General features: G+C 39.4%; 5 protein-coding genes across 6 annotated transcripts; 3 read left to right on the forward strand and 2 right to left on the reverse strand.

Moving 5' to 3' along the window:
- The first annotated feature begins 5,849 nt into the window (after positions 1-5,849).
- On the forward strand, positions 5,850-6,386 carry LOC147523708 (uncharacterized). Its single transcript, XM_086572093.1, has one exon. The coding sequence runs from the start codon at positions 5,850-5,852 to the stop codon at positions 6,384-6,386; it is 537 nt and encodes a 178-aa protein (XP_086428219.1).
- Positions 6,387-21,486: 15,100 nt separating this feature from the next.
- Positions 21,487-22,271, forward strand: LOC147523709 (cyclin-dependent protein kinase inhibitor SMR6-like). The gene has a single exon (XM_086599421.1). It carries the CDS (start codon positions 21,679-21,681, stop codon positions 21,994-21,996), a length of 318 nt encoding a protein of 105 aa, XP_086455547.1. The 5' UTR covers positions 21,487-21,678; the 3' UTR covers positions 21,997-22,271.
- A 3,910-nt stretch (positions 22,272-26,181) lies between these two features.
- On the reverse strand, positions 26,182-44,482 carry HDA6 (histone deacetylase 6). The gene is made up of 6 exons (XM_086599425.1): positions 43,839-44,482; positions 43,315-43,755; positions 43,059-43,201; positions 41,385-41,475; positions 41,132-41,289; positions 26,182-26,521 (listed from the first exon to the last, which is right to left on the reverse strand). The coding sequence occupies exons 1-6, from the start codon at positions 44,397-44,399 to the stop codon at positions 26,503-26,505; spliced, it is 1,413 nt and encodes a 470-aa protein (XP_086455551.1). The 5' UTR covers positions 44,400-44,482; the 3' UTR covers positions 26,182-26,502.
- Positions 44,483-44,849: 367 nt separating this feature from the next.
- On the reverse strand, positions 44,850-51,883 carry LOC147523711 (uncharacterized). Of its 2 annotated transcripts, none has more exons than XM_086599432.1 (5): positions 51,454-51,883; positions 51,301-51,348; positions 50,949-51,222; positions 46,673-46,861; positions 44,850-45,199 (listed from the first exon to the last, which is right to left on the reverse strand). In XM_086599432.1, exons 3-5 carry the CDS (start codon positions 51,219-51,221, stop codon positions 45,116-45,118), a joined length of 546 nt encoding a protein of 181 aa, XP_086455558.1. In that variant the 5' UTR covers position 51,222; positions 51,301-51,348; positions 51,454-51,883; the 3' UTR covers positions 44,850-45,115. The 2 variants fall into 2 exon arrangements, with proteins under 2 accessions (XP_086455558.1, XP_086455556.1); XM_086599430.1 differs by having other exon boundaries at positions 50,949-51,215; positions 51,454-51,873.
- A 9,793-nt stretch (positions 51,884-61,676) lies between these two features.
- On the forward strand, positions 61,677-63,805 carry LOC147523712 (uncharacterized). The gene is made up of 3 exons (XM_086572101.1): positions 61,677-62,793; positions 63,001-63,464; positions 63,569-63,805. The coding sequence occupies exons 1-3, from the start codon at positions 61,677-61,679 to the stop codon at positions 63,803-63,805; spliced, it is 1,818 nt and encodes a 605-aa protein (XP_086428227.1).
- The last annotated feature ends 8,284 nt before the right edge of the window (positions 63,806-72,089 follow it).

Genomic DNA, 72,089 nt, shown 5'->3' on the forward strand with positions numbered 1-72,089 from the left:
ACTCTGGGTCTTGCAGAGTAAGCGCAATGATTTTGCATTATTAAATTTCTGCGGAATCACGATCGCGCGTGCGGAAAAAGCAGCTTTACCAACCATTGTGACACTTATCATGATACATTGGGGTTTTTCTAGTACTTCTCCTCATACACCTCTTGAACGAATAACATTCTTACCATTCACTCGGTATGTAGGAACGGATTCTAGAACCCCGACGCGTTGCGAAGAACCATGTCGGTCGCGAGGAACCAACGAAGATTGTTCCACCGACAACATCTTTACTGAAAATGCATTATGCAACGTATTTAATCCCATGGAAGGGCTTAAGCTTAATTCAACAAGGACTGATGACATTATTCAAACGTCGAACATTATTATCACCCGACCTTTTTAAATTTCGGGACTGGGACAATAAATGAAGAGGAACAAGCACAATTCTTGCACATGCCCACAACAAATTCTTGGCAAATCACACTCTCATAATGGAGAACCACGCCGAGATTTACGGGACAGAAGCGAAATGTTGCAACAGTCAAGGTTGCGGATTGGATTAACATATAGAAAATCTTATAAACGGATCCCTCCCACAAAATGATCCTCGCCCGTTACTTGGGCCAATGAAACCATTTAAATTTTGCAATTTTATATTATTTATCATTTTCTTTTTAGTTTTTAATTTTCGTATGGTAATTTGTTTTACTTAATTATTCTCATCATACTCTAATATTTGTTTATCCTTGTCTAAACAGTCACATTTTTTTTCACACAATGGAAGCTCCAAAGATGATTCCGAACAATCTTTCCATTCATTCTTTGAATTCTCCGGCATATGGTCATCTTTTCAGAGACTACATCACTCAAGTTGGTTGGAACTCTCTCATTCTACACCCGAGCGGACATACTCCCCGTGGTTTGGCAACTTATTTTTATGATCACATGGAAGATCTACCACCGGTATCCGGGGTTTCCCTTTGAATGGTTTTACACTCACGTATTGGTAACACCCGACACGCTTTTATGAGCCAACAAATGGCTATGGCTCTAGACCTTCCTCCTCTTCACCGATCTCCCCATTCAATACATGATAGAGAATGACCTTAATGACTATTCTAGGGAAGATTTTCTTTGCCGGTATGGCGATGGCCTTGCCCACGTCAAAGAACGCGTCTTTGAAGTCGGCCGATGGCGGACCTCACTATTCCACTAGCCAAGATGACCATGAATGTTGGAGCCGCCATGTTATTTATTTATTCTTCGAACATCTTGGGGATTGGCATTTTTCCACTGCATCAAAGTCAGTGTGTAAGACATTCTATGCATTGGCCCAAAGAACATACCACCTTCGACATTCTGAGAACTAGTAATTGAGAATCTTAAGAAGGCTCGGTCTTTTCGGCAACACTATATCACCCCCGATTCACATGCGGGATAGTGAAGACGTACTTCCTTGAGTTCGCGGCCACCTTTTAGACTTTGGTAAAGGTCGAATTCTATGTGTCCAACAAACAAGATAATTCGTTCTTTCGCGATTTCGACATGGACACGCCTAAAAGGTATCTTAAGAAAGTTCGTTCTTTCCCTAATGATGATAAAATGATAGCTCATCTAGACAATGGAAAGAAGAGGAAGCGGAGTGAAGTCTGGAAAGCTATGATAGATTGGCGGGATGCAAAGGAATGACATTTCTACAGGGACGAGGCAAGGAGGGACTATCCCCCAGTTCAAAGGTTGGGGCAATGTGAGTTGATGCATGTACATATTTGTTTTACGTTTTGATGTGAAATAAATAAATAACCTAACAGTGTGCTACTCTAACAGTATGCTTCTACTTTTATGATGTATAATATATAGTGTGTTACAATAAATTTCTGTGGAAGATGTCAGCTTTATTTTTGCTCAAAGCCTCTCAGGTATACTCCTTCCTCCTCTTAACACTTTGAGGACACAGTGTCCGACTGTTTGCGGGTAGTGACAACCTTTTGCAAAAATCAGGCATGCATAGTTGTATATAGTTTACTTAATGTCTAAATAAACGTATTTAGTGACAAATTTTTGTTTCCCTTTCTATGATGAAAAATATTTAGAAATCTCACCCTAGAATCAGAATTAGGACTTGTTCTTAGAAACTTAATTTAATACGTATGCAATAGTTTTTATATCTTTTCATGAGCATTCATGCACTGACTATCATTTAATGTACACAGCAGTAAGTTTTTGGGACCCACGGTTAGACAACTTAGTTTCTATATCCTGTAAGAATCTAACCAAAAGCCTCAAAATGTGTGATATATGAGTAATGACACAGAGGAATAGTTCTTCCAAATAGAGAAGTTTACACGTCTACTTACTTGATCACTACCCAAATTCTAGGCGAGAATTTAGGCCTTCTTTGGATCGATATAGCCAAAAATTCACACCTGTAAAAAAAATTACCGCTAGTCGCCCCACTGAACTTTTCATTAATCCTTTCTACTTCACCAAAAAAAAAAAAAAAAAATTACCCATCTAGTAACCACAAATAAATAAGCCTACCTAGATGATGAGTATGAGAAATAGGATGAAGTCTTGAAAAAATGAAGAGAAAAACCTTGTCACAAATCAAAATCAGTTACCTGTTTCAGAAGAAAAGAAAAAGAAAAAAAAATATAAATATGTTTCCAAAAATCAAAAGAAATGTCAAGGTTAGAATTCCCAAAAAAAAAAATCAAATCAAAAGGGAATACAAAAGCTTGAAAAATCCAAGTATGGAAACCCATATTAGAAACAGGAAAGAAATAAGGATTCTCTAGTATAAATATCTCGAAGACCTTATTCTCTCATACTTATCATTTTTGAATTTTCCATTCCATTTTCTTCTACACTACCACCTAAGCCCCATAACACCTAATAAAGACATCTAGCTCAATTTGGAATAGGATAGTGTGATAATAAGTAGTAGTTGTGACTTCTCGACCTCGGCTCCTCTAACTGTCATTGAGTATGTGAGGAAACGTGTGCCCACTGCACACTGGAGATAGCAAAGCTTGAGTAGAAAAATAAGATAGAAATTGTGTTTCTACACATACCTGTGAGAACCTACTTAAGGACGCTTATCCAAAGGATCCGTAAACGCCCCCGCCAGACATTTCATTATTAGATCATCGCATGCATGCTCATACGTAGATGTTTCGATTATTGTATGTATATTAACTTGAATTTCGAAAGAATAAAATCGTTGTTTCCCTGCTAGTGAGATGTCTAGATACACGAGATTAATTAAGGAAACAAGCCTTTGTTAATGAAGTCGTTGTAGTATAAATGAAGTTTGTGAGTATCTTCTCGGAAAACTCTCACGAGGTTATAACTTCGTCCCACTAGGGAATTCCTAGTGGTTCAAGGCCTTGTTGCATCTGGTCAATGCAACCGCGACTCTGAAAATGAGATTTAACTTAGGACAACACATTTTTGACCACTTATCATTTTAATGTCTCTTCTTTGCTTGAGGACAAGCAAAGTCTTTGTTTGGGGTGGTGTGATAAGCACCCAAAACTGTAATATTAAACCCCGAGAGACATAGCATTTTGGTCGATTATGTGTTTAATAATCATGTAATAATTATATTTTCGTACTTTTGCAGGTTTCCACAATTAAAATAAATATAATGATAAAACATGCATCGGGCGTAGTATGGGAATCTTGGAATATTTGAAGTTTCCCACTCAACCCCGTGAAGCCCAACAAAGCCCCGACTAGAGCCGAAGTTTCTAAAAGAACAAAACCAGTGCAGAACGGGTCCACATATAAAGAAGCGGCAAACTTCCGAAGCTCAAATCGGAGAAATCTAGATGCCGACGTTGGATAGTAAAGCTGCCATAGCGACCCGGGAGACGAACTCTGCGCAAGGACAAAAAGTCGTAAAAACGCCAAAATCGGCGCAGCCACTAGACACACTAAGTGGACCCACTCTGCGGGCCCAGAAGGCATGACGAGTCAGCATAGGCAGGTGGCAAAGGATGGTTTCAATTTGGTACCACTTGGCAAGAGAGAAGACACGTACCAATTCAAACCAGGTGGTTTGAATTGAAATGAGCTACAAGACGAAACTTAAAAAGCAAAAAGACAAAAATTAAAACAGTTAAAACAAAACTTTGTTTCGAACCATTCAATTAGCATAAAGCCAAATTAAAACATTCACGGATAGCCTTCCAGTATCAGCCTATATATATGAGGGGGTGGCCTTCGTATATCGGTCTTCAGCATATTCATGCTTTAGCTTCCGCCTAGTTAGTTTATTTCTTCTTCAATTTTTACATTACTCATCATTTCCATTCCAAAGAAAATGCATAAGTTATTTTACCCTTAATAATACATCATTTCTTTTCTAGTTTAATTCTTGTCCCCGCATTTATTTACTTAATGTATACAAAGAAGTTTATTTATTCCTTCTATGACCATGAGCTAATCCCCTCGTGAGGAGGAGGTTATCTTTACTTCGTGTAAAAAATCCGGATTGACTCTTTAATATTCTAGAGTCACTACTCGTGAATTAGGCTTAGATTTGACATCCGGTCCCAAAATGATCGAGATCAGTACAAAGTTGGATCACCGATGCTCGAAACAGTCTGTAGCGACTCTGCAGTGTCGATGCTCTCCAATTCATCCGGTAATGTGAAATCAAGCCGAGCTGAAATAATATACGGATATGAGATATTATTGAAACTCCTTATGCTAGTGAAATGCTTAACTAGAGATGTGGGCATGCACCGGGGATCAATACTTTCGGCGTCGTCTCAAAAACGAGGCGAATTAGAGATGTAGTGGCGTGGTAATATAAACTGTTGAAAAATGATTCTCGCATGAGTATGACTAACTCTCTCCCTGTTTCTCTATTTTTGTTTACCTACATATAATCGCCGTAGTAATTTATATTATTTGCATTACCGTTATTTTAATTAAAACCAACTAAAAAGAAACCTAAAAATCCTACTCACCAAAAGTTGTAATTCCAGTTGTGAACCTATCCGAGCCCTAAGGTTTGGATGATCCCTTACTCGACCTATCCTACCAAACCCACGTGAGTAAGGTAACTTGACTGAAACGTACGACTATACGGACGTTGGACTTTGGACTTTGGACTTGGGTCTTTGGACTTCGGACTTTGGACTGTGGACCTCGGACTTAAGAAAATAAGTAACTGAAAACCAATAAACGTGTGTAAAATGCGTTTCTATCATGGACCACTTCATACACCAGAAGAAGCGGGTAGTTGATATCGCGGCTCTATTCAACGTGAAACAAAAATCCGCGGAATCGGTGAGAGATTTCTTATGTAGGTTCAAGGCAGAGACACTGAAGGTGGAAAACTTGGATGAGAGAACCGCGGTGATTGCGTTCGAAAGAGGGTTGCGCCCGGGGACTAGAGTACACGAGTCCGTGGCAAAAAACGAGATCGCGTCGTTACAAGATTTGTACCCCAGTGTGGAGAAATATATAAGATATTAGGATACTATGCAGAAAGAAGTGAAGAGGCCGGGGAAGGCCGTGTTGTCATTGGAAAAAGGGGAGGATCGCGAAAGATACGAAGCAGCAGACAGAGGAGGCAGTGGATATCGAGGATACCCTTCACGTCCTGAGAGGGGGAGAAGCAAAGTCAGGAAAGAGTATAGGGAGAGGAAACCTTATTGGGAAACGGAACGGACACTGCTGAACTGGCCGTTGAAAGTGAAATACTGTTGTTGATTCAGAGGATGCAGGGCTTTAAAGGGCCGCGGAACAAACTAGATGAGATACCAGGTAAGCCTTATTGCGCTTACCATCAAATACAGAACCGTGAGACGAATAAATGCCACGCGCTTAAGTGGTTAGTGCAGAGGATGATAGGGAAGGGGTTGCTGAAGGAGTTTACCATAGGGAAAGGGAAAGAGAAGCAGGTACTTGATCAGGGGAGGATACTGGGGACGATCAACGCCATTTTCAGCAGGGAGATATTGAGTCACAACGCCTATCGCGATAGGATAAGACAAACGGCGAGCATCCAGCAAGTTCATGAAACATTCGGACATTCGCGGCCAGCCCCATGGTCTGCGGCAGAAAGGGGAAGCATAGTGTTTACTGAAGCGGACCTAAAAGCGGTAGACTCCCCGCATAAGGATGCGTTGGTGATCACAGTGGCAATGGGTAACTACATGGTGAAAAGGGTGCTAGTGGATTGTGGCAGCGCTGTGGATTTGCTGTTTAGGGGGACAATGGAGGAGATGAAGATCGACATAAAGCAGTTGAGACCATCGCAAACCAATTTGTACAGATTCAATGGAAGCATAATTGAGCCTTTGGGAGAACTCTTACTCCCTGTGACAACGGGACCAGTGATGGTGTTCTCTCGATTCAAAGTGGTGGACGCCAATTTATAGTACAATGCCATCTTAGGGAGGCGGTGGATCCACGAGATGAATGCAGTACCATCTACTTACTACCAGGTAATCCGATTTCCCACACCGACGGGGATGTACGAGGTTCGCGGTGATCAAGTGATGTCAAGGAATAGTCATCAAGGGACAGTGAAAAGATTGACTCGAGGGGATGAGGGAGAGACATCGAACCCTAGGAAGAGGCAAGCATAGCAATTACAGTGTGCCTCTGCAGAGGTGGAGGCGGAGGCGACGGCAACGCCGAAAACTCTTGATGAGATCGAGATAGTGAATTTAGGGGTAAGGGAAGAAGAGAAGTTTACTTCAGTAGGGACCAGTTTGCCCGAGGAGTGGAAAAACAAATTGGTACAGTTCCTTTCTGACAACAAGGAAGTCTTTGCTTGGACCATAGAGGATGTCACAGGATTGGATCCAGATTTTACATGTCATCGTTTGCACATGAGGGAAGATGCGAACCCAGTAAGACAAAGATGGCAAGGTGTGAAACTGAAGTATGCAGAGGGGATCCACGAGGAGGTAGCAAGACGGAAAGAAGTAGGAATAATACGGGAAGTGGAGTTCATGGATTGGTTGTCTAACATAGTCGCGGTACCAAAAAAGAATGGCAAGGTGCGTATGTGTATCAATTTCACAGGTGTCAACTCAGAGTTCCCGAAAGACTACTATCCTATGATGCGAGTGGATGAGCTAGTGGATCAAATGACGGGGTTTAAAATATTCTCATTGATGGATGCGTCGATGGGGTAACCAGGTCGTGATGTATGGGCTGGATCAGGAGAAGACGACATTCATAGTGGAAGGGGGTACATATTGTTTTACCAGGATGCCGTTTGAATTGAAGAATGTCAGGGCCACTTTTCAGAGATTGGGAGAGAAAATGTTCAAGAGCAACATCCGGAAGGGAATTGAAATATATATAGATGACATGGTGGAAAAGAGTATGTCGGAGGAAGAGCACCTGGAAGGCCTTAGGGAGACATTTAACATACTGTGAATGCACAACTTAAAGCTCAATCCAGAGAAGTGCGCATTCGGAGTAACCACATGGAAATTTTTGGGATACATAGTGAACCATCGAGGAATAGAAGCCAATCTTGAACAGATACGAGGGCTGGTAGAGATGCCATCGCCGCAGAATGTCAAAGAAGTGCAATGGCTAACTGAACGAGTCGCGACATTGAACCAGTTCATTTCTAAGTCGTCAGATAAGTGTAGACCGTTGTATCAACTATTAAGGAGTACGCCGGACTTCGCCTGGACCGCAGAATGTGAGGAAGCGTTTCAAGAGCTGAAAGGTTATCTGGGCAAGGCACCTTTGCTGTCGCGGCCAGAATCGGGAGAGAAGTTGTACTTATACTTGAGGGTTACAGAGTACGCGGTAAGCTCAGCCCTGGTTCGAGTGGTAGATAAAGTTGAAAAACTGGTATATTTATAGAGTAAAACCTTGTTGGATACGGAGACCCGATATAGTAGAGTGGAAAAGTATGCGTTGGCATTGGTATTCTTAGCATTGAAGTTGAAACCCTACTTTGATGCGCATGCGGTAGTGGTGGTGACAAATCTGCCCCTCAAACAGGCACTGAATACAGAGAAGTCCGGAAGAATGCTAAAATGGGCGATGATGCTAAGTTCTTATAAAGTTCAGTACTCAAATAAGGACTGCGGAGAAAGCATAGGCAGTGGCTAAGTTTTTGGCAGAGTTCCCAGCGGAGGATCCTGCGTGGGGAAAGGAGATGGTCATGGAACCTGAGTGTGAGGGGGAGCCAGACTTGCTAGATCCATGGGACAGGCGGAATGGATGGAGAGTATTCGCGGACGGTTCGGCCACGGACACGTGCAGTGAAATAAGCGTAGTGGTGGTCACTCCTGATAACGATAGGATTGAGTTGTCAATGAAATTGGGATTCGCGGCAACCAACAATGAAACAGAATATGAGGCGGTGATAGCAGGGTTAGAGATGGCAGCGAATTTGGGGGTGCACGAACTGACGGTATATTCAGATTCAAATTTGGTGGTATGCCAGGTAAATGGAGGGTTTGTTGCTAGATGTGCGCGAATGTCAAGATATTTGGAAGTTGTACATAATAGAGTGGCAAAGTTCGAAAAAATCAGATTCATTCATTTGGGTCGCGAGGAGAACAGACACGCCAACGCCAACGCCCTGGCTTATGTGGCGGCTGCAATACCGGGGTCAGAAGAAAGAACCATAAGGGTAAAGAGGCTGGAGAAATCGAGTATAAAGAAAGGGGAGGATATCTGCCAGACCGCGGAAGGGGCGGAGGGATAGATGAATCCAATCAAGCATTTTCTATCCGGAGGAGAAGTGGTTGACAAGAAAGAAAGAAGGAGATTGGAGCAGACTTCGCGGAGGTACACGATGATAGAGGGGGAGATATACCGAAAGAATTTTGGTGGACCGCTATTGAGGTGCTTGGGACCGGACCTGGCACAGGAGGTACTGGCGGAATTGCATGCGGGAGACTGCGGGAGTCACTCCGCGGGAAGGACTACATCACATCGGCTACTAACACAAGGATATTTCTGGCCTCACATGAAGAGGGACGCAGTGGAATTTGCGTAGAAGTGTGGAAAGTGTCAGAGGTTTTCTCAGTTAATATTTGCGCCAGCAGAGCCGCTGCACAATGTGTCAAGTCCGTGGCCCTTTGTTATGTGGGCCATAGACATTGTGGGACCATTGCCTAAGGCCAGCAGAAAGAGAAGATTCATGCTGAACGCTACTGATTATTTTACCAAATGGATAGAGGCAGTGGCCTTGCAGCAGGTCAAGGAAGAGCAAGTGATCAAATTTCTATGGGAAAACATCATATGCAGGTTTGGATTGTCGGACTCCATCATAGCAGATAATAGGACACAGTTTACGGGGTCAAAAGTACAGGTTCTTACAGGCTTATAATGTGAAGCAGAGATTCTCATCCCCCTACAACCCTGAGGGAAATGGACAGGCCGAGTCATCTAATAAGACCATAATGAACAATCTCAAATAGAAGTTGGAAGATAGAAAAGGGGTCTGGGCCGATGAACTGAGTCATGTGCTTTGGGCTTATCGGACCACACCACGAACCTCAACGAGAGAGACTCTATTCTCGTTGGCTTACGACATGGAGGCGGTGATCCCATCGGAGATGGTGGCATCCACGACCTGCACTAAGGCTGTGGAGAGGGGATTGAACTGGGGCATACTATCCAAGGTTTAAACTTGGCTGAGGAAAAGAGGGACGTGGCGCCAGGTTAGAGGAGTATCACCGGCGCTTACAAAGACAGTACAACAAAAGGTTGAAGCTGCGGCAATTCCAAGTAGGAGACCTTGTACTCCGCAGAGTGACTCCAAGCACCAAGAAAGTAAGTGAAGGAAAGCTAGGACCAAATTGGGAAGGACCTTACACGGTGATGGATGTTGGAGGGGCGAGCACATACAAGCTGCGAAACATGGAAGGGAAGTTGATAGAGAGGCCTTGGAATGTAAGAATGTTGAAAAAGTTTTATGTTTAAATGTAACACTGGTCCAAGGCAAAGGACTAGGGCTGTTTGCACATATATAATATAATGACACTTTTGGGAAGTTAACAAGGTGAATCAAACTTAGGAGCAAAGTGTTGCCCCAACAGGCTCAGCGGTCTCAGAGATAGCGGGGGGGATGAGCCCTTCGCGGACAGAGGGTCCGAATCAAACTTAGGGGCAAAGTATTGCCCCAAAGAGCCTTAACGCCCCTTAGAGATGGGGAGAGAGCCTTCAGCAGAGGGTCCAAATCAAACTTAGGGGTAAAATGTTGCCCCACAGCGGGCTCATTAGCCCGAAAGAGATAGCGGTGGGTGGGGTGGGTGAGAGCCCTTCACGGACAGAGGGTCTGAATCAAACATAGACGCGAGCCAAAAGAATTGCCTTAGTACGCTGCCTTAGAGGGAAGAGACAACGGGGAAGTAAAAACAAAATGCAAAGGAAATTATCTCAAACTAGTGTGTAGAGAGAAAGAGCATACAGATTCTATGAAAGATTAATATTTGGTTACATAAGAACAGGAGCAGTGAAAGACGCGACAAAAGTATGAGAAAAGAAAGAAAATATCCATAGTATCAAGTACAAAACAGACAAACATAGAGAATGTCATAGACTTAACAAGAAACAAAGTTCCTTCAAACAAAAATCATGGCTAATGTTTCATAGTGTGTTTGAGGGGGGCTCTGCAGAGGTTAGATCTGTGGAAGTAATCATGGTGTCAGGGATGACAGCTTCGGTAGCAGCTTTAGGGTGCTCCTCAACTCCAGGGGATGTTAGTAGTATACTAAAAAGCAATGCTTTGAGTATAAGTGGGAGATTAATAGGGTTATATACTAAAAGCATTACTTTTGTATTAACTCTAATTCTTTATTTTTTGAATGAGAATCATATGGGCAAATGTTATGCATATTATATATGTTATTAGTTATATGCATGCGTCTAATACTTTATGTTGTAGATGATATGGTGTGTGGTGACACACAGAAGATAATATCATCAATACCTTATAAAGTATAAGTAAACGTTCACAACCTAGATGGATTTGGACAAACCATTGGTGTGGTTGTAGTATAATATGGTATTAGTCTATCTTGACTACATGATTACACTAGTACACTTTGTGTGTATTGAACAGGACCAAGTGAGGTTGTTTCTCTTTATACTGACTATATAAGAGAACAAACACCTCTGTTATTATGGATATTTGTCCTCTTAATCTGGATATAATAATGGGCACTTACATGTATTGTACGTTGCTTTAAATTATCAATGAGTGAGATTCATTTGTGAATCAATAAACTTGATAGATTGGGTAATGATATTGTATGTAAGGTGTGTTGTTGATTATTATAGAAGGAATTTGTGACCCGCAAGAAGTCGGGTTGATAATGTCCCCTTGAAAAGCTCATAAGGATTGTCATGTAAACCCTACAGGTGGATTGAATCTGACATGACAATGAGGTTAAGTGGTTGATATTAGCTTTTTTAACTACGTTAGAGATTTGACTCTCTAATTTAATGCGAAAGCAAACTCAAAGTTCCTTACTCACGATCTTCGTTTCGTAAAGTTGGAATAAGGATTCGAACCAACCTAAAGTCTAGGACAACTACAAATTGGTTGTTACTCTTAGGGAACTAGTGAGTAAGTTTACTACTAATGCTAGGTTTCTTTCCTATACAAACATTAAAGAAAAAACATTAAGATTTGAAATCATGCAATTAATACAAAATATAATTTACTAAAGAAAAGGTGGAGGGCTAATCCTCCTCATGTGAAAATAACATTTAGTTGTTGATTTGGAAAGGTTCATTTGATTCTTCCTAGACTCATAGACAAGCCATAATAGAAGAAAACGTTGATCCCTAACATGTATGGCTCATTAAAGAGTTCATACATGCTAGCAAGTGGAACCAAACAATGACTTATCTCTAAGCTCATTATTTTGATTCCTAACTAGACACTACACCAACTATCATTTTGGGATAGGATGTAGGTCTAGTTGTTCTTCCTAACAACCTACCAATCCAACCACAAATATTCTCCCTCACATGAGATGGATTAACTCCCCAAAAGAGAAGTTAGCTCATGATCCTTGGGATGATGAATTACAAGCTAGAAGAACAAAAGAGAGAGAAAGAAGAAGAAGAAAAACTAACTAAACTCACTTGCTTTTTATTTATTTTCTAGAAGAAAACTAAGGTTTTCTCCATTAAAACTATTACAAGCTTTCTTACAAAACAAAAACTAAATAATAAGAATGACTAAGGAACTAAAATAATACAAGGTAAGGAAAAAAGAAGTCAAGGGAGTAAATGGAGTGTCCCCCCTTGTTTTATTTTTCTTCTTCATTTGAGAGACATCTCATTTCCTCCCATGTGAAACAAAGAAACCACATTTACTTCATTTTTATCCACCACATTAAAACAAAGTGACACCTTGCCTTTTTTTCACTATTAACACCTAATCTAATTAATTACATGCAAGGTGTCAACTTTGCATCAATAATTTGTCATTTTGTCTTAACATGCTCCATGATTGATGACTCATCCAATCTTAAGGGCCCATATAGTGGGTCTTATGTGCAGTCATCGGTGGCCCGGTCCGTTTGGGCAATTTTACAACTTCCCGCCTATCGTAGAGTTCATCGCCGATTGTCCGAAAGCTCACTTGTCGATTCGAGTCCTAGTTCAAGAGGTAGGAGCTTCGAAATTTGATGCTTCCGCGGATTTGGAAGAATTCATATACATGTCGCTCCTCGTGGCTTTATCATGCAGTTTAAACCATATTTCCATGTTTATTGCGAATACCTGCAAAAGTATGAAAACATATTTATTTCATGATTATTAAATACATAGTTAACCAAATTTATATGTCTCAACGGGGTTTCATAATACACTTTTGGGTCGTAGTATTGGTCTGATGTTGTAGAGCGAGAGCGTCCAAGGCAGTCTGGTGTTGCTGGAGTAGAGTGTTGCGCTCGTGACTTAAGCGTTCATTGACCTTGTCCATGTATGACTGATGGTTGACTTCCACAGTCCGTAGTTCGTCTTGGGCCTGGGTTTTGGCTAGATCCGAAGCTTCTAACTCCTGTTAAAGTCTGGCACAAGTGGCTCTCAGACCATCAGGGCCGCCGGATTCTTTCTCCAGAGAATCCACCTTGGCTCGAGCACTGAAGAGACCGCGGATCATGTAAGAGATGTCGAGGCTCACCTGAGAGAAAGAAGAACAACAGATCAAGAATGAGAGAAAGGGGAACAAGGGCAGGGGTAAGCAAGGGTACCTTCTCCCAATTAGTGTACAGCGAAGTATGGTATAGATCAAAGGTGTCGCCTTCTTCATAGGCCATATCCTTCAGCAAATGGGAGCCGTAGAAGAGAGAGGAGGCCACGGCGGGGTTGTCGAGAGCCGAGTCAGCAACATTTACTTTACGGTTGCGCACTTTAAAAGTGGGGGCAAACATGGCAGGGGCAACATCTTTGTCAGTGGGGAGGGCTGCTTCCTTGCCTGGTCGACGGGCAGGTTTAGTTGGGACCTCAGAGGCAGTGGCCTGGACGATGGGAGCGGGTTCCTCAGACATATTGGTCCTCGGTCTCTTACTAGGCGGCCCATTGGTCGGATTGCCCACCGCGGTGGGAGAGATCTCCATCATCGTCTTCATCGCTGTCAAACAGCTTCATCTTGGAAACATTCATATCTGCAGAGGGAGAGATGGGAGGGGTATACTGGTCTTCCCAGGTGGAAATGGACTTGTAAGAGGGAGGATTTTCTAGAGCACTGGGGAAAGGGGCTTCACTGGATGCGAGTGTAGTGTGTGAATGAGAAGAGCCGCGGCGTGAACGACGGTGGGGGGTATGGTGTCTAGAGCGTTTTCGGGAAGGAGGCAAAGCTCGGGGTTTTCTTTCCTTGGAGGGAGGAAGGCGATAAAAGGGGCGGAGAAGTCAGCGAAGTTGTGGAGGGACGGGGCCTCTAACAAAGGTGTGCCTGTGTTGGGATGGAGGTTCAGATGGTTAGCTTGAGCTGAACCAAGAGCGCGGAGTCTGTCGAAAACATGACAAATAGTCTCTGAGTATAGGCGAGATTTTGAATCGGGCCGCCAACCTGCAAGGAAAGACATCCAAGAAAATGTTAATACTGCGCGTTAAATGAGAGAGGAAAGGAGGTTGTAGTGAAACTCACCGCTGGATTGAAAGGCAAGGCGATTCAATGTCAACCCGGATGGGAGGTCCACGGGCAAGAAATCCCTAGATACATACAGCGAATAATGGTGCCACTGTTTATCAGAAGTGGTGATACGGAGCACAAATGATTTCTTTTTAGGACGGACACAAAAGGATTGATACCCCACACTGACGTCCTTGGTGCTAGTCTTTATGAAGTAGTGGGAGATAATATCGCGGTATGTCAATTTGGGGTTGCCGGATCTATTATAGTAGTTCGCGGCATACATCAGCCTCCAGAAATTTTCAATGCCTTGGCATGGAGGATACACACTTCAATATCCAGTACGGTGAGTGGAAGCCGCAGTCCAGCTATAATTTGGCCTACAAAAACTACCAGATACCCCGACCGCATGGGAACTAGATGTGGGTAGTGGGTGACCGATGGCACGTGCTCTATAATAATATTAGAGGGGATCCCATACGCAGCCCTAATCACATCCAAATTAGGTCTACGATAGCGGGATGGGGGTGGCAAGGGAGAAATGAATTGTCCAGAGGTGGACGGGGCCGCAGCAGCAGCCACAGGAGGTGGAGAGGCCACCTCAGTAGATCGGGAAGAGGAGGAGTTCTCAGAAGCCGTTGTCGACATCGAGATAGGAAGATGAACAGATTTGAAGAAAGAAGAAGACACTAACAATTGTTATGCAAGGGGAAAGATATAGACAAAGTGAATCGTAAAGATAAAGGGAAGAGAGACCAAGAAAACACACCTGAATCAGAATCCCCGTATATCAAAGCCGGATTGGAGCAAAATATCGACAGAACAAGCATGGCAAAGTGAAGGAGAAGAGGAGGAGTTACTGGTGAGAGAAGTGGGTGTTTGGAGAAAAATGAAATAAAGTGAGGAAAAGAAAAGAAACGAGCGGGATTTTAAGAGAGGGAGGGGTAGAAAGGTAAATTCCTGGGGGTAAGGAAACCGAAGAGTCGGCAGACAATCCAGCGGATGGATGGCACGTGGAGGCGCAAAGTACGAAGGGTCAGTGAAAAGACGCGCGTGATGATTACTCACTGCAATGCACATGTATCAATGGAGGGTCAGAAAAAGGGCAGTTGGGTGTCGCGGCAAGGATGGAATGGCTATTCTCGACCCCGGGCCCATATAGGTTCGCGGAATCGAGAAGAGGCATCTGTAGTGGTAGGATTAGCGGTATTGAATATGAAGGGTGAACCGACCTGATGCAGGTTATGAGAGGGCGAGCTGAGGAGTAGGGGATCGACATTGGGATGGGGCCGATGCAAGATATGCTGATAACTGTGGTGCACAGTATCAGTCTGCAGTCATGAGGGTACCCGACAGTAACCCTACACATGGAGGAAGGGGGAGCGAGGGATGGGAGGACAGGTGGATGGTTGTGATGGGAGACTAGGGAGTATAAAAAGAACAGTGGGAGAGAGAAAAGGTGAAGGTGGGTCTTAAGAGCTCCAACAAATAGCAAGGAGTTCCCAATCATACGAAAAGGGATAAGATAAACATCATTTTAAATGTAAAACTATATTTATCGAGACATTCCCACAACATATAACTCAACTATGTTTTGAGGTTAGTTAAATGCATTTGTATCCAGTTTCTGATTTTTTATTATTTTTTTTTTTTAGATTAGTTCAATGCAGTTGCATCCAATTTCCAATTCCCATTATTTATTTTTTGAGATCAGTTCAATGTAGTTGCATCCAGTTTCTGATTTCTCATTAATTATTATAACACCCCGTCTTTTTATTTTATTTTTCCTAGTATAATAATAATAATAATAGATAAAACAAAATATATGATAACTATCAGTTAAGGATAAAATCCCCATAGGTAAATAGATAACTTTCATCCTTGTCTTTTGGTGGGGGTTTTAAAACTAAAAAGGAGATTCTCACGTAGAGTTTTTGGGAAAAAACACAGAAAGTTTTTATACAGAAAAAAAAAAATGAGTTTTACTGAAAGAAGAAAAGAAAGATTTTTTTCTGATAGCTAACTGATAGTCAGAGCGTACTACAGGTGAGTAGATATATTATGTTTTTATAAAGTTTTCGTTTACTGTAGATTACATAAGGATGGAACAAATATGATTTTTATTGTTCACATACTGTTGTAAGATTCTGACTTATACTGTATACTATTTAGTGTTAACTACGTATACAACTTTGAAGAACCGTCTGTCTCTGAAAATTTGTCTATATCCAATGATAAAACAAGGGTAATAAATCGATGATGGTTGTTGTAAACAAATGGGTCGATTTATGTATTGGCTACGCGCTTTCGCGTTTTCGCCAAAAGAACCAAATCGCACTGTTTTGTTTTGTTTTGTTTTGTTTGAATGAATTGTTTTGGTTGAATTTTGTTGTGATGTTATACTGTGGGTTTGATGTTGATTATTGATGATTGAGTGGGTGCTGGAGAGTGTGAGGTTGAAGCTTTGGAACAGGCGTTAATGGAGGTCGAAATATCGATCCAATTTTGATGGAGGAATTGGTGAATCAATGATTTGGGTTTTTGTATTAACTAAAGTAGTATGGGTTTTGGTTTTAGATTATTTTCGGTTAGGTTAGAAGTGTTGGTGGTTGGAAATTGGTGGTGGCTGATCAGGGGAGAGAGCTGATGGCGCTGGTGAGGGAGACGACCCTTGGTTGGGTTTGAGATTTGGCCGAACCATTCCTATTGTGGTTTGGATAGAACCAACTAGTCTTGTTGAATGGCCGGTGGTGGCTGGAGGTGGAGGAGAGGTGCTGTGAGGAAGAAGAAGGTGAACAGTGAGTTTTGCTTGGGCTTGGGCCGAAACAGGTAAGTGGGCTTGAGTGTTTTTTTACATTCACTCATGGGTTTAAGTGTAGATTGGGCTTAGGAAAGCCAAGGGTTTTGGGCCCCAATCTTTGGGTTTTTGGTTAGATTGACTTTAGGACTGGTTGACTTTGAATGTTGACCAGAGTTGACTTTGACTAGTTGACCAAGTTTGACTTTTAACTCGGATTATGAATTGGTCTATTAGGATAGGTCTAGGGCTATTAGCGTGCTTGGCTTTAGGCTAAGACCTTTCTATATATACGTGTGTACGTATATGAACTACTATGTGATATTTCATTCTATTATGATATACGACTCTATGACACTTAGACATCAATCTAATTAATAACGCGTAAACCAAAAATACATGAAACAAGATACTCCTTCGTTCTCTGAAATAATATATGCAATAAAGTTTAATAATGCGTAAACAAATTTACCGCACCCTTTTAGAACTCTCCACGCCTCAAGTTTTGGAAATGAGTTTTTATGACTGATGATGTCATATGCTAGGTGGGCATTTATTGAATGTGCTATAAATGGCCCGTTAGCGTTATAAATGGGTATTCATTAACTGTGTCATGAATAACCCGGTTGTTTGGACTGCCCTAGAGAGGAACTAAGGTATTCGCCTTGTGGATAGTTGTATTCCTTGAGTGTACGAGAATGTAGGCAGGGTTGGGTATTCCTTGAATGTGGCGAGAATGACCCAGGGCATTCATTGAATGTGCCATAAATGGCCCGTTAGTAATAAGATAGGTATTCCTTGAATGTGGCGGAAATGACCTTAGGTATTCATTGAATGTGTCATGAATGACCCGAGTTTTATGCCCAAAAAGGTTGTGAAATATATGTATGAAAGCCCAAAGATGGCTATGATATTGTGGTATTCGGTGAGAGAGAGGCACACAGGAATGTGTAATTTAGCAAATGTGTGGAGTGCAAATCGTGGAGTAGGTACTAAAGGGTGGGTGTATAAGAAAAAAAATTGATTAATTGATAAGAGAAATTGATTTGATTATGCGAGTGTGTTTGGGCTTACATTTGAATACCTATAGAATATCTACATATGTTATATAAAATTTCTAACTTTCGTTGTAGGAGGGTAGGACTTAATAATATTTTGTGCAGGGTCGCGGTCCTACCCTTATACAGAAGTGGATATCGGTAAGTTTTAATTAAATTACTTAGTTATTAAAATGAGTTAATATAATGAAAGTTTTGCTTGGGAAGAAACTATGCCGGTTGAAATGACTGAACTACCTGTCTTCCAAGCTGAGAATGATTAAGATATAGGTACATATAAAGTGTTTGTTGGATGATTAAAGTCTAGAAATGAATTATGTTGTTAGTCTACTCATACCAGCAAATTCTATTTTGCTAACTGTTTTGACCCCCACCTACGTGGCAAACGTCCATTAGTAGGAGTCTCCACTTTATTCGTTTAATCGACAGGGCTAAAGCCCAATTTGCAATACCATGGATCAATGTACAGGCCCATTAACTCATGTGTCTAAGGCTGAACCTTAGCCACATGGCTTGCCACTAATGTATATTGATTTATGTCTAGATTCATTTCTTATCAAAGAGATAATTATCAGTTGAAAGTTATAGTCTATCACAATTACTCAAGTTACAAGATTACTTGAGCTACAAGGACTCTCTACTCTACCTATATAAATACCAAACTATTTTTCATTCAGAACTACATTCTTGAGACTTGATCCCACTGATAATTTGGGTACGTAGGCAACCGCAAGGTACAGTCTCATCATTCTCCCGATCACCATCATTTTTCTAATTACTTTTCTACGTTCTTCGTCTTTTTCATCAACACTTGGTGTTTTGATCATATTTGGTCGAAACACTAACCCATGTTTGCTTTGTTTTGGCAACGTGGGTGTGTTCTTGGGAACATAGGTGGAAGGTAGTGGAACCGCAGCGTGTGATTTGGATTCTTGCCTGGAGCAGTCCGTTAGTTCTTTTATTAGGTCCGATTCTTTTGGAAGGATGTAATAATGTAGTTTACATTTTTTGCATGACATGAGAACATGGTAGTGAAGACTTTTATTCTTAGAGTTTGTTTGATGTTTTGTTTAGACGGAAGGTAGCTTAATAAAGTGATGGTGGAAAATTCTTGGGTTTATTCTTTTATGATGCAGGTTTTAGGTTTTGGCATGTGTTGTATTCACCCCATCATAGCCTGGGCTTTTAGACAATTGAACATAACGATGTTTGAGATATTTATATTTCAAATATTCACTTTGTAATTGTTTAGAAATTCGGGGTGTGACAATTATTCTTTTCGGTTAATTCAATACATTTGCATCCAATTTCCAATTTCATGTTAATTGTTCTTTGAGGTCAGTTCAATACATTTGCATCTAATTTCTGATTTTTCGTTAATTATTCTGTGAGATTAGTTTAATGCATTTGCATTCAGTTTCCGATTTCTCGTTTATTATTTGATAAAATTGCATTTGCATCTAGTTTCCATTTTCCCGTTAATTATTGTTTGAGGTTAGTTCAATGAATTTGCATCCAGTTTCTGATTTCCCATTAATTATTTCTTGAGGTTAGTTCAATGCATTTGCATCCAATTTATTTTTTGAGATTAGTTCAGTGCAGTTGCATCCGATTTTCGATTTCCCGTTAATTATTTTTTAAGATTAGTTCCATGCATTTGCATAATGTTTCCAATTTATAATTAATTTTTCTTTGAGGTTAGTTCAATGTAGTTGTATCCAGTTTTCGATTTCCTGTTAATTTAATTTCTGAAGGTTAGCTCAATGCATTTGCATCCAATTTCTGATTTTTCGACAATTTTTTTTTTTATGTTAATTTGATGTATTTGCATCCAAGTTTTGATTTTCCATTAATTATTCTTTGAGGTTAGTTTAATGCATTTGTATTAATATTTCAATTTTCTTTTAATTATTTTTTAAGATTAGTTTAATGTTTGCATTTGTATCCAATTTTCGATTCCCGTTAAATATTATTTGAGGTTAGTTCGATGCATTTGCATCCAGTTTTCGGTTCCCCATTAATTGTTTTTTGACGTTAGTTTCATTCAGTATTATATATTTTTTAAAATGTTTGTCATTTTTATTTATTTTTTTTTTTTTTCAATTATATATTTTGTGATGTTATTTTTTGTATAATTGTTTTTAACTATGTTTTGAGGCCGTGTTAAGAATATATTCGAAATAAGTCAGTGTTTTATCATAGACACTAAAATTGTATGATTTGTAATAGGGAATTAGTTTCTACAAATCACATATTTTTTAGCAATTTCTTTTATTTGATCAAATATATAAGAATTGGAACACTAAGAGTGTTTGATTCGTAATAGGAAATTACCTTTTACAAATCACCTATTTTTTAGCAATTTTTTTTTATTTGATCAAATATATAAGAATTGGAAATATATTCAAACTCTCCAAATATAAGAATTAGAAATACACTCAAACTCTCCAAATATAAGAATTAGAAATACACTCAAACTCTCCAAATAGATTCCATGTCCATGGGATTGTAGGCTATTAGAAAAGACTAACTCTCATATTAGAGTGCCACATAGGAGAGAGAGAGAAAACTAACTCTCATATTAGAGTGTCACATAAGAAAGAGAAAATCCTCCATTAGAAATCTATGTTTTAGTATATAGAAAGTAGATGGAATATAATAGTTGAACAACATTTATGAATACGATGAAATGGCAAAAATGCGAATCACAAATAATACTTGTGATACTCATTGCAGAATACAGATATTAATCGAACTTAAATGTCTCTGAAATCTGAATGACATAAAGTTGTGGACTGGACATTCTATCTTTTCTAGTGGTTGAGCCAAGTATCCAACCCAGTACACCTTCCTGGTTTGGTGGGCTATAGATTCTGGGGTATAATTGAAAATAAAAAATGAAGACGAGGAGAAAATAATCCAAAAGAATCAAGTAAAGATTTTGGGAGGGAAAGAGAGCCGTTAGTTGCTGCAAAACACAAAATTTTCGCGCCAAAAACTAAAGTCAAATTTTTTGTGCTGCCCGCGGTCAGGTATTTCTAGTGGGTCCTTTTTGCTTACGTCATAAATTCCGTACTCCCTCACATAATAATAATGGCTTCTAACCTATAAGTTTCCAACACGTAGCATAAAGTAACCTTCAACCGGCTCCAACATTTTTCACTCATGTCCCTTCTGAAAACTATGTTACTACTACTATATATACATATCGGCGCTGCATTAGACATTTCAAATAGTCGACCCTAATTATTATTTGTTAATCATTCCCGCAAATGTTTATAGTTGTCACAAAAATCTCTCCACGCATCTCACGTAATAACTAAACGTGGCTAGTGATCTTAGTTGCAAAGGCAATAGGCATAATCAGATGCTCATTATTAAAAAAGTCAGTCGATCTTGATAATTATGAATGAATTCAGTAAAATTACCTACAACGTAGGTTACAGGTAGCAAGTCTACCATGTCACATCACATTCCAAGTAATTATAATTTCGGCGGTGAATTATTATTATTTATTATTAAGAGAAGTAGTCCAAAATCCCTTTCACATTTTTTTTTCTGTTTTTGCTTCCTCAAAAAGTAACATAGAAAGTAACTAAAATAAACCCACCCCCTCTCTTTTAGCTTCCATTCTCTTTCAGCTTTCCACTTATTTCTCTTCTCCTTCCTTACTAATTTTCTCACTAACCCCAACTTAAGCTTCATAGTTTTTAGCTCAAGGGAACTAGCTAGTACTAAAAATGGGTTTTCCTCAAAAGTGTCAAGTAGAAGTAGAAGTAGAATCAGAAGGGAATAAGAAGTGGGTAGTAGCTGGAGTTTCTTTAAGAAGTCCATTAAAGCCAATTAGTACTAACAAGAAGGAAAGGGGTTCGAGTATCGAAGAAGAAGGAGACGAAGCTTCGACAACACCAACAGCGCAAAATATGAAGATACCAGAGAAATTGTCATGTCCGCCGCCTCCAAGGAAGAGTAGGCCATCTTCAAAATGTAATTTTAGTGGTACTAGAGATTTCTTTTGTCCTCCAGACTTAGAAACTGTATTCAAAGTTCATGTTTAGAGTTGAGTGATCAGACTAGTGAGGGTTTTGTGTCTTGTTTTTCTTTATTTTACTAGTCATTTAGTCTTTTCTCGAGGGAGTGTTATGTATGTACAATATTATGGTATGTATAAGCAATGAGTATTTAGTAATTTAGCTTAGTTCATGAAATTTTTCTATGGATTCATTGGTGAATTAATATCTAGTTTCAAAAAATCTGTTATTTACAATTTTACATATGGTGGTGCTTGGTCTTCAATGGCAAACACAAGTTCTACATGTATATTTTGGTTCAATGGCTTGCTTTTCTTGCTTGTTTATGACTTTCACACATATTATCAGAATCCGCAATTAAATGTGCTAGGCGAGAGTAGTACTATCTACTAAGGCTAAGAGCAGTGATCGCTCAGAGGCTCGCTTCTTTGTCTCCTTATCTTATTAGTTCCTCAGTTTTTCAAGAGCAGTTTTTCCCTCTCAAGTTTTGTGTATATATAATATTAGTACAGACTCTTAGACTAAACTTAGTAGGTTCAATTCAAACTCTAAAAACATGTATAGGAAATTAAGCAGGTAGACTGTAGTCATGTACAGTTTTATTTTCATTGCTGAAGTGCTGCAATAGTGCAATCAACAAAGGATAGTTTCATAACCTGATGATTTGAGACAGATCCGTAGCACTCATATACATATTGTACTTAATATTCTCCATCTTTGCTATAGGGTGCCCCACGCGGTTGATAGTTGACACTCGACACGCTGACACTAAATGGAACTACAGTAGAAATTGAAGTTTCGTTGTAATCTTTAGAAGACTCATGTTCAAATTCAAAGACAACCACATACGGCAGAAATGCGAATCCTATGTTGGATTCAAAGAATAATTTTGACTTTTGAATATTTGGTGATGGATGATGACTGCACTGCATTGAATCTTACTTTCAAAAAAGGACTCGAGATCTCTACAACCGGGTAACCGTGTTATCTCACTATTGATCCGAATCCGAGATGTGTGTGTGCCTTGATACCTGTGTGTGCTCCGAGATATGTGTGTACGCGCCGAGATACGAGATGTGTGTGTGGTACAAAGATCAATCTCTGTACCCGTTATAGAGGAACCGGTCTCAAAAAAAATAATTAATCAAACAAATATTAAAATGAGCATTTTGGTTTTGCTAATCCATAGAAGATTTATCAATTGTCATATCATTGCGCTAATTATTTGTTCCCAATTGGATAAGGACTAAGGTATACTTATCTGGTATAGGCCCTTATTCTTTTATTTACACAGTGGAGTGGACAAGATATATTATGCATTTATGCGCGATCAAATAATGAATTAGTCGGAAGGCGACAATTGAATTTCACCTAATCTAAGTTCCTTTTTGTAGAATAAGCAAATTGGCGAGATTGTATTCTACTAAGCTTTAGCTAACTAAGATTTGAGATCCTACTTAGAACGTTATGGATTAGGTTGAATTGGAGAAAAGCTTAAGAGTTTAGCGTACTGTTGTGGTTTGGCACCATATTAAGTGGATTAATAACTTTGGACATATTCTGATAATTTGTAGCGCATACTCTTTTTCCATTTCTAGGAAGGAAGACGCTGATTTCACTTTCCAACCTAAAGTTTATTGGTTAAAGAACACGGAGAAAGAAGAGACTCCAAAAAATATCTCTAACTTCTTGTTCGTATTTCTTAATACATTGACATCCTAGTGAAACCTGCATAGGAATATGCACTTCTAGTGAAAAGCAAGGTTTGACAATATTGCAAAAGTTGCTCATAATCTTAACTAGGATTATACGTAACTTACTTCCAATATTGACCACAACAAACGTCTGAAAGCTTCTTTTCATGGAAGACCTTGACACACACCTACATTATGCTGATATATGCTCTTATATTATTGACCCCATCATTAGATCATAAAAGTTCATAACAGCTACATGCCAAGTGCGATGGAGTACTCCCATTTCAGACGACGAGTGATGGTTTTTGAAACACTATGTGGGAGCAAATTCACAAAATTTGTGAAAAAATTAATGTCGAAATATATGTTAGGATGAAGTTATAACTTATAAGAAGGTTGGAGTTAAGGTTTTTGTGAGCACGTCATCAGTGATTAGAGGTGTCAGGTATGTATGATTCACAAACGTGTTACCCGTTAGAATTCCTCGATCATATTTTTGTGTCGACACTCACTCGACAGTCGACACCTTATTTAGTTTTGAAAAATGGAAGTATAAAACAAAGGCCATGCCCACATTCCACATATCATATTTTCTCAGCACATGGGCGGCTTAATAGTTCATAGTTCATGAATCTTAGACTCCGGACTGGAGCAAGATCAACATGAAGTACAAGTTAAACTCTAATTTAGGGGGACATGAGCACATAATTGAACCATGAACTTGACCTCTCATTGGGCCATGCATGAAAGTTCAAGTAAAACAAACAAAGCCAAGATCATGTGCCAAACTTTTCTACTAAACAAAATAACCCAAAAAGGGTAAAATTAGTCAAAACTAAAGCCCCAAATAAAGGTTAATAAGCTAAAGATACTCCTCAAATTTGATCTTATAGGAGCTAAGGTAAAAGGAATCCTATGTGTATGGCTTGGTGGACATGTATTCAACCTTGCATGGTATCCAAAGAAAAAGATTCTCATTAGATAATTACAGATTAAGGACTATTGCTGTGAACCGAAGTGGACAATCACTCAAAATAGGTAACATATAGAGATTCGTGAAACATGAATAAGAGGATGATCTAGGAGTTCAGAGCTGGATATGATGGTCGACCTTGGGTGATTAATATTAAATGCTGCCCCTCCATTGGGTTTTGTTCCTTAAACATGATCATCTACCTATCCCAAACTGTGGAGTGCTCTGCCCAATAGTTTTTTGGCGGGAAAAACAAAAACAACAACAAAAACAATTTGTAATCAAGCGCCAAAATAAAAAGCGCGGGAGAAGTGTGGAAGTGGATTACTGGAATGGCCCTGACGCGTTTTTGAAATTTTATAATTCCGTGTTAGAAGCTTCCTTAGATATTTAATTACTGTTATACCCTCCACTATCTTTTTCTTCCTTCTTATCTATGTTCTAATAATAGAGACGGAATCTTTTCTGGTGTGTTCTTTAAAGAAGAAAGACGTACTAAAAATGATTATGTATCACAATTGGGATGTTATGGAATTTGTTTCGAAATGTTTATTTAAATGTCCAATGACATTTCATGTTTCAAAATTATGTGTTTACTTTTTGACAAGTTTCATTTCATGTGACAAAATTCAAGACCCTGTATTTACTGTAAGTCTGTAACTGACTAACTGGACGTCTGGACTCTGGAAGCAGTGCTACACTGCTACTATAGTGCTTAGGACTTAGGAGAGGAGCTTCATGCTAGGCTTGCTACCTGATAGCTCTTTAGCATTATAAGAGATTGAAAACGTAACCTGTTTAACCGGAAAGTGTTGTCAAAGATGAAAAACGAGACAAAACTCTTTATTCGGTTAAAGGTTAATAAGGTTGTAGCTAAGACTTTCTGAAACTCATAAAAGAGACAGACAGGCAAACAACAGAATGAACAGATGGCTAGCCTTGCCAAGAAATAGTCACCAAAGAACTCCCTCCCCTGATCAAAGAGCTTCCCAAAATGCATGCTCTATAATTTGGATGGGACTTGTTAAGGGCCAGAAATGACACACTACCCAACCTCCGCTGGCATACAGGCATAGGTTCCAAATTGACATCTGGCTTTATCCTTGGATACCCACCAGACTGATCATAAAACCCATTGGAAGTTTGGAACTTATCTCTGCAGAGTCCGCACCAAATCAATAACAGTACACTTCATTCACACCGGAAAGCTGACAGTCTGGCACTACTAACAATCTCCTCAAAATTTTAGTCCAATATATAAGGCAATTTCAATCAGTATTTTTATTTTTTTCATAGTTAGAACATATTATTCCCTAATCCTTTTGAAACCCCATTCCCTGGTGATGGTGGGAATCTAACCTAAGACATTGGCCCAACCTCCCAAGTCTTAAACAGCAGGTCCAAATGCTGAAACTAATTTGATCACCATGGTACCATTTTAAAGCACTGGTTAACTAAAATTTTAAAATCTACATTGTACAACTAGCAATGCCATACTGTGGGCAGAGCGTAATAATAATAAAAAGTATAAAATAAAAACTATAAGAGAAAGATAATCATTTAGTTCAATAGAAGATAGCTATCCATAGAATTTATAGATCTACAAGCTACATTTCAGTTGACCCAGAAAAGGGAAAACAGTAAACAGGAAACATATTTAACCAAATAGTTTGCAGAAAATTCTTACATCCATTCCCATGAAAAAGATCTACAAGTTGTCGAGGATTCAATGATTTGTCAGGCTATGCTAGTGTGAAAGTGTACAGTGGCCGTATATAACTTCATGATGGATGTATTTGACGAGTTGAAGTTATGCTATTCATCTAGCATCCATATCAACAAATACCCAAAGTTTTTGTTTGCTTAGTCAGCGTCATTGTCTCTGGATGACAAAATTACAAAAGAATTACCACCAAAAGAGGGGGGCAAAAGGAAAAATCAACAAATATAACATGAGCAAGCAGGCAGCAGTTCACAAAAAAATAGGTGCACAAAAGAAATTTCAAAGGCCAAAATCTAAGCAGATTAGCAGTCCCTTTTTTTACTACAAAACTAAGCTAGGCACGAAAACAAGGTGATCCTTCAAACTCCTGGACAGATACTTAGAGCCCTGCGAATTCTAAAATGCTCGGTTTTCAAACCACAATTGTATATAAAATAGATTTATGTCTTGTGAAATTGATGTGCTACTAGTATATAGATTGTTTTCAGAAGGTTCTATGCCCACATCAAGGGTGTATTTCCCATTTACGATAAAAAGGTATACATTTTAAAGACTTAAAATTACAAATTCTATTCACGATTATCAATAACCTTGTTTACCTATCTTACGGAAAAAAAGGTACACATCAATTTGAGAGGTATATGAGAGGATACATGCACCCTGGCTGGAAAAATCCTCACTATTTCACAGTGTCAGTTCGCCCAAGACAGCTACCACTCTCTTTGGGTTTCCTTCACGGTAAAATCCTCCACTTCTGAAAGTGTGAGTTCACAAGGTAAATCCAGTGTAGCTTGGAGATTCTAACCTTCCTTCCTGGGTTAAGAACTTATGGCTTCCTCAAGCAATCCGGTACCCTCTGAAAGTCGTACAAGTAATGGGGGGACAAGAAACAACTCCTGGAGTTCACTGTTTGGTCGAGCTGGTTCGTCAGAAACCACAGTGGCATTCAAATCTTTTTCACCTATCTTCATAGATGGTGTAGCTCAGTTCCCCCCTGATCTCATTGAGCAAGGTATTAAACAGTGGGATGAGTATCTTGTTGGATATTTCCTAGACAAAAGGCTATCCTTTCTTACAGTAAAGGAAGTTCTGGAGAAGAAGTGGAAATTAAAAGGCTCCTTTGATCTCACCACTGATAAGGAGCTCTTTTATATGAATTTTACGAGTTCCGAGGACCGACAGATGGTGCTAGATGAAGGACCAATCTTTATTGCGAACCGAGTGTTTGTGGTTAAACCATGGACAGTTGAGGTAGGGAATTACAAAAACAAGGTTGCTTCAATCCCTCTCTGGGTGAAGCTAATGGATGTGCCGAAGGAAATGTGGACATTTGATGGGCTTTCCTACCTTGCAAGCCTGGTTGGAGGGACGCCAATGTTTATGGACGACGCAACAGCGAAGAGGAAAAGATTATCCTTCGCAAGGTTCTGTATCGAATTCCCAGTGAACTTTGAGTATAAAGACTCTTTAAAGGTTAAGGCTGGAAATCGAGAGGTTGAAATTCCACTTGAGTATCCATGGAAGCCTTTGTCCTGTTCAAAATGCAATAAGTTTGGACATGCCATCGATAAGTGCTCTGGCAGAACAACGAGGATATGGCAACAGAGGAGGAGAGAGCCAAATAGTGGTGCTGAAGCACTTCCAAGTCAAGGAAATGAAGGCAGAGGGTCAAGGCATGCACAAGGGGACATTTCAGAACAGGAAGCAGTATGCGAAGGAGCAACTGCTCTAGAGATAGCAACAACAAGTGATGAGCAAGCAGTGACTATCAGAACTGGAAATCAGAATGAGCTAGAAGCTTATAATAGTGCAGAGGTTGGGCTACATAATCAACTGAATCCAAGTGAGACAGCTCTGTCATCAAGTATAACTCTGGTCTCCCCTGGGCGAATTGAGTGTACTTTTGATAATCTTAATACTGAAGGAGCTCAAGCAGTTATGCAAACACCTATTCAACAAATAAGACCAGTGCACCCTGATGAAGGTAATTTTTGCACTGAAAGGAACATTTTCGAGGAGCTTGCAGATTTGGAAGATGATGATCTCTCGGATGCCGAGCCTGAACTGTTCGGGGACAAGGACTCCACTCCACGACCACTGCTAGAACCTGGTGTGACTGACTCAGTACAAACAAGAGCTCAGAAGAGAAATGAGGCTGAACAGAAGAAACAGTCAGAGAAGAAAGGTAGGGGCCGACCAAAAGGGAGTGGGAAGAAGAGGAGACGGTAACCAATTCCAATGATTAAAATAAGCAGTTGGAATGTTAGGGGGTTAAATGACTTCACAAAGGCAAAACAATTGAATAAATTTCTTGTTGAGAATAAGATTAGTTGTATGGGTATTTTGGAAACTAAAGTACGCATGGAGAAGTTTAGAACCATTGCAGGTTTGGTATGTCCTTCTTGGGCTACAGAGCATAATTACTCTTCTGATGAATATGGTAGAATCTGGATCATATGGGATAGAAATTTTTTGGAAGTTCAAAAGGAGGTGGAAGGGGATCAATTCATACATTGTAAGGTTACTAGTAGGCAGTATGGGTTTACCTTCCTGTTAACGGCAGTTTATGCGAAGAATAGCAGCCATGAAAGACTAATTCTATGGGACGAGTTAAAAGCCTTAAGTGCAGGGATCCGTGGACCATGGTGTGTAATGGGAGACTTTAATAACGTCTTGTACTCACATGAAAGAATTGGCGACACGGCAGTTCACCCTAGAGAGACGCAGCCTTTTGCAAGTTGCTTGAATGTAGCAGGGTTATTTGACCATTCGGCATCAGGGTGTTTTTTCACGTGGAACAGTGGAGGGGGAAATACTAGGAAATGGTCGAAAATTGACAGATGCCTTGTCAATGTAGCTTGGTCAGCTATTGTGTTGGCTACAAAAGTGGAAGTCTTAACGCAAGGATTTTCAGATCATTGTCCGCTGTTGATGACGTTCCAAAGCTCCTTCAGAAGCCACCCCCCGTTTCGATTTTGCAACTTCTGGTTGAAGCATCAAGATTTTGAAGAAACTCTTAAAGTGTGCTGGGACATAACAAATCATGGCAGCCCCCGTATATGTTAACTAGAAAGCTGAAAATTTTGAAGCTAGTTTTGAAAGGTTGGGCAAGGAGTTTTTGCTATGATACTCGAAAAATAGTGATCAAAGCGAGAGTACAATTGAAGCAAGTCCAAGAAACACTTCACCGTAACCCTCGGATTGCTCCCTCAGTACAAAGGAGTTTGAGTTGAGAGAAAAGCTTTGTTGTTTGATAAAACTGGAGGAAGCTGATCTTTTCCATATAACTGATATTGACTGGTTGTCGTTCGGGGATAAATGTAGTGCCTATTTCTTTAATGCACTAAAGGAAAAAAAGTCTCGAAGGCATGTATGGGATGTCATCGATGCGCATGGTATTCAAAGAGAGGGAAGAGAGCCAGTAGCTAATGCTTTTCTGCAGTACTACTCAAATTTACTGGGAGTCCCCTCTGTTGCCTCCTGTGATTCTGGGTTTCTCTGTAATTTGCAAGTGAAGGAGATTAATCAGAGTACAAGCCGATTTCTAGAGTCTCCGATCACTGATATGGAGATAAAGGAAGCTCTCTTTGCCATAGAGGATAATAAGTCGCCTGGACCAGATGGCTTCAATGCATGTTTCTTCAAACACAACTGGGCTACTATTGGGGCTGATTTCACCAGCGCAATCAAATACACATTTCTTGAAGAAAAAAATGAGCGGGAGGGATAAATTCCACTCTTCTCTGTCTTGTGCCAAAAGAGAAGAATGCTACAACCGTGGGCTCTTTTAGGCCCATAGCATGCTGTAATATTATCTACAAGTGTGTATCAAAGGTTCTAACCAACAGAATGAAGACTTGTATATCCTCCTTAATCTCAAGTACACAATCAGCTTTTATACTGGGGAGGTCGATTCAAGATAACCTGCTATTAGCTCATGAGCTACTAAGGAGGTATTCTAGGAAACATGGTCAGAAGAGATGTGCTATCAAGCTCGATATAAAGAAAGCATATGATTCGGTGTTTTGGCAAGCAGTAGAAGCTATTTTGCATACTTTTAAGTTCCCCCTCTTGTTCATTGAATGGCTACAAATGTGCTATGTTTCTCCTTCGTACTCAGTACTGGTAAATGGGACTCCGGAAGGGTATTTTGAAGGGAAAAGAGGGCTCCGACAGGGCGACCCAGTCTCCCCTTATTTGTTTGTACTAGTCATGGAGATCTTGAGTGCTCTTCTCTACAAAGGGCTTAAGCAGAAAAAAAATCAGTGCGCACTCCAAATGTAGGAAACTGGACATATCACATCTATGCTTTGCCGATGATGTCCTAATATTCTGCAAAGGTAATATGGAATCTATGTTGGCTATAAAAGACATCTTGCAGGACTTCTCTCGTGCTCTGTGGCTTCTTGGTTTAGCAATGAAAAGACTACTCTCCTAACGGGTAGCATGTCAGAAGAAGAAGGACGAGAATTAGCGGCAGTTATGGATATTTCTCTTGAAGCTCCCCCTGTTACTTATCTAGGGCTGCCTCTTACGGCCACTAGACTGGGTATAAGAGAATGTTTGCCTCTTATCGAAAAGATCACAGAGCGAATCTCAAATTGGAAGAATAAAGACCTAAACAGAGCCGGAAGAGTACAATTGGTGAAGTCGGTTCTAGCATCGTTCCAAACCTATTGGGCAAAGACATTTGTGTTGCCAAGAACAGTGATTGAGAAGGTGGGGAAGCTGTGCAATAGGTTCATATGAGCAGGGCCAAATATGGAGAGAAGAATGCATCATGCTAGTCATGCTACTCTCAAATTTGACAAGGATCAGGGAGGGCTTGGTCTTGTGGATCCAAAACTTTGGAATCAAACTACGTACTGTGGTTTGGTGTTTAAACTTGCGCAGAAATCAGATTGTTTGTGGGTTAGATGGGCATGGCAGCAACACATAAAGCACAAGCAGTTTTGGACGATGAAGGTGCCGAGGGATTGCTCCAGGGTGTGGAGAGGGATTTTGAAACATCGAGAAGTCGCATGGAAGTTTGTCCAATATTGTATAGCGAATGGCAATGGTACTAGTTTCTGGCATGATCCATGGTGTTCGGGGCTCTATACCTGAATAACCAAGCTAGAAGCTTGTTAGGCAACATCGTCGAGAGGATCACGAAGGTTTCGCAGTTTTAAGAGAGGGAGATGGTCAAGTCATATCATTGATATGCCGGAGGGTGAGGTAAAGGAGTGGATTAAAGGGAACCGAGATAAACTCCTACATCGATGAGGATCGGTGACATGGACCCCAAAGCAAGATAGAAATTTCTCTACTTCCTCGACCTACTCTTTCTTGAAAAAAGTGAGAAGTAAGGTAAAATGGTTTAAGATTGTGTGGGGAAATATTCATGCGAATCGGCACTCCTTTACCACTTGGCAGCTGTTTTGGTTACTCTCCCAACTCGAATAGGTTGATGGCCAAGAGGGTGATAAGCGCAATCAAAAGTGCCGCTTGTGTGGGTGTCCGCGAAGAGAGTTCAAGACACCTCCTCTTTGATTGTCCGTTCTCGAAACTGGTCTGGCAGAATTTCAAGATAGCCATGGGACTGCCAGAGATGGTGCAAGCATCGCATATTGAATGGTATTACTTGATGAAACTTTGCAGAGCGAACACACCTTAACCGAAGTGATAAGAGCCTTTACGTCGCGGCAGTCCAAACCATTTGGAATGAGCTTAAACCGAGGTCAAGAAAGACAGATTTTGGTCAGCAGATGTTGTGAGCCAGAAAGTCTTGAGCAGCATAAAGATCTATATGGGTAAAACACTGGAGCAGGTAAAGGAGGAGGAGGCTGCAAAAGTGCTGCTAGCAAAACTAGGAATAGGAGTTACTCTAAAGCAAAGAGATGAGGTATGGGTAAAATGGAGTAAACCACCTGATGGGTTAGTAGTACTGAACTCAGATGGATCGGTACAAAAGGAAAGGGCTAGCTATGGTGGAGCGGTAAGGGATTGGAATGGAGATGCTCTAATGGCGTATAATGGCAGCTCAACGAGAATGTAAGTTTTGTACCATGAGTTATTGGGAGTTCAGAAAGGGCTAGAAGGTGCGGCAAATATGAGGATTAGCAGAATTCAAGTATAGTCGGATTCTTTGAGGGCGATGCGGATTTTGGCGAAGGAGGAAGAGGTGTCATGGCACTGCCAGAACATAGCTGCTCATATACAAGCTGAGATTTTGAAGTTCGAGATGGTCACTTTTAAGCATGTTTTTCGCGAGGGTAACCAAGTCGCAGATTATCTATCTAAGCTAGGTAGGAACTTTTGTAATGAGTGTGTGTACTTTATACCACCGTTGGATCACAAACTTAATGATTTGATCTTGGCGGATAAGGTAGGGAAGATGTATCTGCGAGTTTCTTAGTCCCATATATAAAGGTTGGGGAGTCCAAAACCCCCTAGTTATTTCAAAAAAAAAAAAAAAACCATTGGTCATTTCAAGAGTAATTATGAAGATCAAAATGCCTTTAGCACTATAGAAAAAGCTGACTTTCTCCTATTTAAATTTTTTTGTCCACTCTGACATGCTGTCATAACAAATCGGATAAACTTCCACAATATCCAAAACCCTGCAAATGCAGAGATCTTGACCTGGTATATCTGCTGTATAAACTGTCTTCACTATGTACAAGTAGGATCCTACATGAATATATAAAATCCTACCTATAAATCAATTTCAATCCCAAAAAACAAACAAAGTTGGCTTTCTTCATCTTGGAAACTTAAGAACTAAGTCACATTGACACGGATACGCGTGTTGGTGTCCGACACAGGAACATATATGAAGTACGACGCGGGGACACAGCTAATTAAAAAGGAATATAATACTATTCTTTAGTTACACCACTAATACTTGGGCTCAAGACCTTACAGAGAGCCTTTTTTTTTTATCGGTAAAATGTGATGTGTATATATATAATCATATAGTCAACTTTGTCGGATGAGATATCCCACTCAGATACAACAAAGGAAAAGACAGATACAATATCGATACTAGAGAAAAGAAAATAAAACTACAACAACTAGAGAAGACTAAAACAAAGGGATGCAATCATGCATTGCCGAGCAAGGAACCCCATCTGAACATAATATCCCCAAAAGATGTATTTGTCCACTCCTCCCAAAACTTCGACCAGAGAAAGATGAAACCCTTGATTACTACAATCATCTGTGCCATAGTCATCGCACATCCATCAAAGTGTCTCCTGTTCCTTTCCAACCACAAATCCCACATGATAGCAAAAGGTAAGATGCTCCACACTCTGCATCCCTTAGGGGAATGGACACTAAGCACCCAAGAGCTAAACAGAGTGGCCCACAAAGTAACTCCATATCTCCCAATAAAAAGGACAATGAATGAGAGTATGACTCACTGACTCCCCATTAGTCATACACAAAGGACAAAAGTTAATTATAGTTTTCTTTCTCCTAATGAGATTGTCTATGGTCAAAATCTTATTATGGGTCGCACACCAAATGAAGAAAGAAACGAAACAAGGGATTTTTGTTGACCAAACAAAAGAACTAGGAAAGTCTAGAATCATGACCCCTCGGGTGTTAGCTAGTAGATGAGAACACAAAGAAAAGTAGAAAGACTTGGCTGAGAATTTCCCATTCTTTTCTATAGTTTAGTGTCGACAATCCCTATCCGGTCTCACAGCAGGAATCGCCTCCAGCTATCCTCCCAAAATCTAATTCTACCCCCGTCACCTAAAACGTATGTTATATCTCTCTGAAACTCCATGAGACCTCTCTGAATACTCTTCCAAGCCCCACACCCGTAAGGACCCAAATTCCCCTCACCATACCAGCCTAGATTGGTCTCACAAAATCTGAATTTGACCACACGCCTCCAAAGCCTCTCACTTTTATCTCCAAATCTCCAAAGCCATCTACCCATAAGAGAAGAATTAAACTCACGAATCCTCCGCAAACCCAAACCCCATTCTTCTTTAACATACAAACAGTTTTCTAGTTAACAAGATGATACCTATGATTCTCCTCCTTGTCATCCCATAAAAAGTTCTTAATGATCCTTTTAAACCTTTTGACCACGCTCTGTGGCATCCTAAAAAGGGACATAACATAGACCGGAAGGCTCGAAAGAGAACTCTTAATCAAAATCACTCTCGCTCCTCTCGAAAGGTACAGCCCATGCCACCCTTCAAGTTTCTGACAGAGGTTCTGCTCCACAGGTTCCCACATAGTAGCAAACCTGTATCGAGCACCAAGAGGAATCCCAAGATACCTCAAGGGAAGAACAGAGCACCCAATGGCTCCAGCCATCCTATCAACATCACTCATGTCAACCACCCCATACACTTTACTCTTTGCCATATTCACCCTAAGCCCTGAGATCACCTCAAAACAACAAACAATCCCACGAAGGAATCTAAGTTGTGAGAGGTCCCTACGCAAAAATACCACAACGTCATCTGCATATTGCAGATGAGAGACGAGAACCCGGTCCTGTCTCACCCTACAACCCTCGATAAAGCCGAGCTCATTAACTCTGCTAATCATTCTACCCAAAACCTCCACTACTAACAAAAAAAGAGGTGGCGATAAGGGGTCGCCCTGTCTAATACCTCTAGAACTCCTAAAAAACCCAACAGGCGACCCATTAATAAGGATCGAGAAGGAACACGATGAGATACATCTCTTAATCCATTTCCAACCAAACCCCATACGTCTCATCACATAGTCCAAAAACTCCCAACTCACATGGTCATACGTTTTAGGGATTCACTTGATAAAAATGTTATTCATGCTATTCGAAAGGAAAGATGTCTCCTAGAACGGTCTCCATGACGTCATCTCTCACTGTATCCCAAAACTTCTGAAAAAATTAAGTATTGAAACCATCCGGGTTAAGAGACTTATCGTTCCCCAGATCAACAATCGCCCTCCAAACCTCTTCCTCCTCAAACTTTTTCAATGTCCGCACTCTCATTTCTAGAAATACTTGAAAGGAAGAGATCATCTACAAGAGGGTGTTTGCCTACAGGCTCGGTATAAAGCCTAGAGTAGAAAGAAACCACCTCCTCTCTCAAACGATCCTCTCCCCAAATAACATTACCATCGATCCTTAAACTCTCTAACATATTCTCTCTATTTCTAGCCCTTGCTCTTTTTTGACCTTAGCCTTTTGTCTTCAGAACATCTCCTCCAAATAAACCACTCTCCCAAACTCCGCCCTCAAATCCTGTCGCGGGATCCTCTCATCCAACTTGAGGTTTCCTTTTTCTTCTTTGAGACCGGCTTTCTTAATATCCTGTAAAAGGTTCTCTTTTATCCTGTCCACACGCCCAAAAACATTCTTGTTCCACACCTTAATTTTATTTTTCACAATTTGAAGTTTTTTTGCTATATGTTGTATATATAGAGTTATGTATGTCTATGGATGATATGACAATTCTCTGTGACAAACCCGCTAATCTTACTGTGGCAAGCCCTGAAGCAGAGAAAAACATTCGTCAGGCATGGACTAGATAAGATAAGAGAAAAGCATTCATCAGGCATCCTGGACTAGATCAAACAGATTGAGCACATGATGTTTATGCGAATGACTGTTGCAAACAACATCAAATCTACCCTACCTGAAACTGATAATGCATTGGAATATCTGAAAAATATCAAAGAACGTTTTCGCATTGCTGATAAATCTCTTGCTGGAAAACTTATGGCTGAACTTACCACCATGCATTTTGATGGTACTCGAACCATGCATGAGTATGTTCTTAAGATGACTAATCTGGCTGCTAAGCTAAATAATTTAGGAATGATTATGGGCAATTTTTATCTCGTCCAGTTTATCCTAAACTCATTGTCTGCTCAGTATGGGCCATTTCATTGTCTGCTCATAATAGCCATGTTGCTCATTTTATGGTTCAAGGCGATAAGAAGAAGAAATTCGAAAAGCTGGCTGGAAGAGGAATTAAGCGTGGGCCATTCAATCAAAACGAACCTAATCAACCCGCACCAAAAAAAGGACGAAAGGATGACAAGTGCCATTTCTGTAAAAAGAGTGGACACTTTCAGAAAGATTGCATAAAACGCAAAGCTTGGTTCGAAAAGAAGGGTAAGCATTGGGCTTTCGTATGTTTCGAATCAAATTTAATTAAAGTTCCTTCTAACACTTGGTGGCTTGATTCTAATTCTAACGTTCATGTTTCAAACACGATGCAGAGATTCCTTTCAACCTAGACCACAAGTCAAATGAAGCATCTCTTTTCATGGGAAATAGGGTAAAGGCACCAGTTGAAGCCATCGGGACTTTTCATTTAGTGTTAGATTCTGGGTACCACCTAGATTTAGAACATAGCCTTTATGTTCCTTTTGTTTCCCGAAATTTAATTTCCTCGTCCAAACTTGATAGCAATGGTTTTTCATTACAAGTAGGATCTGGTTGCTTCAATTTAATAAAGAATGACAAGTTTATTGGTTCGAGATTTCTTGTTAATGGCTTATATCAACTCAACCTTGAGCATTCCTTTTCTGAATCCCTTCTTACCCTACATCATAATGTTGGAACTAAGTGTAGCTTAACGAATGAAAGTTCGTCCTTTTTGTGGCATATAAGACTGGGTCACATATCCAGCGACAGTTAAAATATTGGTAAAAGAAAAGGTTCTCCCAAATCTTGATTTTACTGATTTTGATGTGTGTGTGGATTGCATTAAGGGAAAGCAAACCAAACATACAAAGAAATGAGCCACAAGTACACATTTTCTTGAAATAATTCATACAGACATCTGTTGACCTTTTGATGTTCCATCTTTTGGTGGTGAAAAATATTTTATTACCTTTATAGATGATTTTTCACGATATTGTTATCTTTATCTTTTGTGTGATAAATCTCAATCTGTGAATGCTGTTAAAATATTCATAACTGAAGTTGAGAGGCAATTAGATAAAAATGTGAAAATTATAAGATCTGATAGAGATGGTGAATTTTATGGAAGGTATGATAAGACAGGACAACGTCCTGGTTCTTTCGCTAAACTCCTTGAGCGTCTTGGAATATGTGCTCAGTACACAATGCCAGGTTCTCCTTGGCAAAATGGTGTAGCTGAGAGACGCAATAGAACTCTTATGGACATAGTTAAGTTCCATAGATTTCATCTCGTCATTCATGGCATCAATCCATTTAGCAGAATCGCTACATTTAATGGCTTGTAATACGTGACCAGATCTTTAGTAATCCCAATGTTAAATTCTGATTCCTGTAAATACACCACGTAATCATCTGAAATAGTTGATCTTCATGGTCTTTGAGATCTTCTTAATGCTACTTATTGTGGTGCATTAACAGGTTGTTCAATAGCGACAACTTCATTATAGAGTTGTTGATCATTCATATGTTGCTCTGCGTTGTTGACAAGGTTAACAACAGGAGGAACAACAATATCATTAGTAATTTGTGGTATGGGAAATTGTACCCGAATTTTTTGAATGACAACTTCTTTAATTTTGTCACTTCCACTGACTTCGCCATTCTCAATGAATTTAGCATTTCCAGTTTCAACTATTCTTGTAGTATGATTAGGACAGTAAAACTTATACCCTTTTGACTTTTTTGGATAACCAATGAAGAAACCACTAATGGTTTTCGGATCCAATTTCCTTTCTTGTGGATTATACACTCTTGTTTCTGCTGGGCATCCCTAAATGTGTCCAAAAGAGTTTTATTGCGTCTTTCAGCTACACCATTTTGCCAAGGAGAACTTGGCATTGTGTACTGAGCACATATTCTAAGAGGCTCAAGGAGTTTAGCGAAAGGACCAGGACGTTATCCTATCTCATCATACCTTCCATAAAATTCACCACCTCTATCAGATCTTATAATTTTCACCTTTTTATCTAATTGCCTCTCAACCTCAGTTATGAATATTTCAACAACATTCACAGATTGAGATTTATCATGCAAAAGATAAAGACAACAATATCGTGAAAAATCATCTATAAAAGTAATAAATTATTTTTCACCACCAAAAGATGGAACATCAAAAGGTCCACAGATGTCTGTATGAATTATTTCAAGAAGATATGTACTTCTTGTGGCTTCTTTCTTTGTATGTTTGGTTTGTTTGCCCCTTAATGCAATCCACACACACAGCAAAATTAGTAAAATCAAGATTTGGGAGAACCTTTTATTTTACCAATCTTTTAACTCCGTCACTGGATATGTGACCCAGTCTTTTATGCTACAAAAAGGACGAATTTTCATTCGTTAAGCTACGCTTAGTTCCAACATTATGATGCAGGGTAAGAACACCTTCAAATTGCCCTTAATACTCGTTTTATCTCCATCAGTTTCACAATCCCACCAATCTTTCACATTCTCCACAAACTGGTTGTCTTTTAGCCACATGTTCTCGAAACGAAATGGAGTGGGGCGTCTCCTCTCAACCTGGCTAGTTAACAAGATAGGGTGATGATCAGAAGAAGCTGAACTAGCAACAACCGATTGGGTAAGAGAAGGCCAGCTCTCTTCCCACTCCGTACTCACTAGAAACCGATCCAACCGAGACAAGATCGGCTCAACATTTCTATCGGACCACGTGAATTTATCCACACTAAGAGGTAAATCCACCAACTCACATCTCCTAATAAGATCATCAAATCTCCTACTGATAGTAGGACTAGCGACTCCTTTTTTTCGCTCGTGGGAAAACCTAACCACATTAAAATCGCCACCCACACACCAAGAACCCCCTCTACTAAAAGCATAAGCATCGTCAAGCTCAACCCAAAAACTCGGAAAGCTGGCCCTCTTAGAAGGGCCATAAACGCAAGTAAGAATCGTCTGGGTTTCCTCACCGTCAAAAATTCAAGAAATGGACACGAAAGAGGACCCAACGAGATGGTCCACTGCCTCAACCCTCTCTTTATCCCAAATAATACAAATCCCTTCAGTTGACTCAACAGCCAAAATATCTCATTAATGCCCCAAATATCTCGAGTGACCTTAAGATCTAAACAATCTAACTTAGTCTCTTGGAGGAGCACAACTGAAGGTTTCTCCTTCCTAATGACCTCTTTAACAACATATCTCTTCTTATTGCAACCTAGCCCCCTAACATTCCACGAAATGATTTTATGCCCCATGGATAACAATTTGGTTTCTTCCCCCTCTCCTAGAACTCCCTTCCACAACCTCCTCACCGAAGTTGATATTGGATACCAACCTCGAGAGTTCCCTATTGCCTTTTTTATTAGTATCATGCCCTTGCATTGCGTTTTTCCCAACCAATTTCCCATTCTTAGTACCTTTCTTTCCTTTACCCTTTTGGTGGCCCTTACAAATAGTTAATTATGAAAATGAAAGTGGCATCAAGTTGAAATTATCTTAATAGATTATATTCTTAGTCTTTTAGGGTATGGAAGAAAGACAAGAAACCCAAGTTTAAAATCGCATGCACTGTCCGACATGAGTGTTCGTGTGCCTATTTGTCCGACACGGTTTTTATTAAGAAAGTGAGGTGTCCATGCTACTTAGCTTAAGAATAAAGAATGACAAAAAGATTCCATGCTATTTAGCTTAAAAATAAAGAATAACAAAAAGAGTAAGTCTCAGCCTTGATGGTTTTTTTTTTTTTAAATGATGACACAACTTGTACAATCCATTTGTTAAGCAAATGTCTATGAGAAATAACTGGACACAAGTTTAGAGTTGTCTTCTTTGGTAAGAGAATACAACCAACTTTCTTCGCCTATATATATGAGACATACAAATTGTTTGAGCAGTCTGTTAGGAGACTCTCGCAGAAATCACTCATCAAAGTCCAAAGTTTTAGTGAACAAGACCAAGTATAAGCTTCATAAACTGAGACATAGTGTTGCCATCTCATATTCTCATCTCTCTCACATTTTGAGGTTCCAACAATCTTCATTTAAGTAATAACAACTCTGGTCTTACTGGTCAAAACTTGGGACATCTCAAGTCCTTGGATTCAATTCCCACCTTCACCGGGGAATAAAGGATTTAAGGGGATTAGGCTAAGTCCAAAGATTTGGTTCGCCATCACACCAAACCACAATATAATAGTGTTTAGAGCTTAGCGGGGTCGCGTTTTTAGGCCCAATGGTTAATCTCCCACCCGCAAGTGCAATAGGTGTACAAGACAAACACTACATTTCACAAATTGCTATCCGCCACTCTCAGTGGTGTATGCCAAATTTATTGTTCTTTCTTCCCATTTTGCCCTTTCTCCTACCTCTCTCTCTTTCCTAGCCGCCATTTGCAGTGGCGTGCAGCCCAAATATATTCTACCCGCCTTTCAGAGTGGCGTGTAGACCATGCGCCATTCCGCTACTCACGTTGTATATAGGTAAATTAATAGCAATAGCATTGACGGGTTGGTGTTTTGACGCACCATTGGATCACAATTTTTGTTATATTTGGTGGGATGGCGCACCATTGGACTTAGCCTTAGGAAGAAAAGTTTAAAGTTTTAACTATAAATAAATAAAAACTCGAGCTTTAAACTCACTTCATTTCAGTTTTGACTTTTTCATAGATGTTAAGATTGATTCTGCATTCACTGCAGATCAATTGTAAAATTGCATTACTTATGACAGCAAAAGTGACTAGGAGAACAAGTCTACTGCGTCAGATGTAGCATAAGCAAACTGAGGAGTTGCTTCTTATTCACATTCTATTGACAGGCGAGAATCAAAGGGAATAGTTTCTATATCTTATAACAGGAAGTGCTAGGTAAAAACAACTAGTACCTTGAAGAGGAATTAGCCACAGATTGGTCATCAAGAGTGAAATTGTTAAGTCGAGGTGTTTGATCATCCTCAGGGTCTTGCTCGTCTTCAGCATCAGATGCAAAATATTCACCATCCCAAAGGCGACTTCTTGACCTTTGATCCAAATCCTCCTCTTCCTACATTTAGTGTTGTTCACATAATGTTTCAAGGGTAAAGAGTGAACAAATTCTCGCAAAGGTATTTCAAGTACTCTTATTGCAAAAGGACGTACCTCTTCTGGAACTTCGGTATTAGGTGGTCTTGCTTGAAACTGTACACTGGGAGCATGCTCTATTCTTGAAAGTTGCTCTAATAGAATATTCCTGCAAAACCACACGTGTCAGAATATCAAGGAATTTTTTTTTGATCAGTGAAGTTTTGGTTTATTATTATATATCTAGACAAGGATACAATAGGATGAGACATCCTACATTACAGAGGCATAAGAAGATAAGAATAACATAGAACATAAAATCAAGGAATTCTGCAGCATCCAAGATCATAATGATCAATCAGCAAACAGAAAAACACTATACAGTTCGTATCAATACGAGAAGAAGTTCAGATACCACAAAAAACAATTTAATAATGAGAAATATCACCCTTCTAGCAACAAATCCTGCAAGGGGGCCCCCTCAACTCTGGGAACAACTTGCCACTTAATATAAAAAGTCCATCATAGAAATGTTGACCTCATGTAAGCACAAGTATTCTAACCAAATTCAGCTCCACGTTTCAGGCAATTCAGGACAACATTGTGCACATGGATATCCTACCAAAACTCCAGTATTACGCTATTATTTTGGTTTTGCCAAGCTAAGTCACATGTATTTTCAAGTTCACCAATGCCTTGTTTCTTTCATCCTTTTATAAGCTATACTGCCAGGCATGTAGTACATAGCTAAAACTTCCTTAGGTAATAGAAAATAGAAAACTGGACAGAAGGGATAGGCCTACTACTATTTTGACATACAGGAAAACTCCATCATTCATTGGATCCTCTTTTTTATCAGCAAACATGATATAAAGCCACAATGAGGTCATTTAAACAACTTAATGCTAGGTATCTAAATTCATTTGATCGGTGGACCCAATAGAGGAGTAAAGAGAAAGAAGACATTTCTATTCTCTAGCATATCGAAAAGAAAGGAACAAGGAGAAAAAAACATAGAAAAAAGAGCTCAAAGAACAGTAGAAGCTCAAGACTTTCACCCTTTGTAGCAGATCTTTACTTGCTAAATTCCAGAAGCAGTCATCTCCAGAAAATTTATTTTATTGAGATCAAGTGAACAAGATCTCTCTTGCTATCCCTTAAATCATATTATTTTCCAATTTTTATTTGAAAATTTGTAATTTGCTTTTAGAAAGGATACTCGGGCAGTAGTACAGGAATTATTAGAGAGATAAAGAGGGCGAGTGGCTAGGAGGCTTAGGATTCTAGGCGATAGCATAGAGCTTCTTTGCAATTTCGGGGTCCATAGTTATTTCTTGAATTATCTGTGATATTTTACACGGTTCTTTCGGCTTAGACTAAAGACAAGTCCATTTTCATGGAAGCAAGTCTATGTCTCTAATATATCGCTACTCGATACCACACTATTTTTTGTCTGTTTATGCTACCTAGCCATGAGGTGCTATTGGCTTTGTACAGTATTAGAACCAAAGATCATTATATCGTCTATAAATGTGCCTAGAGCCCTAGACTTATGTCTGGTAGATATTTAGCGGAGGGTTGGAAATGAACCTTGCAATAAACGAATGGTGTTTTAGACATAGATTACCATTTTCAAACATTGAACAACAGCCAAAATCGTTCAAAAAACCACATCACAAAAATATATATGTATGTGGACTTCGAGATTTAAAATATGAAAATACCAAAATGTGATGAATAGCAGTATTTCACCTCATTTTCTCTAAATCCTGCGGTGAATTTTGATTCTCCATATTGCTTGGTGGAACATGAAGAGTGTAATCCGGGCCAAAGTACTCATAATATTCATTGTAAGGCAGCTTATTCTCAGGTTCGACATCAACCGCAACTGCAGTCTATACCAAGTGAACAAAGATATATCAGGATATGCATAAATAACACTCCAAAAATGAGAGGATAGAAAACAAAGGGATCGAAGAAATGTAAAGCACAAAGAAGTAATGGGAACCTCATAGCACCAGCACCGTGCAACATTACGGATGGTGTAGCCGCCCCCTCCCAAAACCATTAGAGGGACATTGAAGGATCTAAGAAACCGGAGGCAGTCAGCATGGCCCTTCACGGACAAGTTGAAACACCCTAACCTGTCTCCAGACAAAGAGTCTGCACCGCACTGAAGAACTACCACTTCAGGCCGATAAACATCCATAACTTTCTGAATTATTGGCTGAAATAGACCTTGGAAGCTCTCGTCATCAATTCCGTCATTCAGAGGAACATTTAAGGAATAGTACTTCCCACCCTGCGCACCAATATCCTTAAGATGGCCTGTACCTGGGAAGAAGTCCCCAAATTTATGAAAAGATACAGTCATCACTCTGTCGGTGGTGTAAAATGCCTCTTCAACCCCATCTCCATGGTGAACATCAATATCCACATACAACACGCGCTGCCAATAAGAACAATATGATATAACAGAGTAAGATATAGTGTAATTGAAAATATCGAAAAAAAAAAAAAAAAAAAAATCACCTGGTGAACAAGTAGCAACTCCAAAATGCCAAGAACAATATCATTAACATAACAAAAACCAGAAGCTTCACATTTCTTAGCATGATGTAACCCACCAGCCCAATTCAAAGCAATGTCAGCATCTTTGATATTCAATTTAACAGCACAACTAATACTGCCACCAGCAGAAGCTCTACAAAAATCAAACAAACCTCTAAAAACAGGACAATCCTCGCCAACATTAAATCTTTTCATATTCCTAACATGTGTGTGATCAGCTGCAGCTACTAACGTGGCTGTTTCAGAAGAGACGGAATTTAAAAAGTCGATATAATCAGGTGTGTGGAATTTGGTAATGTCGTTTGGACTGGCATGGAAAGGTCGATTTATTTCCATACGACGGTGGAGATTGTAGTGGATGATTAAATTGTGGGCCATACGGATACGGTGTGGTTTCATTGGGTGTCCTTGTCCGTAATAGTAGTCACCTATTGTTGGTTCGTAGAAATAGGTTACTCTTCTTTTACGTCCGTCGGGACACGATGGTGTTTGGAGGGATGAGCTATTATTCTTCTCTCCCATTTTTCGTTTTTTTTTTTTTTTTTTTGAGGGTGGGCCTCTCTTTTTATGTAGGTACCTAGGTCAGTTATGTCCAATACTGCTGTAGAAATAATCCTTTTTGTTGGGTGTGCTGTAGGATACACATTCCCTTCTTATATCATTATCCCTGCTGAAAAATACTAGTTATAGAATTTGGAACTAAATGAAACTGTTGAAGATCAACACACAGGTTTTGCTCTGTGTATTAATCAGACGCCTTTCCCCAAGTGTTCCTGTAACTCACTGCTCAATATCATTTGTACTTTGGGCGCTGAATGTTCTGTTACGCACCTAAAATTAGACACCCAGGTAAAATTAAGGAACGTTGTAGGGTAGTCAAACATGTCGGAACGAACAGAAAACTTTATTGCTATGAACGAGAACCATTACTATGAAAAACAAATTTTGCCCATTTTGTCTACTCCATGTTCAGAAAAAGAAAATGAGTAGTTTATTATTTTCCAAAATGAACTTTCGTTGTTGACCTGAGCATGTCTACACTCTGCACCAGCAATCCATACAATTAGGTTGAGTCACATCTTTTCTAATAACATCAATAATGTATGACAACTGCAAGCAATTGTAATAATCAACAGCTTTCAGCGCACTATAGGATAACTCGAAGCAATAGGATTCTACAGTTTCAGAGTCTCTCGTGAGGTTCTAGTCTAAATGAACAGTTCGTTTGTAAACTTAAGTCACTTGGAAGTGGATTTTACACTTTCTTCCACCCTTGTGAGTGCATCAGTGAGAGCATCAGTGGTCCAATCCTTCAAATCCTCCTGTCCAATATGAAACAAATACATGTTAAATATTGCAACATATCTGATTAAGCCCAAACATCCTTAAGAGGCGCAAAAATTAATTCATGGAGACAGAAATACAGAATAACGTTCAACAAACAGATAGTTTTCCTGTAATCAAAGAGGAAAAAGGTGCACGAAAAGATTCGCATTTTGCAACTACATCATCAGCTACTAAGTACTGCACTTGCATATATTATGGGGACAGTATTCTTTATGTTTTCCAATCAGTACAAGTCTTGAGCTGCCCGTCAATTGTGGGCTACTTCTGTAAAGCATAAGTCATAGAGCATCCTAAAGTCATCCTCAAATCTCACCACCGCTTAATCAAAAATGCCACAAGTCCCTCTGTAGCCACAGAGCTTAAATGACCATAAAATGCACCAAAATTCTCCAAACATGCTCTTGAAGCTTAACATCATTGGAGCAATCACGTAAAAACATATGATCACTAAGAGGGTAAGAGCGGATTATTTGGGAGTACTGAATATTTTAATAAAGCGAACAATAAGAATCCTTCAATCAAACATTTCCAGTAGTTCAAAGTTAAAAGCCTAACAAAAATACATTACGAGGTATAAGAGTTGTCCAACCGCACATTTCCTATAATCTAAACACAACCAAAAATAAGAATAAGTCAAAAAGACATCTAACACTTCTTCTCCAAATCCCTCCAAGACTTTCTTTCCATCAGACTGAAACTCAACTCCTCCTTGTCTCCCTCCTTTCTCTAACATTTTTCTCTTAATTTTTGTTGCTCTGAAGAATGAAGCACGAAGTGGTTCAGATATTAGGGGTTTAGGCTTCATAGATTGTCCTTTTTGGGGATGTTTTTCTTTTTAGCCCTTTTTAGCCTTTTGGTTAGCCTTGCATTATTATATTTTTTTTCCTCCCAAGCCACCTAATCGGCCTAGCCAATTTCCTAAACAATTGGATTGCTAGACGAGTTGGCAAGGCAACGCCTAGCACCTAGGCCGATAAGTGAACAGCGAGTATATTGCAATTCATACTAGTTGAGCAGAAACCAATGGCTCCGAGTAAGAAACCATGATATTTGTAGTAAATCCAGTTTACTCTACAGTCAAAGTGGTTCAGAAATTGGGCGTTTAGGCTTCATAGATTGTCCTTTTGGTTAGCATTTTATTATTATCTTTTTTTCCTCCCGGCCCACTTAATCGGCCTAACTGATTTCCTAAATGATTAGATTACTAGACGAGTCGGTAAGGCGTGTCCTAGCATCTAGGTCGATAAGTGAACAGTGAGTATTTTGCGATTCAAACTAGTCGAGTAGAAACCAATGGCTCCAAGTACGAAACTAAGATACTTATAGTAAATCCAGTTTAATCTACCGTGGAAAAGAAAGCAGATTCAAAAAATAAAATAAAAATAAAAATACAGAGGCATTTAACATGCTGAAGCAACAAAGAACAAGAATAGAACTGTGTTCCTCACCATACGCATTGGCTCATCAGTCCTTAAGCGTGCCTTAGGACGAGCAAGTTTAGATTCAAAAGGTGTTCTTGGCCTCACTTCTTGGATCTCATCCCATTCTTCACGACTGAGCATCCTTATGGTCCCTTGGCCTGCAGGTGCATTCTGAATTTTACGCTCAATCGTCTCTTGGGATTTAGACTCATCATACTGCAGACACAGCCATATAATAAACAACTAAGTATGACAATACAACTCAATCGTCAGTATGCATGACTAGGTAGCAATGCATAAAACAGAAATGAAAAAAAGTTAAGACAATGCTTAATGCCACATTACAGTCCATGAATCTTCATCTTAGGCAGAAAACCTATACCACTAGCTCCTTGAAACCTATAGGAAAGCTCATAGTTAATCCTGCTAAGGAGGCAATTACAATGAAGTAATAACTAACTAATAACCATTGCACTCAACTAAGGGCGTAATAGTCACCACAAATCAGAGACACCCCAAGAGAAAAGGGCTAATTCTACTCTTGGTTACAGTCCCATCACACTTCTTATTATACAATACTTACTTGCTGTAGTGCACTGTTATCACTATAGCAATTACTCCTCATGTTATAGATTAGTTAGCTCCACCCTTCCCCATTTCACCAAGAAATCGTACGCATAAACCTAAGGCTTTCAAAGCTATATCAATTTCACCCAATATATACATGTACAACAACAAAAAAAAAATAGGAAAGTTTGAGAGAAAGATAAATTAAGATTCTCTCTCTGCTAGTTGTTTGACCTAGGACTATAGTACTAGACAAATTTAGAGTAAACAATCTTCCTTACAAGATGGATGCCAGGATAACCAATCCGGGAACTCAATGGATACCATTTGCATTGTCCTAGTGTACTAAAATTTGTATTCATTAAGAACTAAAAAGGCTAAGACAAATGAGACTCTCTACGAGTTAAGTTTCTATCAATCTTGATAAATTGCTATTTAGTATTAAATTGTTGTTCTGAACATATCAATATTACAAATTTTTTTTTTTTTTTTTTTTTTTTTTTTTTTTTTTTTTTTTGGAAGCAGGGTTTTTGAGAGGTCCCTTACCCCTATATTATTGATAATAAATAAAATAAAGTGTGACAATATTACAATATTGAGGATAATAAACTAGAAAACTGCAATGCAAATAACAATTCATTGAAACAAAAATAATGCTATTGCCACAAAAAACCAAAAACTCATTTCACGCTAATGCTGACACAGTCAAACAAATTTTCAAAAAATAAACATATGGGGTTATCTCAATAGAAAAAGTTATGTCATATCTCTATATGTTGAACTGAAGAAGGGATATGTGTCTACCGATCTAATACGAGTAAATATCTGGTGGCTTTCACAACTTCGACAGTTTCCATGAAACATGTCCAGGGGTTGGAATTGAGATTGTCTGGTTGCTAACTGATTGTCGTAGGACTATAGTACTAGACCAACCTAAGCTTGAGCTATCTTGATGTCACCATAAACAATCCGAAACTCAACATATACCCCTTTAGTAGTCCTAGTGTAGAGAAATTCGGATTCGTAACGTCAAAAAAACTACGATGAAAAAGACAATTTCTACAAGTTGAGTTCCATCCATGTTGATCATTTGTGTCATTTCTTCAGAGTTGATCCATTTCGTTCCATTTAGAATTGATATGCTCAAAAGACCACTAATGAGGATGATACACTAGCAAAGTGCAATGCTAACAATTAATTGAAACAAAAAAAATGACAATATCACTTGTAGATACTATAAACAAGTTTGTGTATTAGGATCCATATTAATAATACAGGTCCCAATACACAAACTTGTCTATATTCTCTACAGGTGAAATTCCTATGCTACCCTTGTGCCCTATAATATTGGTCCTAATACACAAACTTGTCTATATTCTCTAAACCACTAAAACCAAAAACTGAATTTCAGGCTAATTTTTCCACGGTAAAACAATTTCTCAACAAGTAAACAAATGGGGATTCCCAAAAATTCCCTAAAGTTAAAGAAATGAACCAGAAATCACTCATTTACCATGATACTGCCAACACATCACTTGGCGATTGCAATAGAGTAATAACTACATAACAACAAATGCTTGGGAAATTGCATTCAACTACATTTTAAGAGCTTATTGAACTCTTGGTGGAATTCACGAATGATATATTTCCAACTAGATTACATTCCCATCAAACTAATCATCATACAGTAGTTACCTTCCTCTAGTGCAACACCATCACTATAATACTCAATGGCAGATATAGATTAGTTACCTTACTCTAGTGCAACACCATCACTATAATACCTAGGTTACATTGACACGCCGTATCGGACACGAATACGAATTGTCGGACACGGCAAAATATCAAAATTCGAGGTAAATTACATGCAATATGTGTCCGACACGGACACGTGGATACGTATCCGACACAGATTTTTTTCAAAATATGGGCGTGTCCATGTAACCTAGTATAATACACAATGCCGAAAACCTCTTTGTTTCAAACAATAAGTTTTTGTGTGAGTGCTTTTAATTTTCTCCACCAAATAACACTCGGAGATCCGCTCAAATGAGCACCACCATTCTTCCATCTTCCCCAATCATCAAACCACATTAATTAAAATTTAAAGTGGCCTTGGGCTTGACTCTTGAACAGTGCAGTCCAATAACACAGCTTTATGGTTCGAGGAATACCTCGGGAACGCAATTTCTTTAGCATTTTGAAAGTGGCCATCCCATTCTGGAGAAACCAGAAAACGATCCGACCTGCTCAAAGAGGTTCACGCCTGATTCTTTGACCAAGTGAGCATCACACCCTGCAGTGGAAAACCAATTAACCGATTGCGGTCAATAAATTCCCCAAAAATTGCCTTACTCTTGATGCGTCTACTGCCTTCATATCTTCCATCCCCTTCTCTAATGACATTGAAATCTCCACCTAGGCACCAAGGGTAACACCAAGCACGTATATCATCTAATCCAAGCCAGAGATCGTCCCTTAGATCTTTATCGTTCTGATTAGGACCATACACACTAGTAGCCATCCACTTGAAGCTGTCACTTTGCAAAGAACAAGCAATGGTAATTAAATAAGTGCCTACTAAGTGGTCCTCGACTATCACTTCATCTGTGTCCCAAGCAAGAATCATACCCCGAGATTGACCCCATAAAGGGAGTCCAACCCACTGCCAATTGTTGCTCCAAATTCGCATCTCCACAAAGTAAGCTATGTCTTCTATTCTAGTTTCTTGAACACAAAAACTTCAGGCTTCGTTTTGAGAATAAACTTCCTAAGACTCATGCAGGTTGCTTCATTCCCAATTCCCCTAGTGTTCCATGTCAGAATTTTAGTCGACATTAGCAACTTGTACACCCTCCATACCACCTGTCTCTGTCTCTGCCTCAACCACAACTTGGGTACTTGTTCATTCATTTCCATTAGTGGTGAGTGGTCAGTGCCCAACCTACATTGCACTTTATACTTCCATCCTCCATATTTTAGAGCCCAAGCATTGTTAATACATGCTCTGTCGATCTTCCTATAAACTGTGAACTACTTGATTATCACTCAACCCTTCAAAGTTTGCTCCATGAGTTGACAAGTATTGATCGTATCCCAGAAATCTAGCATTGAAGTTCTATTAGGTGGTCTGCCCTCTTTTTTCTCCTTGTATCTCTATACAATTAAAATCACCGATAAGAACCCAAGGTTGACTTATGGCCATGGCTCTAAGTTCACCCCCATTATATACTGTTACGCAATGCGCATCAGTACATTGCATGGACAACTGAGACAATTGTACCCTCAATTTCCACTGTGATCTGCTGCTGTGATATACTGTCACCGAGGAACCTTCAAGTTCCTTCTATATAGATTCCATATATTCCCATTTCTATCACTTGAGTCATTGTGAATGATCTAACTTAACCCAGTCTACAAAAGGTACCGTAGGTAGGCGTAACTTTAGTCTCATCTAAGCATATCACATCAGGCTGTTAAGTCCTTACAAGGTCTCTTATCCTTTCAATTGCTACATCCATCTTGGCACCTCTAATGTTCTAGAAGATATCTAGTGGTTCTCCATTATACACTAGTTGTTTGTTCTTACTACGTTTACATCTGCCCTTCTTTCCTTTTACACATATACAGGCAATGCAACTAAAAATCATTTAAAACAGGATGGACTCTATTACCAACAACTGGGGCAATCTAAAAACTTACTAAATTAAAGAAGTGAAGTAGAAACAAATAGTACCATCATGAGAACTTTAGCGAAAAGAGCGACAGCAACGAAAGTAAGAACCATGGGCATCTTCATAGTATCCAAATAAGCATTATTTTCCTTAACTTCAACAAAGAAATCATCTTTCTTTAAACTCTTCTTCTTCTTCCTCTTCTTCTCTAATTCAGCTACTTGTTTTCTCAATGTTTCAGTTGGTCCTTGATGGTTTTGGTGGTGGGACCAAGTGTGGGCCTGTCTCCTTGTTCCCAATAACAACAACAACGTACCACTCATTATTCTCTGCATACTTGGAAAGGAGGTTGTTACTCATTTAGTCTCATAATAATCCTTTAATTATAATAAACTGGAAAAAAAAGTAAAATACCTTGGAAAGGCATGACATCTTCCAGTTGGCGAACTCTTTGATTCAGAACTATGGTAAGCACAGTCAGGTAATAAGTAGAATTACAACACTATATAGTCTCTAGTTTAGTCTTTTTTATTCAATAATAACAAATTCAAAACCAAAACAAGTTACCTTCTTTTATCGCAACGATTTGTCACAACCCTTTGGCTCTTGAGAATTGAGAGGGAAGAAAAATAAATGTGGAGCCAACTACTTATTTCAATGCTCGCCGTAGAAAAACTGTTTGTTTATCTGAAATGCTCAACGCTGATTGCTAAACTCTGAAATACACGTTTGTTTTATGTCAAAATGATAATATAAATCATTTGGACAATTTCACCCATTGTTATCTATTTTGAACACAATTTGATTGTTTATAAATACAAAAGATATGAAAATACCAAATTAAATTAATTAACAGGTTATTATTATAGAAATGAAAATAAATACATTTATCTATTTATTATCTTTTTCGGCTAATTAGTTAGAAAAATGTGGGCAATTTGAAAATTTTAGTTACCAATTTGTTGTAGAAAAAATTTCATTGGCCTCATTTTTCTTTTTAAAAAACAATGGGATGGGCTTTGCTTTGTAATTAGTTGTCATAACTTGTAACATGCAAGCAAGACCATTGTATCATATACCCACCCATCCCATTACGCATCGCTAACAATATCCATAGACAAGAAATTGGGCTAGAGAGTCTCATTTTTTAAAAAAACAACTCTAAAGCCCTATCCATAATTTTGTTGGGTTTTAATACCCCTACATTGTTTTTATTCGCCATAAGTGTTTTTTATAGAAAATCTTTTAGAATCTAAGCTTTTGACTCGAGACCGGGTGTGCACACCTATTATTTTTAATATAAATTATTCTCTTTTTTCACCCTTCCAAGATAACTACTTGTAGATAAGATAACTACCAGAATAAAGATTGAATAAGATAACTACTTTTAGATAAGATAACTACTAGAACAAAAAGAGTAAATTTTGGGTTTGAATATAATTTAGCAAAAAGTACCGTGTATTGCTCCAAAAGTTAAATTTGACACTACCTGTTTTCATCCGAATGTGGACGTTATAAACTTATACATTTTAAAATGCAAATGCACCATGTTATAAACTTATATATTTTAAAATGCAAATGCACCACGTTATAAACTTATATATTTTAAAATGCAGATGCACCACGTTATAAACTTATACATTTTAAAATGCATACACACCACGCATTTTAAAATGCAGATACAAAATGCATTTGATTATTTATTTTGTGGGTTTGATTAACTACTATTAAATGGAACGGGTTGATTTAGAGTTTAATGTTTATAAATTTAGAATATAGGGATTAGGATTTAGTGTCTTAAGATTTAGGCTTTAGGCTTAGGGTCTAGTTTATAGGGGTTAGGGTTTAGTGTCTTAAGGTTTATGGTTTAGGCTTAGGGTCTAGTTTATAAAGATTTTGGGTTTAGTGTCTAGTGGTTTGGAGTTTAGACTTAACGACTAGTGTCAAATGCCTCCACAAAATATTGGAGGCATAATATTTTTAGTTTTTTCATTACCGAAAAGCTAGTGTGGGGTGTACTTTTCACAGATATAGCATCTGTGCCACTCATATAGGCACAAGTACTGGTGTATTGCAGCAAAGAAGTATTGTCCAAAGGCTCTCATTCCTGCGCACTCATACACTATGATGCACCCTAGATGCCCTCTTTTCATTATATGCATTTTTAAATGTGAAGATAGGTAGTTATAAGTGAATTTTTTGTGTGAAATTTAATTTTTTGTTTTGTATCCCACTATGTTACTCGGTAGATAGTCGGTTATGTTTGTTTCCAAGTTAGGATATTTTCGTCTATTCCTGGTAAAGTTGGATAACAGGTGGTTAGTTCCATATTCTGGTCAAATTGGGATATTAAATTCTAAACAAATTTAAGAGGAGTCTTAGGACTACTAAATATTTATAACTAACTCCTCTAGACTAATTTTATGTATCCATAGAACCCAATTGTTCATCTCTCTCTCCTCCTCTCTCTCAAAACCCAATTGTCTCTCTCTCTCCAGAAAACAGAGGAAAACCCCATCGTGTCTCGTGTCTCTCTCTCTTTCTCTAGTATGGTTGAAGATGAAGGGGTAAGGCTGGAACTAGGCAGCTCAAACAAATAGATTTAGCATTTAGGAGAAAGATTGTCGCGGAACACTGAAGACTAAAGTTGGTCCTGAATACTGAATAGAAAATAAAAACAAACAACTATTTTGGTCGTTAAATGCTGAAAACTAACTATTCAACACCACTGAATTTTGAATCCCAAAAAAACAAACAACCCCTAAGTAGGTGCTTAATATTATTAGGGTCCTGTGTTATTATTGTGAAATTTTTGGTACATTATTGTGGAATTTTTGGATAAGTTCATCGGTTTAAGTGGTAGAGTTGCCAATTTTAAATATAAACAAAGTATAAACAAAGCCGTTGATGATGCTGACAACCTCTTAGCAACTACCTCACAAAATACAATAGTTACTTCTCTACCACCAACAATGTGAATAAAACTTAAAACTCTAGATTTGTACTCCAGACAAAACTTGAAGATAAACTAGTAATTTTTTTTTTATTCAGTTCTCTCTTTTGCTAGTGATTCTGGACTCTTTATATAGAAATTGATAATCATAACTCACATTGAAACATAAAGTTATAACTACTAACTCCATAAGTGGTGTAACTCTCTTATAATTACACTTTTTAAACACAAAAATAGAATCACAAAATAATTGTAATTATTTCATTATAATAAATACTTTTATAAAATTGTTTATTTATATTTAAGAACATATATAACTTTACAAAATATCTAACACGAGGCATCATGTGAATTCCACAAAACACATTAATTATCATATCAATTTACTAAACCACTACAAGCCATAGAATATGTAGTTCAAGATCACATACAGGAGCTTAAGAATTTCAAGTATCTACCCACACAACAAATGGAAACCTCACTCTAGTAATTCTTATTAAAAAAAATCGTTAATTAACATCTCTACTGAAATAAATCTTCTTAAACTCAAATCAACGTTCAAACCATAATCAATTGTCCAACCCAAATGTTAAAAAATAATTTGTAAGTTGGGATTCTTACTGGCTAAGGAACCAACTAAGACTATAAAACTAACATAACATAAAAATGAAATCTAAATATATAAATACAAATTGAATCGCTCCAAAGGTATTGACGCAACACACATTCTTTATCTCACCAGTTATGAAATTCACAATGGAGCCTACTCCATCTCTAGATTTACCATTAACAACTTTGTGGCTGGCATCGGTGATGATGCTGGTTGTAGTTATAATAGATCTTGTAAACATCTTGCGGATCCGGAAAACCATTGAGGATGGCGGGGTTCAGCTGAGGATAAAAGTTGGGCTGGGCCTTTTTTAGATTTGGGCTGCTAAATAGCCATAAACCTTTATAATATCTCTTTCCTATTCCATTTTCTAAATTCTTTTATCTTATATTCTCTTCCCATATCACAAAAATTGTTTCCATTTCGTGTGAAGATATTATGCACCAAGATCTTGTTTGTGGAAGCTATAAATAGATAATAGAATTGGCATTGAAGGCATCTCCATTATAGTATTCAAGTAGTAGAAATTTAGCTTTGTTAAATCAAATTTGTTTTAGAGTTAGAGAGCTTGGAGCACGCGTGTATTAGTTTTTTTTTTTTATCGACAATCAATAGAATAAATTCAAGTTTCAAGTGCAATGGTGGTATCTATTTTTTTTTTAATTTTTTTATATGTTCTAGACTCATGATGGGGTAAAATCTCCATTTTAATGGTGGAAGATGAATCCCTTATCATGAAGATGTAGGATTATTTTATTGTATTTCCAATTTTTATTATCTGGTATAATCTTTAATGCATCCAATGATTCTCTTCATATTAAATAATAATGTTGAAACAAAATGTGCACGAGTTCTATCACCATAGGAATTGGGGTATTTCTCATTGTTAGTTCCTTTCACCGTTATGATTTTAGTAAAACTTGCTTAATAACATTTTAGTTACATATCCTTGACGACTTATACTACTTTGTTTGAGTTGATTTGTCATGCTTAGATAACTTCCAATAATGCTTGGAGAATTTGAGGAGTTATTATTTTAAAAATGTGACTAGCATCCATAAAAAACATTTATTGAAAATCATCAATTAAATTTGTAATTAGCGTTATTTGATGAAATTTATAAAATAGAAAAAGAGAATAAATATTTAGAAATATATAAATAGTCTTATATTTATGATAGGGGATTTATCTTCCACCATTAAGGTGGAGATTTTACCCCATCATGTTTCTAGAATGCACAAAAGAGTAAAAGAGACCACCATTGGATTGAAACTTGAATTTATTATAATTATTGGAATGAGAGAATTTAATACTCTCTCTATATCTATATAATAAAACAGCTTGGTCTTTAAGCTCTTTGTGTGAAGCCTACATCGAACGGCTAACAGTTAATACAGTCAGTACATCTGACGGCTAACAGTATATTAATCCTCATAGATATATATATTAATCGGACGGCTAACATATCCACAGGTATATATCCGAAGAAGCTTTTACCTGGGCCATATGATATATCTCATATGATATATATCCAAGGCTATATATATCCGAACAAGCTTTTACCTGATTATATCTCATATGATATATATGAATACAGTCAGTACATCTGACGGCTAACAGTATATTAATCCTCATAGAAGCATTGAAGCAAGCATTGAAGTCTGACTCTCAACATCTATTTTTTTGAGCACAGTAAAGTAAGTCCTAATTCCTAACCTCTGGCTTGGGATCTAAGAACAAGTAACTGTGTTGGCCCAGGTGCACGAAACTTTGATGAACTCAAGATCACAGACACATAACCTTCGATAGTTCCTAAGCGAGAGCTGTTGGTCAGGTCCATTTTTTATACACGAGAATCATATGATATATATATTAATCGGACGGCTAACATATCCACAGGTATATATCCGAAGAAGCTTTTACCTGGGCCATATGATATATCTCATATGATATATATCCAAGGCTATATATATCCGAACAAGCTTTTACCTGATTATATCTCATATGATATATATCCGAACAAGCTTTTACCGGCCATATGATATATCTCATATGATATATATCCAAGGCTATATAAAGCTCTCACGCTTTAGAAGCATTGAAGCAAGCATTGAAGTCTGACTCTCAACATCTATTTTTTTGAGCACAGTAAAGTAAGTCCTAATTCCTAACCTCGGCTTGGGATCTAAGAACAAATGGCTGTGTTGGCCCAAGTGCACGCGAAACTTTGATGAACTCAAGATCCGACCACACACCTAACCGATAGTTCCTAAGCGAGAGGCTGTTGGTCGTCCATTTTTATACACGAGAATCATCGCCACTATTGACTATCCCGTCCCCACGTCCACATGCCTAGAGCCCCGGATACCTCATATAGAGGTGTCGATCATCACTCACACCAATCAATGAATATATTTGAAGTGAGAATCATGTCCCCGTTACATAACGAATAAGCCATGAATAAACTTAATCACGGACACTTCACATTGAAAGGTTCCTTTTGGTTCATCTTGTTTTTTTTTATAAGATGTTGTTAGTTTTATCATTTTTTCAACCTGCGGGTTGGTTCAAGACATCGACTCTTATGATCCACCACTTGCCCCATCGAAATATTTTGTAGGTCTCTGCGCCTGCCCATCGAAATATCCACGCACATTCATCAACTTTAGTCGCTATTGTTAGTACTACTTCTCATGCTATTGGTGTTGCTTTGCTTAAATCTCTTTTATTTTGAAGCTTGTCTGCCTCTCTTTCTTTACTACAGACCTGCTGCGCCCCATCGAAGAGCCGTCTCTTTTTATTTTGAAGCTTGTCTGCTCTCTTCTTTACTACACCTCTGCGCTGCCCCATCGGAAGCCGTCTCTGTTTATTTTGGAGCCCCCCATCGAGTATTTGCACTTTTAAGCCGTGTATACAATTACGATTATATTGATGTAAAGTTGGCGTCCACAATGTAACATAGAGTGTTTCCGTTTGGCGTGTCCGAAGGGGTCTCTTTGGTATACTACGAAGACCAAGCTTGCCTCTCTTTCTTTCTTTTATCGGTCTCTGCGCCGCTCCCCCTTTTAGGACGAGTTTCAAATGCTAGGTCGGTTTCTACTTTATAGGCATTAAGCAACAATCTGCATGGGCCATAGAAATATATAGTCCTTTAATTTTGGCCTCCATGTTACTGACTTCCAAATCTGCATCTTTTAGTGAGTTTAACTTTCCATGCATCACATGGTTGGCGGCCATCCATGTTTGTCATGGTGAACTACCCAGCCAATCAACTCTTAAATCCCAACCACTAAACGTACCCATTTTCAGATGGGTCATACCAGATTGTCTCCTTAAAATTATAATCCTTCTACTATTCAAGAATGTTTCTTTATATTTCTTTTATATGCATTCGCAAAGAGACACCAATTTTATTTATTTATGTTTTGTTTTTTGCCATTTAATTTAGTGTATAAATAGTAAATAGTGGTTGTTGCTATAAATCTATAAATACGTCATTTAGACCTTGAAAAATCGAAAAAGATAACTTCATGGAGCAAAACAACACATGTCGTTGTTGAGAAAGATCACAATCAATTTATATAACATACTAACATGAACATTAACTTCTTGCAGTTACCAAAAAACTTAAACTTTTACATGCAAATTAAATAGACCTAATGATCTATATTTAGGTGTTTGTGTTGGACATATTTACATGGTCTAGGAGTCTAGGCCACACTATCGATATATATTTTTATGTTTTTTTGTCTAAACAATGGCATATAGATGGCTTCGACAAGTACCAGGCCGATGAGCTGAGCAAGATTTCACTACTTTCTTTGATCTAAACATCTAAACCACGAATCAGTATAATGAGGATGAACAACTTAGAACACGTCACAAAAACAAATCAATCTCATGTTAAATTTGAATCATGATTGACGAATTAAGTAGTCATGAATCATGAAAATTAATTGCACATAGCAAAACAATCAATCAACGTTCTATTGATATCAATTACGATTTATCAGATACTTGAAAAATGTGATTCACGATTGATTGAATAACATTTAGTGTATTATCAAATTTTTCCACCTCTAAGATCGAAATATATTCTTTGATTTTACAACCTCTCTCTCTCTCTCTCTCTCTCTCTCTCTCTCTCTCTCTCTCTCTCTCTCTCTCTCTCTCTCTCTCTCTCTCTCTCTCTCCATTGTATATGTTTGGTATCTGTGAATCTGCAATACATTTAATTAAGTATGATTCTGACTTCAAATAAAATAACTCTTTATTACTAAGCTTGGCCGCTAACATGACAAGATGAGTCTAGATTTACAATACACCCTTTGAGGTCGAAAAGTGATTAATATATATGTGGTGATTAAAGGATGAAGGTTGGTAATATAGACATCTCCCCGTATATACTCATTTTCTTAGCTCATATAGGAAGGATACTTACAGGTCATAAGTCACAATGGTAGATGAAGTCTTGAATTGATAGACAAATACCTCATCACCTATAACGACATTTTACTCACTGCCTAAACTAAATTAGAAAGTTTCATTATTACTGCTCATCTCACATGGTCCCTATTACTTACCGTTTAACTTAGCATGGTATGAATGATGATTCCCATGGATTCTTTGCATTCCGTAAACATAGGAGTGAAGGTTGACAATGAGTGTATTTCTATTCAGTTTGTTATTTTCCAAAACTTCTAGCCTTCATTTGGCTGAGTAGAAAACTAATATTTCTTGGTTTAAGTTGTTCATTGATCTTTAACATTCAGTTATCTTCTACCAGTGAAAGTGTCTTCTTTAACTCTTTGCAGTCATATTTATTTTGTTTTTTGCTCAACAAGTTATTAATTATCAATATTTTGTAGTATGTCATGTTCTCATAAATATTTTATTGGTTTCCATTTTCTCCTCAAAGATGGATAAGACACAAACTATTTCTACCAAAGGAACGTGCTCCATTTCTTTGAGGAGGTATTTTTCAAGTTTTTTTTTTTTTTTCTTCTTTTTATTCTTTCCGTTTTTTTTTTTTTCTTTTATTCTTACATGAATTGTAAAACTCCACAATCTTTTAAATGTATTTAACCTTTCACCAATTACAAAATAAAGGTTATGAACAAACAGCTACATGAAAACCATCAAGTCCAATCAGGTAGATGAGGTTGTCGAGATACCTCCACGGTCAACTCTACTTAGTGTTACTCCTTCTAAGCAAAGTTGGCTCAACGCACAAGAAGGGAGAGAGAGCGATAAATGCTAATTCGTCAACCCTCGAAATACCTTCACATCAAGTCCAATCAGCTCATGAGGTAGTAGTCACACCTCATCCACAGTCAAGTATTACGCTTATTCCAACCAATCCTAATGCTAAGGTATATATGTATTATATTGATATATACAATATTTGTTTTCTGTCGTGACGCTAATTTTGTGATGTACAGGGTTATTAAAAACAATTGCATGAGAACCGCCAAGTCCAATTAGCTCAAGAGATTGTCGTGACACCTTCACGCTTAACTCTTGGAGTCAGTCCCACCAATGCTTTCTTACCTTCAAGAACTTTCTAGGCAAGTTGGCCCAACACACAAGAAGAGAGAGAGAGCATAAGTGCTAATATCGTCAACCTTAGAAAAATGTTAGCATCAAGTCCAATCAGCTCATGGGGAGGTGGTGACACCTCCACAGTCAACTATTACTGTTAGTCCGACCAATGCTAAGGTATGTATTATATTTTCACAATATATGCAATATTTGTTACGTTCATTTGTGATGTCTTTATTGTTTTATCAAATACAAAATACAGGTTGTCAACAAACAGTTGCAAGAGAACCATCAAGTCCAATCAGCTCAAGAGGTTGTCGTCACACCTCCACAGTTAACTCTTGAATTCAGTCCAACCAATGTTTTCATACCTTCCCAGCTTTCTAACCGCAAGTTAGCCCAACGCACACGAAGAGATAGAGAACGCAAAAGTGCTAATTCGTCAGCCTCAAGCTTGAGGAAACACACTCAAAAAGCGTCTTCCGATCGAACGTTGGCACAATGGACAAGAAGAGAAAGACAACGAGCTCAAAATGTGGCATTAAATGTCACTACTCCACTTCCTATTAGTGTTTCTGAATCAAGAGAATTCCCCTTAGTAACAAGTTTTAGGGTGAGGAGCAAAAGAAAGCAAAGAGTCAATGATGATGCATCAAACTTTCAGAATATTCCAGCGGTGTCTCACACGTAAGTTCATTTATCTGTCTATTTTTTTTTAGTTTGTTTTTTTTCTCGATCAAAATATTATCTCTGACATACTTTTTATTTCTTTCCCGACTTAACAATTTTTAGCAATGTTACGACTCATCTAGAGGAATCTTCTACTGATATGCATATTCACTCCCGACATTATCTTGGAAAGATGGATGTGGCATGTCCCTTCTGTAAAGCACGGCACTGGATGGATGAAAGACTTGCAAATTCATCGCTTAGTAGACCTCTTTTTGGGACGTGTTGCAAACAAGGAAAAGTCAATCTTCCTTTACTTAGTCCATTGCCTCATGCGATTCAAGATCTATATGATGGTAGTGGCGCTTAAAGCCGGTCTTTTAGACAACATCTTCGTCAGTATAACTTGGCTAATGCATTTACCAGTCTCGGTTGTCAACCGGATGACCGAATATTCAGCGGTAGCGGTCCTATTCCATTCACCGTTCATGGTGAGTTACGCCATCAAATTGGATCGTTACTACGGAACACCGAAAAGATCCGACTTATGCTCAACTCTATGTTTATGACCCACCCGGTTCCTTGATGTGCGTCATCGCGAAATCCAGAATTGAGGCGTGATGTTTTAGATGTCATTCAGAGTACATAATCGCCGGATTGTAATAGATTTGCTGAAAAATTTCGCCGGGCATATGATATATTGAGTGCTCGCGCAACCGAGGAAAATGGCGGGCAGCTTATCTCCATTATAATACATCTACCGACGACGTCGATACAATCTTCCTTCAAAGAAATGAAATTGCAGTTGTTATACACGGGGATGGAACCCGAAATCGAAGCACAAGAGATATCATTCTTCATTATAGATCGGGCAATGCAATCGGGCGGATTGATGAATGTAATCCCGCTTATCTACCCCTGCATTATCCTTTGTTTTTCCCTCGGGGTGAGCTTGGATGGTCAACCGAAATGAAACTTTATGATGTCAATGACGACGATTCGAGGCGATTGACTCAGATGGCGTTTTATGCATATCGTTTGTTTGAACGTCATACTGAATATTCAGCAATACTCCGTGGTGGAAAATTATTTCAGGAGCTTCTGTGTGATGCTTGGGCTTCTACTGAGCAAAATCGGCTATACTATCATTATACCCACCAAAAGGATCTTCGTGCTGAAGTGTACATGAGTTTGATAGATTTAGCTGAGGATACGAATCCTGATCAGGTTGGTCAGCGGTTTATTTTGCCATCATCGTTCATTGGAAGTCCAAGGTACATGTATGAGATCTTTCAAGACTCGATGGCTATAACACGTTACAATAAGCATCCAGATATATTCCTTACGATGACAGCTAATCCTCACTGGCCAGAAGTGCAAGAAGCCCTTTTAGAGAACCAAAATGCGTTTGATCGACCTGATGTTCTTGCCCGTGTTTTTGAACTGAAGAGAAGAGCTTTAATGAAATTTATCAAGAAGAAAAATGTGTTTGGCCGTGAAGTAGCTCATGTGTACACCATTGAATTTCAGAAGCGTGGCCTCCCGCACATGCATGCACTCTTTTTCCTTAAGCATGCAGATAAAATTCGTACCGCAGCCCAAATTGATCGAATTATATCTGCAGAATTTCCCGACCCAGATAAGGATCCCTTGCTCTTTGATACAATAAAAAGTTGTATGATCCATGGACCGTGTGGTGTTAAAAATATGAACTCACCGTGTATGGAAAATGGCAAGTGCACAAAGCATTTTCCACATGAGTTTACAGACGCGACAACCATACAAAAAGACGGTTATCCACTTTATATGCGTCGCAACACGGGACGTGTCTATATGATGAAAGACAAAGAGGTTGACAATAGGAACGTTGTCCCATATAATCCACAGTTGGTGAGGATGTTTAATTGTCACATTAATGTCGAAGTGTGTGCGGGATTGCAATGTGTTAAGTACATCCACAAGTACATCTACAAGGGCAATGACAGAACAACAATGGTGTTGGATGGCGGAAATGAGATTAAACAGTACATTGATGCCAGATATATTGGACCACCAGAAGCAGCTTGGCGGCTATTTGGGTTTTCCTTACATGAAGAGTTTCCAACTGTTGTAAGGTTATCTCTTCACTTGCCAGGTATTTAACACCTAATTAGACAAATTTCATCAATATACTATTAAGTTATACTAGAATGGCATACTATTAAGTTATGATTTGTTGTCAGGTATGCATCATGTTGTGTTCAACCCTAAGGAACCGATGGAGAATATTCTTGAGAGGGCTTAAAACAACAAAAGTCGAAGTCTCATCAAGATTCTTTCCGTTGTTGTGCTTCAAATCCAGATGCTCGGCCTTATACTTACCAAGAATTTCCCGAGCATTTTGTTTGGCACAAAACAGATAAGGCATGGACTAAAAGAAGTAGTGGTTATGCTATTGGCAGGATGTATTTTGCCAAGCCCAACGAGGGAGAGAGGTTTTACTTGCGTCTACTATTGACCATCATAAAGGGCCCAACATCATTTGAGGATCTACGCAAATTTGAAGGTATTCCTCATCCAACATTCAAGGCTGCATGTGTTGCACGTGGACTTCTTGAAGATGATGGAGAGTGGATACATTGTTTAGAAGAAGCGGCGATAATGAATACTGGATATCAGCTAAGGAGATTGTTCGGCATTATTCTGTTGGAATGCAATCCAGTGCAACCACATTTGTTGTGGGATAGATTTTCAACAAGTATATGCGACGACTTGGCGCACAAATTACGAACTATCTTCAACATTCCTAATCCATCAAAAGAGCAGGTGACAGATATTATATTAATGCCTCCTTCATGTAGCCTATATTATATTATTAATACACAATTTTCCTGCGGTGTGATGATTACGGGTTGCATCTATTGGAGCAGTTCCTCATGGAATCTAAAAACAAAACTCTAGAAAACTTTCCTCCAATGCCCCAACCACTCAAAAAATGGAACAAAGGGATTGGAAATAGACTAATTTGGGAGCAACGCCAACTCCAGTTTGATTTACAAGATGAACAAATCAACCGTAACATTGATCGCCTTAACAATGAGCAACGCCACGTTTATGATACTGTGGTTGATTCAGTCATGCAAAATGCAGGGGAATTTTCTTCTTAAATGGAGTTTGCAGTGCGAGGAAAGACATTTGTGTATAATACGATTGCAGCTAAATGTCGTCATCTAGGACATATTGTGATTGCAGTTGCCTCATCTGGTATTGCGTCGCTTTTATTAGATGGTGGTAGAACAGCTCATTCAACTTTTTCTATTCCTTTTGATGTGTTGGAGAACTCTATGTGCGGCTTCAAAAAGGATTCGCTCCAAGCAGGTCTATTTAAAGAAACAAAATTGATAATTTGGGATGAAGTCTCGATGCAGCATAGGTTTTGTATTGAAGCAGTTGACCGTTCACTCCGGGATGTTTGTAACAATGAAAGACCATTTGGTGGAATCACTTTGTTCTAGGCGGTGACTTCCTCGGCAAATTCTGCCGATTGTACCACAAGGTGAACGCGGAGGATATTGTAGGTGCATCAACGAAAAGGTCTTTGCTCTGGAAACATGTCAATGTTTTATATTTGGTGCAAAATATGAGATTAGACAGTGACTTGCCAGAGAACGTGTTGTTCTCTAATTTCTTGATCGAGGTATTACTTAATTTATTGAAAAAAATAATGTTTTTTGCTGACCATTTTAAATTATACACAATCACTCATCTCATATGCTCTCATTTGAAATTTTCAGGTTGGAATGAAACCAGAAGAAAGTGTTCAATTGTCACGGAGATTCAAAATTGTAGCAATCTTCATGACTTGCTAAATAATGTATATCCCGATCTAAGTGAGCAGTATGAAGCTGACCCAAATTATTTGACCAAGCGGACTATCCTTTCAGCACGCAACGATGACGTTAGCACTATAAATGCTACTGCATTAGATATCGTTTCGGGAAGAAATTGTTTGCTTAGGTGCTGACAAGTTAGGCGCTGCCAGTGTTGTTGATAGTGGTAACGCAAATAGCTATCCAACAGAGTACTTGAACTCACTCGATCCTTCTGGGTTGCCTCCATTCAAGCTTACGCTCAAGAAGGGATGCCCAGTAATGTTGCTGAGAAATATAGCGCCAAAAGATGGACTTTGTAACGGCACCCGCCTGATGATTGTGTGCACAAAGCCACACGTGGTGCAAGTTCTAATCTTAACTGGAGAAAAAGCAGGGAATGTACGCTTTATCTCGAGAATATCATTAACGCCTTCAACCAATGAAATACCATTCCAAATGACCAGACGACAGTTTCCGATTCGATTGTCGTTTGCAATGACGATAAACAAATCACAAGGACAGTCTGTTAAGTACGTTGGTATTGATTTGTGAAACCCGGTGTTTAGCCATGGTCAATTATATGTGGCGTTATCAAGATGCACTTCTTCAAAACGAATCCGGTGTCATCCTCCCTCCTGATTCTTCAAACCACACAACTAATATCGTATATCCCGAAGTCCCCGCTTTAGTTTGAGAGAAGGTATATTTCGTAACTTTTGAGCTTTAATGTTTATTTCTCAATTTCTTTTTATACAAAATTTAAAATTTATACAAAATTACTTCTAAAGTTATTAATATTTTTCTTGCGGTGGAATTATCTTATTATGCCGCATCATTAGCGACTTTGAAGGTAATTAACATACTACGACAAGCATAACTATTTACATTCATTCTTTGTTCAAGGTTTTCAGTGACATCCTTTTCTTTGAGGCCAAACTCTTCAATAAACTTCTTCATATTGTCGTTTTAGTTTGAACAGAGGCCAAACTCATGCAAAGCAACTGGAAATGTGGCCTACTATATATGGAGAAAACTGCAGACAAGTGGGGGAAGCATAGAATGGGTGATGAGTGGCATGAGAAGTGGTGGGAACATTACGATGCCTCTGGCCAAGCTGAGAACATTACTATACATTCGTATTGTAAAAATGTCATTCAAGTTAGATCAATTATGTACGATTATTTGGAAACATATGCAATTTTTTATCACCTCCACGAAGACTAGATGTAATTTTTACATCCATAATGACTTGAGTGGCATAGCCACGGGTTAAATTCTAGTATATAACAAATTAAAAATGAACTAACTAAAATAAATTAGAACTAACTTGTGTAATTTTTGTATGGGACCAAAGGAGCTTAAAACGACTTAACTAACATTTTTACATCGATTAAGAGGATTCAAAATTTTCATAATTCTGTTAAACTTGATTTAGATTGACTTGCTACCCTTTCGTGTTCGCACTTTTGATCACCAAATAAAAGATAAACTATAATTTTTATTAATTTATTCATAAGAACACATGCACACTATGAATGAATAAATTAAAAAGGAACAAGACTTGAAAATTAACATATATCTATATAATAAATTTTGTTATATAGAAAGATAGAGGCATAGAGCGGTTTGATTTTTTTTGACTGGTGGTACAATTTGAGTCAATTAAAGTTAAAATTGATGGAGATGAAAGCACTAGCGGCAACAATGGAAAGAAGAAGAAGAAGACGACGACGATTGATAGGAAGAAAAAGTAATTAATTGACACTGGTAGGAAGATTGGGATGTTTTTGACAATTTTCAGCAGATAATTATTTGTTTTTTCAGCCCCTAAACCCCAAGAGACGGTGGCCGCATTCTATAGATCTTCTTCAGATATTGCACAAGGTCATGGATAACAATGTGATGTCAACGGGTTTGAATGAATATGTATTTAGAATGTAGCACAGGGAATTGTCTTAGGACAAACATGTTTGATATTATATGAATCCTTTAAACACGAATTGTTGCCTTTGGAAGGTAATTTATGTGAGTAAATAACACACATCTGATTTAATTCTTTAACACACAAATTGCGACTTTTGGAAGGCATTTTCCAGGGTTCTTCACTACTCATCAGTTATTCAGTTATCACGTCTTGGGTAAAATCCACTCAGTAGTCACTGCATCAGTTATCAGTATTCAGTAGTAAGCAAAGTTTGATTGATGTTTATGTCATTTATTGGCGACGTTCTTGGCAAAGGCTTTCAAGCAAGATATGTTTGAAGCCATTAAAACAAGTTTACCACGCTTCCACCCGCCAATATTTCAAACAATACCAATAGTCCAACACAACCAAAATAACAGATGTCTGTAGGGGAGCGATATCCTCATAGGGCATCGCACTCGCGAGGAGCATAAGCGAACTGAAGATATCGACCTCCAAGACAGATCTGAGAGAATACCTAGCGCATTACACACGAGTCGCGGCGATAGATGAACCCAAGGCGACCTCAAGACCGACTGCGAGCGGCTCGAGTAGGTGGTGGTGCGAGCGAAGATATCTCAAGATTTAATACTTCGCCAGATACAGAACGTTTTGAATAGAGACACACCCCACCAGGTGTAATGATTGCCAAGATCTTAGTGGTAATCTCATCACCGGAAAATAGGGACTACCGCATCTACCCCCAATAACAACAGGGCATATCCAAAATCCAATTCAACACTCATCCATGATCTCCACCCTACATTTGTACAAAAGAGGACACGTGTCAGAAGGATCTCCTCTCCCTGAACTCTATAAATACCACCTACTGGAACTACGTCAGACCTGATTCTTCTCTCCCCAGAAAAAGGAAAAACGAGAAGATATCGTGAGGGCGGCTTCAACCACCTGGCGACCTCGGTCACATCCAAAATCCAAACCCTTCCCGTTCTTCCTTATTGTAATTAGGAGAAGATCAAAACGCTCCTTTACATTGGCGCCGTCTGTGGTTTCGATTACTGGAGAGCCACTTTAGATCAGTTCATCCATCTCTAACTCTCCAGCCCACAAAGCATGGTTAGCATAGAAGATCAAGTTCAGAACCTTGCCCACCAGTTAGGAATAACGAATGAGAGCATTTCCTTGCTCAGGGAGGAAAATGCTACTTTACGTGCTCAGGTGGATAGTTATCAGCAACAACAAGTCGGCAACGGAGCCGAGCACAGCATCAATGACCGTTAATCAGCAGATTAATGAGTTATCCCAAAGGATTGGCCAGACCGCTGCGAAGAAGGATTTGACACAGATTGTGCACAAGATGCTTAAGACGTATCGTGCATCTCCGTTCACCGCAGAGGTCCTCGAGAAATCCTCTCCACACGACTTTATCCAGCCCACGCTTTCCATGTATGACGGCAAAGACATGCCCCCGGGTCGACGATGTGGCTCGCTATATTCGAGTTTGGCACTTTTGGCTTTCACCCGAAGTTTGATTATCTCCACTGCGCAGATTATTTCCAGCCTTTCAAAGATGGCGCCTCGATTGGTTCTTTTCATCGAGTCCGATTCTATAAACACCTTCGAACGACTTATCGATTTGTTCGCCAAACAAGACGTCCCACAACAAAGGAAGAAGGTAGATCTTGATTCTCTGTTTCAATTATCATTCAAGGAGGACGAAACTATTCGTGAATTCCTAGGACGGTTCAAGGTCGAATCGCTGGCATGGAAAGTGGCTTTGAAAGAATCTTTCGCCACAATCGGCCTTTTCCAATGCTTGCCGAAAGTCGCGAAAACACCGACCTCGCTAGGTCGCTTGATGAAGGAACGCCGTCAGAGACACCGTCCCGAGCTCTACGCCTTTCGCGTGGACAAGTACATCAAGTTGCGAAAACTTTAAAACTCCATGGTTTAGCAGAGAACCATGAGGTCAGCTGAAGTCTCGGATCGCACCCCACGGGTCAAGAAGCGCCAGTCGCTTGCACCCGGCGGAAATTCGTGCGCGACCGGATAACAGCCAGAGAGTTCGCTGTCGACATCGCCCCCCCACATATGGATAAGATTAAAAGCGCCCCATTTTTCGGCCAAACATCGCGCAGCCCGCAGATCGACCGTAAGCCTTTTGTGCATTTCACAAAGCAAAATGCCATGAAACCGATGCATCTTTGGGGCTCAAGCATTATCTCCAAGACACGGTGGAAGATGGTCATATCAAACAATACACTAGCATTCCCCGATGGCGACTGCGTCACAAGTTGATGGCTCGTCGTGGTAATGCGTGGTCGATCTCCACCTCACCGTCACCACCAAGGGTACAGTGCTCGTCCTCACAAGTAGAGGGGCGCCCCCCGATCGTTTCGCCACGAGAGAGGCAAAGACTCGTCCGATCGTGACAATGCCCGCACTATTCATGTGATTACCTTTCCGGACGATTCGTGACCTCTTCCCGAGAAAAAGACGCCGGGTAGGCTCTTTTAGGAAGTCTATCATTTTACTTCACAGCCCACGCCCCCGCTGGGTTCAGTCGCAGCCTTGCAGCGATATCATTTTCACAGAGGCCGACTTAAGCAAAGTCTGCCTTCCTCATAATGACGCATTGGTAGTTCATGTCAAAATCAGCCGACCGGATCAAAGGCCCTTTGATCGACCACGGCGGTTCTGCGACATCTTATTTTACCACACCATGCAAGAGATGAACCTCCCCAAGTCCGTTCTCGTAGACCCAATCGCCCCCCTTTACGGGTTCAATGGCTCCAGAGCCGACCCCATTGGTGACATTATCTTACCAGTATCGGTGGGATCTCGAGAGGATAAGATTACATGTAATACACGGTTTTGCGTTCTCGACATTAAGTCATCCTACAATGCCATACTAGGGCGACGCTGGATCCATCAGATGCAAGCAGTCCCATCAACATTGCATCAAGTTCTACGTTTCCCAGGACCTAGGAGAATGATGGAGCTTAGAAATAATTGAAGCAGGCGTCATCAAGAACCAGATAGTATCGGCCGGTGAGATCGCTGCCGGATCGACACACCATCATACATGAGCCCACCCGCCACACCAATGGCACATGATTTAGTGGCCGAGTCCGACCGACCGCCAAGCGTAACGGGGGCTCCAAAAAGCCAATACCGGCGATCGCTCCCGACTCATTCCTCGCAAAGCAAAGCTACCCAAAGATTGATACAAAATCAGCTGCCCCATCGACTAGAGTGTCAAGAATCGCCTTCGATTGTGGTGGGCCAACACACGCGCCCAACAACGGCCATACCACCGTTGTCCATCCCTCCAAAGGTATCCGCAAATGGATGCCCCCATCAACGCGATGCTCAAGTCGTTCGTGACCCCAACTGCTAGCCAGACTAGCCCAGAGCACGTTCAAGACCCCCTTGAGAGCGAACTACCAAGCAGCGCTCCACCATCCGTTGTAACACCTCCAGTGGCAGAAAAAGAAAGAGTAAACTTAGGCACCGCTGACGACCCCAAGTTCGTCTATGTAGGGGCCAATCTCGACCCCATGTTAAAGACCCAGCTTGTAAATTTTTTATCTATGAATAAAGATGTTTTTGCTTGGTCGTATATTGATGTGCCCGGAGTCGATCCTCAAATCGCATGCCATAAATTAAATGTGAACCCCAATGCTAAACCAGTCCGACAACGACCTCGTGAGACCCCTCAAGGCTTTCAAAGCCATCAACGACGAGGTCGAAAAACTCAAGCAAGTCGGTTTCATCAGAAAGGTAGACTACCCCGAGTGGATTGCAAATATTGTCGCCGTCCCCAAAAAGAATGGCACAGTTCGCCTATGTGTCGATTTCACAAATGTCAATCAGGCCACGCCAAAAGACAGTTTTCCCTTGCCTCGCATTGACCAACTTGTCGACCAAACCTGTGGTCATGAGCTCCTCTCCTTTATGGATGCGTACAGTGGGTACAACCAAATCCCACTCGCCGAGGAAGATCAAGAGAAGACTTCGTTCATTACGGAGCAAGGGATCTATTGCTACAACGTCCTCCCGTTCGGTCTGAAGAACGCCGGAGCGACATACCAACGCCTGGTCACTGACATGTTCCAAGACATGTTAGGCGACACCATGGAGGTCTACATTGACGACATGGTGGTCAAAAGCAAAAAAGCTGGTGATCACCTCACCCACCTCGAACAAGCGTTCTCCAGACTACGCCGTACGGGCATGAAGTTGAACCCAGAAAAATGCCTCTTTGGGGCGTCCTCCGGCAAGTTTTTAGGGTATCAGGTGTCGCAGCGCTGGATCGAGGCAAATCCCCGACCCGATCCGAAAGGTTCTTAGATATGCCCGATCCACGCACAAAGAAACAGATACAGAAATTGTCGGGAATGGTCGCGGCGCCAACCGGGTTCATATCAAGGGCCTCAGATAAGTGTAGACCGTTCCTGCAGCTCCTCAAAAAAGGCGAGCCGTTTTCATGGAAGCGATCAATGTCATCATGCATTCGCTACTCTCAAAGAGTATCTCACCACGCCCCGCCTTAGCCAAACCAATATATGGAGAGACACGGGCTTTATCCGTCAGATCCGATTTACCATCGGCTCGGTTCTTTTTAAAGAGGAGAACAATTCAGAGAAGCCAATCTACTTCACGAGTAAGACACTCACGCCAAAAAAAAAGAATTACGCCTTCCCCGAACGAAATGTACTTGCTTTTTGTTGTATTCCGCGACGGAAGTTCAGCCGTACTTTCGTGCACATCAAATCAAAGTTCTTACCGACCTTCCATTGAAGAAAGTCCTTCACAAAGAAAACAAGACTACTCGAATGGCAGTTTGGGCCGAAGAACTCGGAGAACACCACATAGAGTTCGTCCCCCGCACTTCTCAGAAAGGTCAGGTCGTCGCCGATTTCCTAGCAGATTTCCCAAATGAGGACCCCACCGGGAACAAGAAACCGAGCTCCCGCATTACACAAAAACGAGAGTCAAATCGCCTCGGTCTCTCTTTGTGGATGGTTCGAAAATAATCTCGGTGGAAGTGGCATCGGAGTCGTCTTAGTTTCCCCCGACGGAAATATGATTGAAAAGTCAGTCCGCATTGACTTTGCAACTTCCAATAATGAGGCGGAGTACGAAGCGCTAATTAGGGGACTAAGGATGGCGCTTCAAACTCGCGTCGAAGAGATCCAAGTCTTTAGTGACTCGCGAATCGGGTCGCTTAAGCGGGTTGCAAAAGAGTACACTACCCACGGCGGTAACCTTTCCAAGTATCTTCGTGTCGCTTCATCGCTTATTGCCTTCTTTTAAGCGGTACACATACATCATTCCTTGCGTGAGGAGAACCGCCACGCAGACAGCTTTAGCTTACTTGGCTACCCGCACCAGAAGCGCGTTCCCGACAAGTTCTCATAGAAGTCGCCGATCGACCTGCATACCAAGTTCCACCACACCTTGATGATAAGCGACCTATTTCCTCTCTCCGCCGGTCGGTTGAGCCAAACATGGATGCGACCCATCATCGATTATATCCAAGACGCACGCGCCCCCGAGGAGCGCATCCAAGGCCGCAGTCCCATATCAAGCTCGCCGTTATTGTTTAGTCCAAAACAAGTCGTTCAGAAATCCGGCGGTGGCCCACACTTA

Source organism: Coptis chinensis, chromosome 1 (genome assembly GCF_015680905.1).
Source record: "Coptis chinensis isolate HL-2020 chromosome 1, ASM1568090v1, whole genome shotgun sequence".
NCBI lineage: Eukaryota > Viridiplantae > Streptophyta > Magnoliopsida > Ranunculales > Ranunculaceae > Coptis > Coptis chinensis.

What these genes read in the sequence shown, in the direction of transcription:
- LOC147523708 (XM_086572093.1), top strand. Translation starts at nt 5,850, where the DNA reads ATGATAGGGAAGGGGTTGCTGAAGGAGTTTACCATAGGGAAAGGGAAA.
- LOC147523709 (XM_086599421.1), top strand. Translation starts at nt 21,679, where the DNA reads ATGGGTTTTCCTCAAAAGTGTCAAGTAGAAGTAGAAGTAGAATCAGAA.
- HDA6 (XM_086599425.1), bottom strand. Translation starts at nt 44,399, where the DNA reads ATGGGAGAGAAGAATAATAGCTCATCCCTCCAAACACCATCGTGTCCC. An exon ending in AGTTGCTACTTGTTCACCAG is followed by an intron (nt 43,756 to 43,838) that starts GTGATTTTTTTT and finishes TCTTATTGGCAG; the next exon opens with CGCGTGTTGTATGTGGATAT. An exon ending in ATACCGAAGTTCCAGAAGAG is followed by an intron (nt 41,290 to 41,384) that starts GTACGTCCTTTT and finishes CACTAAATGTAG; the next exon opens with GAAGAGGAGGATTTGGATCA.
- LOC147523711 (XM_086599430.1), bottom strand. An exon ending in TCGCTAAAGTTCTCATGATG is followed by an intron (nt 46,862 to 50,948) that starts GTACTATTTGTT and finishes CTGTGTCTGCAG; the next exon opens with TATGATGAGTCTAAATCCCA. An exon ending in CTGATGAGCCAATGCGTATG is followed by an intron (nt 45,200 to 46,672) that starts GTGAGGAACACA and finishes CATATTGGACAG; the next exon opens with GAGGATTTGAAGGATTGGAC.
- LOC147523712 (XM_086572101.1), top strand. Translation starts at nt 61,677, where the DNA reads ATGGCGTTTTATGCATATCGTTTGTTTGAACGTCATACTGAATATTCA. An exon ending in GTTATCTCTTCACTTGCCAG is followed by an intron (nt 62,794 to 63,000) that starts GTATTTAACACC and finishes CTTCAAATCCAG; the next exon opens with ATGCTCGGCCTTATACTTAC. An exon ending in CTAATCCATCAAAAGAGCAG is followed by an intron (nt 63,465 to 63,568) that starts GTGACAGATATT and finishes CTATTGGAGCAG; the next exon opens with TTCCTCATGGAATCTAAAAA.